Source organism: Vitis vinifera, chromosome 7 (genome assembly GCF_030704535.1).
Source record: "Vitis vinifera cultivar Pinot Noir 40024 chromosome 7, ASM3070453v1".
Classification (NCBI taxonomy): domain Eukaryota; kingdom Viridiplantae; phylum Streptophyta; class Magnoliopsida; order Vitales; family Vitaceae; genus Vitis; species Vitis vinifera.
Window position 1 is genome coordinate 1,299,657 of NC_081811.1, and position 64,296 is coordinate 1,363,952.

Sequence of the window (64,296 nt, forward strand, 5' to 3'; positions counted from 1 at the left end):
TCACTTTTTTTTTTTTTTTTTTTTGGCATTATATTTGAAAAGTGGGCTGCCTTAGGTTGACAATAAAAGGCAGCCATGCACAAACTCAGTAGCCCATTTTTCACCTCCAAGCCCTCTCTCTCTCCTTTTCTGAACAAAACCTGAAAAGGGAAAAGGCAAAGTAGTGATGAAATGGGGGAGGAAAAAGCTGGTAAAGAAGCAATGAAGCATCTTATGGTTGGAGCTTCCAAGAGGCTCAAAAGACAAATCTTGAAGAAACCCATCATCATCATCAACAACATCCACCCACCAACCCTCTCACCCACCCCCATAACTTAGGATCTCTCCCGCAGTCCCACTGTCCCACCGTCCAAAGTGATAAACGCATGAGTTCTTTTGGACCCTCAAAACAAAACCACATCAAACATACAAATTGTGAAGCCAAGCCACCTTTGCACAGTAGCCATCATATTGTTAGGTTAAAGCGTGGGCAAGTGTGAAGGGGCACCCCCAAAAGGGCCCCTACCCCAACTGCCATAAGACCCCTCCTATTCAAATGCCAGCCATGTGCAACCCTTCAAAAACCCTAGTGGGTGTGGGTTTTGTACATTCTGGGGAGCTACTCCTTTTAATTTAGCCGTTGGGAAAAAAGTCACTCTCTTTTATGATTTCTTCTACTTTTGATATAGTGGGTTATAACTAATAAATACATGTATTGAAAGGCAATGGGATGGGCTGGTAAGAAGCCCAAATTGGGTTGGGCTTTGAAGAGGATCTACAACTACCCTTAAATTCACTTGGTCATCCATATATTTATATGATATTATGCTTATATTATTTGTGATATTCCAAGTAAAATAGCCAAAAAAGTTCCTAATGCTATAAGTATAGACTCTTTTTAACTTTATAGATGTGTTTTTAAAATCATGAAATTCGAATCCTAACCAAAAATTAAGCAAGGTGGATATGGGAAACTTCTTTTGAATTTCTTTTTACTTTTAAAAAATTATTTTATTGAAAAGTATTATTAATATTATTATTATTTAAAAAATAGGGAAATAAAATTTAAATTAATTGAATTTTTAAAATTAATTTTGTATATAATCGAGACATAGAAGCAATACCTAAACTTGCCTTGAACCTATCCTAAATTTTTAAAAAATATTTCAAACCCACCCCAAATCCATTTATTTAAATTTTAAACTCTTCCCATTATGGGCAAAACGTGACAACTATTTGAAAAAACCTACCTCATTGTTATTCATTTATAAGAGTGGCCTCATAATGGTGTAAGAATGACTTTGTGAGGTAAAGATCCTTGAAGTTCAAAGCTGACAATATCAACATAGTTGAAAGTGATATGATTATGATTCTTTTGACGGGCTACTACGAGATAACATGACTTTGTCCTAATAGTTAATTATTATTTAATTTATTATAAAACTTGCGTCTTTGTCAAAGAAAAGTATAATTTTTGCTTCTATTATAAAAATAAAAGATAAATATTCATATATGTAAAATCATTAAATATTTATGTTCTTAAAAGTAACTCTAATCTCACATCAAATATTAAAAAAAGAAAAAGAGAAAAAAATATAATTATAATAAAAAAGTCTTATTTCAATGTTATAAATTATATCTTATTTAAAATAAAATAAAAAATTATTGCATTTATATAAAAACCATTATAATAAACATATACACGTGTAAACGTATTTTTTTAGTTTCATTTACTTTTTATTTTCTTCTGAAATTACTACCTCTTTGGGGTGGTTTCTTCTGTTGAAATGCTGAAAGTTGTGGGTTCAACATAGACAGTATTTGGGGCTGAATTGAACAATCCGGCCCATGGGCTTTGCTTGGGATGATGGGCTTCACTCCAAATAGATGGTGGGCTTCTTCACTTTGAACAAATGCTTCATCAAACAAATTTTGGCTGAGGCATATGCTTTGGATAATTTTTTTTTTAATTTTCATTATAAAAAATAAAAATAAATGGTCTATTTAATAATTTAATATTAATATTATTTTAAAAAATGTTTTAAAAATTAAATTAAAATAGGTAAAATTGATTTTGGTGGATAAATCAATAAATTATTTTCAAAATTATTTTACTTATTTTAATTTTCGAGTTTAAATAATTTAAAAATATATAAATTTTTAATTAATTTTAATTATATTTCATTTTCTCATATTTTTCATAATAAAGCAAAACTTGAGAATTTTTTTTTTAATATATTTTTTAGAATTCAATGTGATTTATTCATATTGTAAAGAAGTAAAACATGCAATTAAAATTTTAATTAATATCATAAACATTTTTACTTTTAATTAATTAAAAAATAATGATAATGGCCAACTATGAAAGTCAATCATAAAGCAAAAATAATTGCTTTTACTTTTGGAATTTGGATAAGCTTTCCAAATAGGATATTAATTAATTCCCATTATTTTTCTAATCCGCTAATTTTAATAATTGTATATAAAAAAAGAATGGAGGGAAAAATCATGCAACGAGATCAGGTTGGCGGGTGAGTGCCACATCACATCGATATCGGGAGAGCCTCTTCGGATCTTCTCCAGTACAAATCCCTCCGGTTATCAATCACGACTCTCCACGTAACGCGAGATCCTATCTTAAAGTACGAAACTGCCCTCAGACTACGTTAAAAGACCAAAACCGGCCCAGGGATTGTAGACTACTTTTATAACTTCCTCCTCTGTAGTCTCTCTCCGTCACTCTGCTCTATCAGTGCTCCAGGCCATGTCATCAATGGCATCGCTGCTCCGGCGAAGGCTTCCACGCAGAATCTTTATAGTTCAGAAGAAGGCATTCTCGTCATCTCCGGACGAAGGCTACACTGCGCGACGGATAGAGAAGATTTTGATCGCGAACAGAGGCGAAATTGCTTGCAGAATTATTCGGACTGCGAAGCGGTTGGGGATTCGAACTGTCGCCGTTTTCAGTGATGCGGATAGGGATTCGCTTCACGTGAAATCGGCCGACGAGGCCGTGCATATCGGTCCACCACCGGCTCGATTAAGTTACTTGAGTGCTCAGTCGATTATTGATGCTGCGGTGCATACTGGCGCGCAGGTAAGTGTGATATTGTGTGTTTGGATTCTGAGATAGTGAAGTTGTGAATCATGGATTGTCATTGTTTGGTAATTGTGAGCTCTTTGGTTCTTCTTTTAGAAACTGCCTTTGTTTTTTCGTGGTTAGGTGGATAGGAAAATGAGAAACACGCGAAAAATCCTTTGGGGATTTGTTTCCTAAAGTGCTTTGATTCGTTTGTCAGCATCAGGGGTGATCCAAAGCTTTGGGTCCAACTGAATTTGATACGACAGCTTGACCTAATTGAGCTAAGATTTTTCAGTCCTGGAAAACGGAAATTGTTATAGAATATAAACTATAGTGGGGTTACTGTTTCATCTGGTCTAATGTTGATAAACTGTGAAACTTCAAAAGAGGGAGGGAAAAACTGAAAACTGTAGTCTTAGTTTTATGGTAGATGTTTTGCATTCTGAGTCCATGGGCTGGAGGGCTGATGGCAAGCTTTTCCAGTGGCAGCCCATAGCTGGGTTTTTGACGGAGCAAAATCCTTTTTTTGGCATAATGTGAGTGTTTCTGTGAGTGGGTAGGATATACCCACTCTGTTGTACTCGGGGTTTTGCATTGAGAGTTGGAAGGTAAAGGGCGTCTTTGACCATAGTTCATTCATATTTATAGTGTACTTGAACTCCTTTCTTTTTTGAGTAGTGAAGTTGATCTCCCTTTTTATTGGATACCAAACCAAACGGTGAAAATATTCATCTTCTTGTGCAATTGCCTTTTAGTTTGTTGCTTTGCTTGATCATTTTTGGGCAGCTGCTCAAAAAGAGGACAGAAAAATTTGAGGGAATTGGTGTTTAAAATCTAGTGGATTGCTGATAGTTAATCCTGGTGGATATTGGGATTGTTGAAACTGAAAAAAATTATCCGGTCAATGGAAAATGGTGATAAAATTTAATGCTATGTTTGGTTCTATGAAAGTATTAAGAAAAAAAAAATTGTTAAGAAAAAAGATTTTCTTATGTTTGGTTTCGTTATGAAAAATATGAAAGAAAATGAAATATAATTAAATTTAGTTAGAAACTTGTACACGTTCAAATTATTTAATCTTTATGTAGAAGAATTAAAATAAGTGAAATGAGTTTTAAGTAATATGTAAAAATAATTTATTGACTTTAAATTGATTTTTTATTTTCTTTCATTTTTTTTGTCCTTTTACTTTTCTTCTCTAATTTCCGGGAACCAAACAAGCGTAAGCGCTAATATAGAAACTATAATGGAGATCAGTGAACAGATGTTGAATTAAGTGTACTCTTTAGAAGTTACTTTTTGTGAGAGACAATCCATTTAAGTTAGATCTCTGAATCCAATAGTTCAATTGCTGACCCTATGAATTGTTCCTTTGGTCGAGAAATCTTGTGGCTGGATTTGCCTGGAGTTTTTACTTGCTCTCTGCTCTTATTGAGCTCTATTGCTCATAAGCTCAAGTAGCACTTGTTTTCCTATTGAACTGTTAAAACGGGCATAGCTCAAGAAATCAGGCAAGTCCTGTAAGGCTATAAAGCTTGAGGCTGAGAGAAGAAGATTGAAATATGAAATCAAGATAAAGGAAAACTGAGATATGAAATTGTCATCTTCTTGTTTCTCTTCTTCCTTGCTGAATGTTAAAACTTCTTATGTATATTCTTAGACATAATTTAAATTCTCATATATTATTTTTGAATGTCAATGTGAATGATGCTTAACATCAGAGTTGTCATATAGAAATAGTATATTCTTACAGTAAAAAAATTAAGTAATCTGGTCTTTTACTTAAGAAAGGGAAAGGTGGGGGAATAGGAAGGGAAGAGACTAGAAACAGGAATTTTCCTTTGTTGATACAAGGAGTTGATGGAAAATTAAGTGGAAAATGTTCATCTCTTTGTAAAGAACTTTTATCTTTGTGCTAAATTATTGTACTTCTCTGAAAACCTTTTCTTCATCTCTGGCCTATTTTGAGAGAATTTTGGTGGGTGTTAGAGGAAATTTTTTAAACACTTTTCTCCATCTTTTCTCTCTTCATTCATGAACCAAACAACTAATACTAAGGAAAACTCTAATATTTCTATTGATAGAGTGTAGATTTGGGAACACATGTAATTGCTTTGTTTATTTCATACCTTCTGACTTCTGTATCTTCATTGTACATTGTTGTTCGCTGCATGTTGAACTTTTCTGAACTGAAGATGGTTGATTGTCTGGTATTTTGGCACATGCAAGGGCTTGCTATTCAGAATGGTATATCTTCTTTTGATAATTAGGCTATCCACCCAGGCTATGGTTTTTTATCAGAAAGTGCTGCATTTGCTCAACTTTGCGAGGATGAGGGTCTTACATTCATAGGACCTCCAGCATCCGCTATCCGTGACATGGGTGATAAAAGGTACAAATCACTGGCCTCTTGCATTTTTTCTCCTTTTTTCCTGCCTCATTCCTATCTCTGGTTGTTCTTAACTTGTTTGAATCCATCCAGCTCCCTTTTTCTTTTTTCTTTCTCTATTTTTATTTTTGTTTTTGGATTGAGACCATCTTATAAGATCTCCTCATCTGTGTGATAAGATTTTTCTTCTTGTCCATCAGTCCATTTGTAAGCTTGTATATGTGGCAGCAAAGCACAGTTTTTATCCATTTATTTGTCTACAAATAGGTCTTTATTCTGATTTATATCTGCAACTGTAGTAACAAACCCCCGGGGGGTGTGTATGTATGTGTTCTATGTTTACTTAGAAAAGTTTTTCAATTGGTTGGTGCTTTATATGTTTATCAGTGCATCAAAGAGAATAATGGGTGCAGCTGGGGTACCACTTGTACCTGGATACCATGGAAATGAACAAGATATTGACTTTATGAAATCAGAAGGAGAGAAAATTGGATATCCTGTCTTGATAAAGCCAACCCATGGAGGTGGAGGAAAGGTGTGTCACATTCCCCCCATTTCTATTATCTTTGATGTGATACTCTCCCTGATATCAGTTTTGCTTATGATCCTTGATGTTTGTATTGTAGATATGATGTTTCTGTGTTTACCAATAGAGATTTTACATATTCATTTATTTAGCTAATTTAGTTGCTCCTTATTATTAATAATTTTTGGCACATTTATGAGCCCTATAAATTTAGTTACATTACACAATTGGATTTGCCATATGTTCTCATTTAAGAAAGGTTGGAATGGGTTTATAAATTCAAGCTTAGTTTGGAAAGTGTAGTAGGTTGTACAAATAAAAATGTTCTCTTGTGCAAATGTTTCTAATTAGTTGCTGGGGTCAGTGAGCTTAAAGGCAAAAATCCTCAAAATATAAACCTTTCCTGCAGTTTTTTTGAAATTAAAATCTCATTTCTCTTCTACAATGTGATTTCCAAAGCCCACTTGCTTGTCCTTATAAATTGAAAATACAGGTACTGGACTTGTGGGTTAAAAAATGACCGATAGTACCTATCTGACACAGAAAGTAAGAAAAAAAGCTTACATAGATTTATCCTCTGTTGAGTAGGATACTCATTTTGTTGAAACAAAGTTTTCACGATGTTGCTTGTATGCCATATGGCATTCTTTTACAGGGTATGAGGATTGTGCAAAGTCCAAGTGAATTTGTTGAAGCTTTTTTGGGAGCACAACGTGAAGCTGCTGCTTCTTTTGGCATAAACACAATCTTGCTGGAGAAATATATCACAAAGCCAAGGCACATAGAAGTCCAAGTATGGTTATCCGGTTTTACAAATTCTAATATCATTTATTTTGTCATTCGTCCAAGTCCAGTGTAAATTCTATATTATCGGGAAAAAGACTGCCTCAAGTACCTGTAATCTTAAACTTGCTAAGGACTTTTTGGCTTAAAATTTTATCAGGAAAATGAGCTTCTCTAGCTTATATGGTTGTTTATCTCAGGGCAAACAGTTAACTGTAATAAAGTTTAGATGGTGATCATTAAATTCTCTTCCATTCTGCTTGATGCCACAGATATTTGGGGATAAATTTGGCAATGTTCTTCATTTAAATGAGAGAGATTGCAGTGTACAGAGAAGACACCAGAAGATAATTGAGGAAGCTCCAGCTGTAATGCTCCATTGCTATATTTCTAGTTCATGTTTCCCAGTGTACTAGAGTTGTAACAGAAACTCTGTTGGTGCAGCCAAACATTGTCAATGACTTCCGCACCCACTTGGGTCAAGCTGCTGTATCTGCAGCCAAGGTGACACTCTCTTGGATTTATTTTGGTGATCATTTTGATATTTTTACCTAGTTTGCTGATAGCATGATGGCATTATGAAGGGTTGGCTTTTGTTGATTGCCGTGTCTTCTACGGAGGATGGATCATGCATGGAACTCCTTAGACAAAGCCATCATGCTTTGTTTATCCTGACCCTTCATTTTATGGGCTAGTTTAAGCAAGACATTTACTATATATTAAACTATAAGTTTCTCTAGTTTTTTTTGTCATAGTTTAAGCCATAACCCAAGTGAGATAGAAGTCTTGAGTACTGCTGCTTCATGATTACAAATGTACTAATGATAGTGTGATTAAACAATCCACTTAGGTTTGAAGTGTTAATGTCTGTTGTCAAAGGAAATTTAAATGTTAGTTGAATGCCATCGTTTTATTTTATTTTATTTTTCTGAAAGCATTAAACTATCGGTTGAAGTGCAAAGTTTTGTTTTGTTTTCTGTTTTTTCCCCTTCAAGCATTGCTTTTATTAGGGTTTATTTGTTGTCTCATGGAAGTGTAAACTTTTTACAAACAGTATTCAGTTTAATGGTGGTAGTTTCTTGGAAGCCTCATGGCCGATTATGTTGGCTCTCATTTTCCATGCTGATTAACTCCTTGGCATTGTCATTGAACTTTGGCTCAAATTGTATCCATAGCTCATTGAAATTCTTTTCAAACCTTTCGTGGAGTATCTTAAGTGTTATCTTCAAGTATTTCTTTGCAGCTTCTCCTACTCCATGTACATTTTACTATTTTTTGACCTTGTGAAGGCAGTGATGGATGTTTATTGTCTGAATTATGGACCACTGAGGATGATGGACTCTAGGATCATGTGTATTTTCTAGAAAATGATACGCCTTTGGTCATGCACTCATCTGTGTGTGCATAGAAATCCATGTTCCATATTTTGCATCTAAAATCGTGCCATTTTTCTCATGGCTTCTCTTGTTTTTTCGATCTAAAACATGTTCATTCTTGACATCCTGTTATTTACACTTCAAGAGTTACTTCAATTATTTTCACTAATGTGGTGGTCCCTGTTTGATATCTGAAGGCAGTTGGCTATCACAATGCTGGCACAGTGGAGTTTATAGTGGATACCATCTCAGGCCAATTTTATTTTATGGAGATGAATACCCGCCTTCAGGTTCTTTTATCGCTCTGTTCCATCTTTTTTGTTAATTAACAAGTTCAATAGAATCTTAATGTGGAGCATATTCATTCTTTTGCAGGTTGAGCACCCTGTGACTGAGATGATTGTTGGGCAAGATCTTGTAGAGTGGCAAATCCGTGTTGCAAATGGCGAACCTCTGCCCATGAATCAGTCACAAGTGCCCTTATTAGGTTAATTTCCCTCCCATTAAAGAGGTCCCTATGCATGAATTGGACTTCACTGTTATCTGCTCATGAATCAGTCACAAGTGCCCTTATTAGCATTTTTTAATTGCCTAGAATACTTTTTTCTCTTATGCTTATTTCTGAGTGAAGGAAAAGCAAATAACTCCTAATTCTAGTTTTGAAAATACGTTCTTTTATTGCTTGTAAAATGGCATGGTGTTAGGTAATGTAGTAGTGTCTCTCTTACAATTGGTTTACATGATTACATCAACTGCTGGCTTTGAGCATCCTATTGTGGTATATGCTATTTACCAAAAGCTGTAGTTTTTATTGATGAGACAGGGTCTTCCCTTTATTTATTTATTTTTCAGGTATCTATACTGGTTGAATGAATATTATCAAATAAATCCCCAAAAATTATCGGTACATTCATATTTGTACACATAACATCAAAGTTCACTATTTTTTTATAAATTAAATTTTAGTTTGTCTTTTCTATTATTTTAATCATTATATATTGTTTGGAATGATCTTTTACAAATGTTATGGGCCAGCCATGACTTCTTATGGTTGAATGGGTGGATCTGTGATCCTGCCCCTCAAAAACAGGTTGGTGTGTGGTCTGGGTTTGATAACTATTCTTTAGCCGTTGGGAGTTCCAGTGATTCTTCCAGCTTGCCACTGATTTATCTTTGTGGCAAGTGTGGTCTGTGTGTCTGTTCTGTCTATAAAAGGAGGGTGGTATCTGGTCAGAGAATAAGTCAGGCTGAAAGCAATAAAATGGAGCAAGAAATTGAAGACATGTGTTCATAAGGATGCTGGCAAGATGCATATGAAAATAGAAAAACCTAGGATAAGTTGAACTTCTGATTACCATGAGTTACCAAAAGCAAATAGAAATATACAAATGGCTGGGGGTCAAGCAGGATGTCAATGAAAAAATGAAATAAATCCATTTTATTTCATCTTACAGTGTCAACCTATTCCTTTTCCCTTTTTTAAATAAAATTGCATGATGTTTTATTTCATCTTACAATGTCAACTTATTCATTTTCCCTTTTGTGCATAAAATTGCATGATGAAGGCAAAGAAGAACCCGTTGGAGAAGAATCCCTATCGTCCTAAGTTGTTTTGATGACTTCTTGATCATTAATTAGATGGTGCCAGTAATTTAATTCTTGCTACCAATTTAATCGGCACATCTCAGCAGAATGTCTTGAGCCATACAGCTGGCTTTGATTCAATCTGTGTAATAAAAATGGCCAATTATTGTTCGTTGTTTTTCAAAATGATACAGACTCTATGTAATCATGTCATGAATTTTAGAGCAGATTTATTCACATGATACTTGAGCTTCAAGAATTCCTGGATGTTCATAATTCTTAATTTTGGGTCACAGGTCATGCCTTTGAAGCCCGAATATATGCTGAAAATGTTTCAAAAGGATTTCTTCCAGCCACTGGAATTCTTCATCATTATCGTCCTGTCCCAGTCTCTTCAACAGGTTTAGTCACATGCCAGTTGCCAACTTAGTTAACTATAGTGAAATATTCAGCAATACTTTAGTCAGAAGACAGCTTTGCTAAAATTGTTCCAATCAGATAATTTTAACCGGCTTTCAATTCGATATCCTTTTTGTTCAATAGTCAAATCCCTTGTGAAGTTCAAGAATATGTGGGAGATAGGATGGTTACGAACATCCTGTAGCCATTTTTTAGGACTTCATGATTCCATTACTTCAATGTACAAGTTATTTTTTTGCTTATGTTGAATCTTAGCAGTTCGGGTTGAAACTGGAGTTGAACAAGGAGACACTGTTAGCATGCATTATGACCCTATGATTGCTAAGCTTGTAGTATGGGGAGAAAATCGGGCTGCAGCATTAGTTAAAATGAAGGATTGCTTATCAAAATTTCAGGTATACCTAAACCTGGTTTCATGTCTTCACTGCACTATAAAAAGGGTTCATAATGTTCGGTTGGGAGCATTGCACATTTATCCTTGGCTCCTATACCAGAAATTGCATCTGATGGATCCTTTATTGGATATCTCTGGGACATGATCAACCTGGTGGGGTGATCCTGATAGTTTTTTTTTTTTTTCCTCAAAAATTTTTTGATGGTAGAGGAAAAAAGTGTGATTTGCTGTTTGGAATGATGATCTTGGTTTTCATGGTTCAGTTTGCTAAGTTTGAATTGGAAGATATCTTAGATGGACCATTTGACATGATGCTTCAAGTGTATGAAAGATTAAACCTATTTAGTATGCTTGTAGTGGTCTCATGGATCACTCTGCTGGGCTGTGTGTGCTTGCATGCATGTAAACATGTGCTTCAAGTGTATGAAAGATTAGCCTTGCTTGGTTTGCATGTTTTTTTTTTATAGATAAAGGAGCAAAAATATTAAAAAAAAGGTATACAGGAGGGGCTCAAGGTATACAGGACCCATACACCCACCACCAAAAAGACTCAAACAGAGAAAGATCTACAAAACAGAAGGGGCTACAACATCCTCAACAAGACCCCAACCAATCAATGAAACTAACTAAAGTTAGAGGACAATCATCCATAAACAACTTAGCCTCTAACCAAAGAAAACAAACAAAAGAATTTTTTAGTCTTTCCATGTTGTGATCTCTTGGATCATTTTGCTGGTGCATGTGTGCATGGGCAGATTCTGCACCTTGGTAGAGCTTGCAATTGTTGTGAGTGTTTGACCTTTATTTCAGCAGCATTGCAATTTATATAGGTTTCTTAATCCCAGCCTAACCAATAATGATATTGTGTTTTTTCAGGTTGCAGGTTTGCCAACCAATATCAATTTCCTCCAAAAACTTGCTAACCATTGGGCATTTGAAAATGGAAAAGTTGAAACCCATTTTATTGAGCACTTTAAAGATGACCTGTTTGTTGATCCAAGTAATTTATTATTAGCAAATGAAGCTTATGATGCTGCTAAATTCAGTGCAGTTCTTATAGCTGCATGTGTTTGTGAAAAGGAACGTTGTAACTTGAAGGAAAGTCCTCCTGGTAAACTCTGATTTGAATATTTTCAGAGTATATTTTCTAAAATTTTTCTTAATCTTTGTGACTGCCGATATGTGCAGGCGGCAAAAGCTCACTCTCAATATGGTATGCATATCCCCCTTTCAGAGTCCATCATAGTGCTAGGCGCACAATGGAACTTGACTGGGACAATGAATACGATAGCAGTAGCTCAAAGCTTTTGACATTTTCCATCACTTTTCAGCCAGATGGAAACTATCTAATAGAGGTACTTAAAGTGTGTGTTAAGGAAGGGTTCAATGGCCAGTTATTGTATTTGAAATTTCCAGGTTTAAGGCTGCACCTATTCTAAGTACCTTTCTAGTTTCTTCTTTTGTTACTGTCACACAGACTACTAATCTTAAGTTTCTAATCAAGTTATATATGTGTTCAGACAGGAGAAGAAAACTCCCCTGATTGGGAAGTCAAAGTAGCACATCTAGGCAATTCTGATTTCAGAGTTGAAGTTGATGGTGTGAGCAGGGATGTTAGTTTAGCTGTTTACTCCAAGGTAAGCTTTTTTCTTGTTTTCTTTTCTGGAGTATGCGTGTTATACTTTATAGGCATGGGTACTTGGTTTCTTAAACAATGATTCTCCGCAAGATGGGGAGATAACTTTTTTAGAGTATTAATCTCCCTGCCTTGGTCATTTTGTATTATTTTAGGCAGAGATGCACAAAGAGGCACTATGTGATGAATATAATCCATCATTGATTAATCTTCTTCTTTAGCATCTAACTTCCTCACTTCACACTTTATTGCTTTTGATCAAACATTTGGTGTGGTTTCTTTTTCTCCTATGGTTTTCACTAATATCTAGGATGGGATTGCCTAGTGTTAAGTTAACCTTATCAGTTACATAAGATCTATGCATATGGGCCTTTTCATTCCCTAGCCTTCTCTGCCATCTTTGAACCTGGTACTGCATTGGAATTTCAATCTTAATCCTGTGGCTGAGTGGTAATGGACAAGGTTCTTCTAATGGGTTGGTACCAAGCGATCCTTTTCCATTCCCAATCCGTCCATTTGACCTCTATCAATGTGGGGTTCTTGATGCATGTTTGACAATATTATTCTCAAAACCATGTCATATTTTAGGCTGGCCATTTCGAGTATCACAATATTGAAATTTCAAGCAGTGATGCAATTACAGTTTGGTAAAATATTGCAATCTAAGGCTGAGTAAAGAATTCTGCCTCTCTCTCTCTCTCTCTCTCACTCTCACTCACTCACTCACTCTCACTCCTGTGTTTATGTAAAATCTTGTAACTTGGGCTGGCAGGATCAGACTAAGCATTTCCATATATGGCATGGTTCACATCATCATACTTTCAGACAAAGGGTTGGGCTTCAGTTGTCTGCTGATGATGAAGCGCAACACAAGCCCAGTTTTGAGGCCACATCTCATCCTCCAGGGACTGTGGTTGCACCCATGGCTGGTTTAGTGGTTAAGGTTCTAGTGAAGGATGGGACCAACGTGGAAGAAGGGCAACCTATATTAGTGTTAGAAGCGATGAAGATGGAGGTATGTGCTAAAGCTGGTTACAGTTGTCCATCTTACATTAGTTTTTATCCAAAAGCTGTAAATGTTGTTTATGTTCTCTCTTGAAGCATGTTGTGAAAGCACCATCTGGTGGGCATGTCCATGGGCTTCAGGTCACAGCTGGCCAACAGGTTTCTGACGGTAGTTTTCTCTTCAGTGTCCAGGTTAGTCATTTGCAACTAAATACACATGATATGGGCTAAATATTGAGCTTTATTATATTCATATTAATTGTAAAATCCTTTGCATTGATTTATTTATCCAAAAGAGAGAAAAATAAATGGAAAAAAACACCACCTAAACTTACACGGTTTTATACATTGTCAAGCAATAGCTCAAGGATGTAACGTGAGGGTAGGGGTTTAAAAATTCAGACCATTGATTTTGATATAAAACATTTTTCCTTGTTTGGAATCAGACCTAGAACTTCTCACGTCACCTTTTGCCACTTAGCCAGGCCTCAAGGGAGCGGGATCTCTTCAAGCTGTTTGTGCTTGAACCCACCTCAATAAGACTTGCTTTATCCTCATGAGTTCTTTCTATATCACACACCAATATAAAGAAAAGTAAAGAAGAGAATAGCAGCGTCATTACTTACCATGAAATTCTGTTACTTACATGTACTTCTTGTTTACAAATATTTTGTGCTTCTACATGTATGTTATTGTTGATGTACCTCTTAGTCAAAGTAGTTGTGATTGCTCAACTTTTAAGTTATCTCTGAAGTAGGTTGATGGATGCGGTTTTTATATATTGTTATCATTATATATAAGCATTTTTGGTTAGGCATGTGCTGAAGTAGATTACCAAATATGGCCAGGATGAGTCAAAATGATCGAATCTTGCTGAGGCAAATCCCAATTTGATGATGTACAAATGACAGTTCGTGGCAGTCTCCCCAGCATAACTGCAGTTTATTGGCAATCCTCACCCAGGCAAAAGTGAATTGAGGCTCCAACAGTTCATGGTACTGCAAGTTGTAACTTCATTTATGGGGTAAGAAAGCAAGCCATAATGCCTGGATTGAATAATCTATTTAATAAAATAAAAGTGCAACTTTTTCAGGATGTTACAGAAGAAGTGTTTGTGTCTGGGAAAATAATTTTGCCATTCCTTCTTGGTCAATGTTTGGGTTTTCTTCTTCTTTTCCTTCTTTTATGATTTTATCCCAAGGAGCTCAATGCATCACTTGTCCCTCATTTAGTGGACAATTCCTTTCTGCCTCTTTCTTGATACTGCTAGCCTATCAGAGTGCATATTACTTGACCTTAGATGCCATCAAACATTCAAAGTTCCATGTTCCAATGATGGAAAGTGTTAATATATTCTGCAAGATGAAATATGCTTTAATGCTTGATTTGTCCAGAATTTGAAGAACCACTCTTCAGGTCGGCCGTAGATATTCCCAAAAGGGCATTGAAAGAAATTCCTTTTTCCCTTTTTTTTCTTCCCTTCTGCATGCCCTAGGAAAATGACAAGGTTGAGAATATGGTAATGGCGAGGCCTCCCGGAAAAGACAGTATTTTCTTGTGGGGGAATATCCTTGGGAAGCCTGCATTGTATGGTGGGCAAGTGGGGTGAATTGGAATTTGGAATCATTTCCTGAGACGGATTCAAGGTTCCGGTGAACTTCGCACTTTCCTGGCTGCCAAACAGTGTTAGGAATAATTAATGCTAACGTCAAAGTCTTCTTGTCTTCTTCTCCTGTACTTTCAACGTACCATGAGTTGGATTTTCTGGAGTGGCTAACGCTCTGATCATGCCCCCTCAACCACCCACCCCCACATGGCCTTGGTAAAGCTGTGTCGTTTTCCCCAATCGATGTGTTCTTTCAAAATTCATTTCAAGAAAATAATAATAATAATTATTATTATTATTATAAAAAGGAAAAATAATATCAAAATAGGAAAAACTCCTTTTGCTTCATATCTAAATTAGGAGATAAAGTAGTTCTTTTTTAATCAAAATAATAATTTTGATTAATGAACACTCCATAAAATCTACATTCTAAATAAATTGTTAATTACATGACTGAATACACTCTAATTCACAAATTAAGCAACAAATTAATTAATGATTTTTTTCATATTATATATATATATATATATATATATATATATATATATATATATATATATATATATATTTACTATAAAAAAAAATTTAAAGGGGAGACAATATGCCACATAATTAATAATTATTTTCAAATATAGTATTTACATATACATAATATTTTGCAATCGAATTTTTTTAGGAAAAAAAAAAGACAATATTTATCATATTTAATAAAAAAAATATCTAAGAATTTTCCACCAAATAAAAGTCAAATTAGTGCAAAAAAATCAATATTGTGGAAAACTGTTTAAAAGAAAAGTCTCAAATTTTGAAATATTCAAAGACAATAGGGCATTTGGCAAAGGTCTCACTGAAAACGACGTCGTTTAGGGGAGAGTTGAAATTTTGTATGATTTTTTTGAAGCAGTCACGCAGCTATTTTAGGCCACAACCCCGCGCCTTGGTTTTTTTTTTTTTTTTTTTTTTTCTCATTATTTTCCCACACTTTCTTTCATTTTCTTTCCTTTTCCTTTTATTTTCTCTCTCTACAGACTTTCCTTTTCTTCACTCTTCTTTCTTCTTGTATAAATCTCCTCCACAAAACCTCCTTTGCCCAAGACTCTCATATCTCTCTACTGTGTTTTTCGCTATTTTTTTTCCTCCTTTTTTTTGGTGTCTGATTTTTAGCACTACAGGTGGTATTTTGTTTATTTCTTTTGTTTATTTTTCCAATTTTAATTTTTTTTTCTTGGGTGTTGGTTGATCTTGAGGAAAAGGATCTTGTTCTTGGTTGGAATTACATAGAACTTCTGGGCTGCAGGTTTGTGTGTGTGTGTGTTTATTTTAAAAAAATTTCTCCTGTTTTTTTAATCTTAATTTCATTGATAATCAAGGGATATTGTCGATTTTGCGGTATACAATTGCGAATTTGACAGAAGTGGTGGGACTTCTTTGGAGTCGTTCTTGCCTCTTCTGTTGATTTGAGCGACTCTTTTATCGGTTTCTTTGCGAATTGATGTAGTGATAATGGTGGAAATTGAGAATTATTACGGATAATAAAGCTGTTTTCATTTAGGTTTTCACTTGTGGCGTTCAAGAAAATTTCGGGTTTTGGTGGGTTACTTTTATTATTGAATTAAGTTAAATTTCATGAAAATGGATTTGAGAAGTGATGATGAGGTTTTAGTGACTGCAAAAGCTGAGAAATCCAGGACTGGAGAGGGAGAAACTGTCTCAGACAAGTCTAGTATTTCGAGTAGTGATTTGGGTTCAAAGAAGGATGGGGGGAATACTAGTAACAAGGATTTATTTCTTAGAGCAGATAAAATCGATTTCAAAAGCTGGGATATCCAGCTGGATAAGCACTTGAGTCGAGTTATTTCAAGGGATAGGGAAGTTAATACCAATACAAAGAAGGAAGACTGGGAAATTGAGTTGTCTAAATTGGATATAAGAAGTGTTATAGCTCATGGGACATATGGTACTGTGTACCGAGGCGTTTATGATGGCCAAGATGTTGCAGGTACTTTACGCTTCCTTTATGCTTCCATTTCAATTATTTTATTTCCGGGTTTGAATTCATTCCTTATGAGGTTGGAGAGTTTGGGTTGTGTTTGATTTAATTAATTGGTTACTGGTCGGTTCTAGTGTTTGATTTTTAGTTGAATTGTTATATGGTTGTGATATGCTTACTCTAGTGAGTTCTCTTTCAGAATCTGGTAGTTCATTCAAGAATATTACTTTATTTATTTAAGTGTGTTAGCATAAATTGTTAGGCTGGATTTTCTGTTAAATTGAGCAATGACTTGACGGCACTTCCGCATGCATTGCCTGTTGAAATTGTCTATAATAATTCAAATGGGAGCATATAGGCTCTTCTCATTATTATAATAGGGTTGGTGTATGCCACAAGTAAGCATTTTATTATGCATGTTACTTGGAGGATATTCTTTAGTGCACAATCTTCTTGACCTTTTCTTGTAACACTAAAAGTTGTCCTTAGTAGCAGGATTGATTTCAGTTGACTGGTATTCTGAGAAAGAATAATAGGAAGGGAAGGAAAATGCTGAAATAGTTTGCAAAGGCAATACCCTTTTAAGTTGTCTTCAGAATTTTTTTATCCTTTCCCTTTCTTTCCCAAATTCAAATGAAGCATGAGATTTAAGAAGATTAGCACTTGAAAAATGTAGTGAGAAACTGAATCTTTTGAAATGCATAAATCAGAAACTACAGTGCTCTAACAAAATACACCTAGTGGAAATTTTTTTCCGATACTGTTCTTTTTAAGGGAGTAATTCTTATTCTTTCACTTTTATGTTGATTATTGGATGACCATGTTTTTATTAATATACTGGGGTCTCTAATTAATATACTAGTTTATCCCCATTTTTTGCATTATACAGTAATATGAAGCATGCTGAGTAGTTTTAGAAAATAAACATGGAGTTTCACATTATTTGCTGTCATAAAATGGTGAACTTCTCTTGTTAGATTGTTATTTTGTTGTACACTTGTCAACCTGACATTTACAACTATGGGGTCTGGTTTTTTAATATGTCAACACTGGTTTACAAATTTATTTTTGCAACTTCTGTTTGCTTTCCATGTTTGCAAAAGAACATGATAAGGTCATTTAATCCATGGAAACTATGGTCATGTTTGGTAATTGTTTTTGAAAACAATTTTCTGTTATTTAAAAAGAAAAAAAGAAAAAAAAAAAGAAAACATGTTTGGTAATTAGAAAATAGAAAACAGTTTATTGTTCTTAAAAACAGAAAATTGGTTATTTTTAGATAACATCTTTTAGCTGTTTCGGTTGTTTTCACTTGTTTTTTGAGGGTTGTTTTAAAAAATAATTATATAAATGTGGAGAATAATTAAAAATAAAGCACTATATATAAAAGTTATTTTTAAAACATATTTAAAAGTATAAAAAAATGGGTTAAAAATATTTTAGGTTTCCTAACAAACATTTGTTCTACAAAACATTGAAGAACGGTTTTCAAAAAATGTTCTCAAATATTGTTTTTCATAATTATTTTTTAAAACAGTTATCAAACAAGACTTAATTTTCTTTCACTTCTTTTCTACAAAAAGATGGTTCAGTTATACCGTTTATTTAGACTATTTCCTTATTATCAGGTTTTGTATACCCCTTTCAGCATTTGAATTCGTGCTTCCATTTGGCATGCCAGCTTCTTTTCCTGCTTTCAAACAGTTAACTAGGAATGAGTTTTATCTGATATGTCATGAGGCTTATGTTGAGGATAGAGCTTATTGTCATAATGAATTAGAATATGCTAGCTCCATATCATCCAAACCAACTAAATATCATGCATTCAAACCATTGATTAATCCTTGTTTCATGGTCATGAAGACTTGGTTATATGAAATAATGCTCTTTCTAGACTCTGAATATCTTGTTTGCTAAGCATTACTTTTATATGAAGGTTCAATCTCCCTGTTGGCTTTGGGTGCACTCCTTTTTAAGTTTTATTGCTTTGAATGGCTTAAATATCACTCCAGCCAAGTTTTCAAACTTGGTGTGCAATACTTTATATTCAATTTGTTACTCTTGGTATGCGTCACATTGTATATGAATGGCTATAATATCGATAGACTAGCTTTGATGTCAAATACCCATAAAAGAGAAAATAATTGTTAATGACATTAAGTTATCATGTTTCTATTATTTGTCAATTTTCTCACTATCCATTGTCATCTCTTACTATTTTAGTGAAGCTGTTGGATTGGGGGGAGGATGGTCTTGCCACAGCTGCTGAAACTGCTGCTCTTCGGACCTCGTTTCGGCAAGAGGTTGCTGTCTGGCATAAGCTTGACCATCCAAATGTTACAAAGGTAAGAGTACCTTATTGTTTTTTTCTCAGGCTATTTATGATGCTGGAATGCCACCTCAAAGTCGTACTTCTGTATAATGATGTACCAAATCTGGCTAATATGAGAATTACTCAAGTTTGTTATAACATCATGATTTAACCTACACTGACAGTCTAGCTATTTTAATGCTTTTCTGTTTCCTCACTCCCTTTAACAAATAATGATTTTTTTAATTATTTTTTTATTTTTTGCACGGTTGTGTCACATGTTTTAAATGAGGAAAAGAAAAATTAAATAGCTATATATATGAGAGAGAATATCTGTTTCTCTCCCTTGTGTATTCGCTTTAAATCTTCATGGTCTAACCATTAACTCATATTTTCTGTTATAGTTTATTGGAGCTTCGATGGGAACATCTGATCTTAGGATCCCTTCAAATAGCATTTCAAGTGATGGTCGTAATCCTGTTCCTTCCAGAGCATGTTGTGTTGTAGTCGAGTACCTTCCTGGTGGGACGCTAAAGAAATTTTTAATCAGGAATAGGAGAAAGAAACTTGCCTTTAAGATTGTAATTCAACTGGCTTTGGACCTCTCTCGAGGGTAAGAGCTGCTTCAATCATTGTTGGATGTAGTGTGTAGTTGGGTGCTAATGGAGTGTGTTTGTTCTAATTTTGCAGTTTGAGCTATCTTCACTCAAAGAAGATCGTACACCGTGATGTTAAAACAGAAAATATGTTGCTTGATGCTCATAGAACATTGAAAATTGCTGATTTTGGTGTTGCTCGAGTTGAAGCTCAAAATCCAAGAGACATGACTGGGGAAACCGGAACCCTTGGTTACATGGCCCCAGAGGTACTCATGCATTCACTAGTTACTGATGAACTTAATTAGTTTTATTATGAAGAGTTACATGGGTCTAATGGACAAATAATTCTACTTGACATAAAAATATGTTCCAAGAATATGTCTATTGCAGAGACATGGAACCACAATACACAGAAAGGTTTGAAGTAAATTGTTTTCCCCTTTTCCTGGCAGTAGTTCCTCTGTATCTAAATATTGGCAATGAATCTAACCAGATAATTTTTTGTAGGTTCTTGATGGTAAACCATATAATAGGAAGTGTGACGTCTACAGTTTTGGCATATGCTTATGGGAAACGTATTGCTGTGACATGCCTTACCCTGATCTTAGCTTCGCCGATATATCATCTGCAGTTGTTCGACAGGTTTGTCTGTTGCTAGATGTCTAAGGTTATCCTCTACTAGTTTTTATGGTCCATTTTTCCTGAAACACTGGACTCATGTTAAATTTTTGTTGAGGCTGTTGGTCAGCATGCCACCATTGAACATTGCATACTTGTGTAGGACTAATCTCGATATGTCTACTGAACTATCTTGATTTTGCTCTATTTTGCTCCAGTAAACCTTAGTACATTTCTCGTGCTGATATCAAAGGGCTCAAGCCAAATTGAATTTGTGGGAATTAGTCTTCTTATCATCTCTAATATGACTTCCTATTGATGACAATATACAGAATTTACGACCAGATATCCCTAGATGTTGCCCAAGTTCATTGGCAAGCATCATGCGGAAATGTTGGGATGGGAACCCTGACAAACGTCCTGACATGGATGAGGTGGTGAGGTTGTTAGAAGCCATTGATACGAGCAAAGGAGGCGGCATGATACCAGAAGACCAGGTTAGTAGCTGTTGCTTTTTCTCTGTGGCTCGTGGTCCCTGATATATTCTCTATGCTCTATTTGAATCCTTTATGGGTTTGAAGAAGGAAATTATGAAACAGTATGAAGTAGTATTCATAGCTTTACTGCTGATGAAGCTCAGACTGATTTTTCCCCCAAGGAAGATTCCTATAGCACATAGTGAATTGTCAAAACCCTTCATGAAGTTCTATAGTTCCATTTGAATTCTTATTGAATTTTGTGGTTATCAGACATGGAAATATGTCTATTTAACACAGCATTTGAGACTCTTGTGAATGATAGATGATTTCGTATATATCTAAGTCTATTATTTTCATATTTTAAAATTATGATATAGATATTCTTGGTTCTGTGTATAATAAATGTTTGCAAATGGTGAAGGGAACCAAATGTGGTTGAACCTGCCTCACCAAAAGTGGGACTTTGGTGCAAATCCTTTTGTTCCACAACAAACCCACATGCCCAAGTGACCTTTTCATTGGTCTTTCAGCTTTAGGGCACTTGGGTCTTGAAGCTGAAGGTGCTGGTGGATTGCCATTCACCATTATTCTTCTGTATGTAACCCATTTGGGCATATGCCAGGTGGAATGTGTCTTGTTGCTATGGTGGGAGTGTTAGAAGTCCTGACGCATGGATCCAATTCAATCAAAAGTGGATTCATCACCAGCTCCAGTTGGTTGGTGAGATCCAAATCAGGACGAGTACAAAGATTTGCAGGAAAAGTGATGGGTGGTTTCTATTATTCTCCACTGAAGAATCCCATATTAAAAGAAAAGAATATTTATGCCTTTTCTTTTGTTCTTTGAAAATTCTGACTTGAAAAAAAAAAAAAAATCATTTTTGCAAAGTTTTTTTAAGAATTTATTTTGAAATGCATTATTTTCTTAACTAAATTTGAACTGTTTTTATTTATTTATTGTAAAATAATTTGAGTAATAATTGAACATATTAAAAATATTTTGAAAATTTTTATATTGTATATAAAAGTATAACCCTTTTATAGAGAATAAGTCAAACTATTTCCCATGTTTAAAATTCAAAAACAGAATTTTGTTGCAAAAAATATTTGAAAATTATTTTAAAATTTGTTTTTTGAAAATTGTTTTTGTTAGTTAGGAATTAGTAACAATTAAAAGTTTTTAGAAATAAAATTATGTTTGATAATTCAAATATAAAAGATTAATTTTTTGGTCTAGTCTTTAGTATGTAAAGATTTTCAATTCATTATTCTTATTTTATTTTCAATTTATTATTCGGATTTTCGATTATTGCTCATAAAATTATAGGAAAAAAAAAACTCTTATAATTTACCTTCCTTTCACTGATGCATTATGCTAATTTAGAAAAAGAAAATGACTATTTTGCCCTATACCCATTTGTTGGGTGAAAATAATAAAATATGATTGCTCAACTCAACCTTAAAAGAATATAGATCAAGACTATATTTGTCTTTTTGCCTTTTATCTCAAATTATTTACAAAATTTTTATCTCAATTTCAAAGTGAGAATTTGGGCCTAAAAGCAAAACAAATGTTGAAAATTTGAAACAGGGGTTGAGACACAAATGATTAATCAAGGAATCATTGCTTTCTTCTTATTGGCAGTGAGTCATTGTGTACATCCACAATTCATTGATTGTCTCATATAATGCCAAGGAAATCACATCACATCATCACCTCCTCACCCTCTCCCAATCTTTATATTATAATTTAGGAAGATTTTCTGTTGGGATTGTAATGATCATCCAACAAAACATTTGTTGTCTTTTACATGTAGGATGACATATTTATAATAATGTTCTCCATGTCGGATAAGATGCAAATTGTTGAATAAATGTATACACGCATACTTCATTAGTAAGATGATGTTTGTTTTTTTGGTTTTTTATTTAAAGTAATTTAGTTTTAGAATTTAAGTTGTTTGTTTTTCTATTTTTTCATGATTTATTATAAACTTTTTACTAAATAAAAAAAGCCAAAATATATAACTTTTTCTAAATAGAAAAAATAACATATTGGTTTTTTTTTACTTTTTAATACTTAATAGAAATAAAATATTACAAAAACAAACAACCTAATATTTAACACTATTAATCATTAAGGTTCTATTTAAAATTAAGTAAAAAAACAAACATCACCTACTCTCCTAAAAGTAATTAATGTTGGAAAGGCATATATCAAATCTGTTAAAAACAATTATTGTTAGAAAATCCATTCATCCAAGCGTCCACGAGATTCAAATATAAATGGGAGTTGATGGACATAGTCAGCTTCTAATTTGTCAATATGAATGAAATCAAGGTAGAAGAATACAAATAAACAGGACATAATACAAATAATAAGATTTAAAAAGATACATATGACATCATTTATGTCATTTTTTTAATAAATACTAAAAAAGTACATTTCTACGAGACCTTATAATATATAGGTTTATATTATAATATTAAAAAATTATGATCAATCAAATTACATTTAAGATGCATTTGAATTTCATTATTTTGTATATAGTCTCGTCTCATTGCTTTATATATTCATCTCATTCTTACATATATAGATTTTTTTTCTTTTTTTGATGTAATTTCAATGAATATAATCGAGAGTTTGATGGGTACCTTTTTGGTACATTAAAATTTTCAATGAAGTTAGGTTAGAAATAAACCAAAAGCTTTGTAAGAAAACCATTAAGCCTACTCACTTGAGCTTGTATTGCTTCACCAATCTGGGAAAAGTAATCAAGATGTTTATATGCTTGCAAATCTCAGATTGGATTCCAAATTTCCCATGCCAAAAGGAATCCTTATCCCCATGAATCATGATAATTTTAATGGTGTGGGTTTATTGGTAATTTTTGAAAAGTGTAGGGGTCAAATTGAGAAAAGTTTCTTTATAAAACGCAAAGGATCTAGACACACAGCATCGACATCGACATTTCATGGTATGTGGCTGTTGGGGTCCGGGGCTGAGCTAACCGCCATAAATAACTAACGAGCCGGTGTCGCCGGAACTCAGTTTCTCAACTCGGTCTTGACTTGGTGTCTCCCATGGGCCACGTCGACCTCCAACCCTCCTCTTTCATTTCCGATTTCCTCCTCCAAACCGGCGGTGTCGCCGTCATAGATGGCGGTCTCGCGACGGAGCTCGAGCGCCATGGCGCCGACCTAAATGACCCTCTCTGGAGCGCCAAATGCCTCCTCAGTTCTCCTCACCTCATTCGCACGGTAGTCTCTTGCTCCCATTTCTTATGTTTGTGCGCATTCGCAAGCTGTTCGTTTGTTGATTTTGTTGTTTTGTATGTTGAGTGGATCTCTGTGGATTTGATGGATTCCAGGCATATTGAAGAAGTGCTAAGCTTATTAGGGTTTCGTGTGTTCTGTTTGATTTCTGATAAAATGTAGGGAGAGAAAGAAAACTGGATCTTTTAGCCATGAGAATCTAAGATGTACTGTGGATGTATGGAGTTGGACCAGCGTATGGGCACGGTTTCTTATCCCAGACAAGATTATTTAATAAATAGTATGGGACCATTGATGGTATTTTTTGTTTTTTTGCCTTAAAGAATTAACAATTTTTTTATCACTAGGATATATCTAGAGAAATGTTTAGCTCCTTTTTAGTGAATCTTCATCTGGTGGGTTATACTAACCAATAACAGCTTCCCATGAAAGTATCAGATCAAGTTTAGGAATCTGGATTTATACTTGAAGGGGAGTAGATTTGTGAATTTGGGGTGGTACTCTTTGAGATTACTTGGAGTGAAGAATCAGAATGTTGCAGTGTGGGAATTTAAGATGGTATGCATTATGAATTTGGACCACCTGGGTCTGGTTTCTCATTGGTGAACATGCATTATTTAATGAATAGTATGGGGCATTCCTGGTAGCTGTGTGTTGTCTGTCAAAAGAAAATCTTGGACTGGGATCTCTCTGGTCCGTGTCTATATTACACACCCCCACTCATCCAATGCAAAGTTTACTCTCACCAATTTTATATCCTGAGATTATACATCCCTGCATGTAAATTCCCTTCTAGTAACTCTATAACTGACCACAGTCCCCCACTCAAGTATTAAAAAGGGGTTATTACTTAGAATGTTGTCATTCAATATTGTACTAAAAAATAGATTGATTTAAACACTTGAACTATTACATGTGAAAATATTTTTATGTGCCTGCTGAGAGTCTTATTAGGTGGATATTCCCTTCATAATATGTACTACAATGTTGCTGATGTGGACACTTTGGTGACTATGACATCACAAAGCACCATAGGTATTTTTTCTCTTTTCCATTAGAAAAGAGAATTTTGTGATAACAGATACAATTGAAAGTTATTTTCTTTTACTACTGGATAATTGCTACTGTTTGAGCTCTTTTTTTTTTGGCTGTGCTCATAAAGTTCCATATGTTGATGATTATTTGAGTTGGGATTTCCCCCTTGGTTTGGGATGGGATGGGATGGGGTGGCTGGTCTACAGATGTTGACTATGAGTTGCAATTGGTGACATGGGCTGACTGGAAAAGGATGAGCATGAAAGCTGTAGGTCGAGTGGAAATTTTTTGACTGGCAAAGTATGAACATGAAAGCTGTAGGCTGAGTGGAAATGTTTCCTTTATATTTACTGACATGGTGGGATGATAATTACATGTTTCTATCTTTGCATAATTTATTCAGTTGCTTGATAGTGCAGGTACACCTTGATTACCTTGAAGCTGGTGCAGATATTATAATCACAGCTTCTTACCAGGTAGCTCTGTCTGTCTACTTATCTATCTAATCTGTCTATATTAAATTGACATTCAGGTTAATTCAGCCTACATATATGTGAACAGGCTACTATTCAGGGGTTTGAAGCTAGAGGCTTCTCTAGAGGAGAAAGTGAAGCCTTGCTTAGAAAAAGTGTGGAGATCGCCTGTGAGGCTCGGAAAATGTATTATGACAGATGTATTGAATTTGCTTGTGATGATAGTGAAGATGGAAGGATTCTTAAACACCGTCCCATTTTAGTTGCAGCATCTGTGGGGAGTTATGGAGCTTATTTAGCTGATGGGTCTGAGTACAGGTGAGTGGACACTACTTCCCAAAGTCATTGCATGAGCTACTGTTTTCTTTAGGTGATTATGAGAGTTTTTCCCCCCAGTTTGTTGATTAGCAGTGTGTATCTTGATGGAGTTCAATTTATTTATTTATTTTTATTTGTAATCATTTCACTCCATCATTTTTCTGATTTTATGGATACTTTAATTTACTACCCTTGTAGGTATATTATTTTTGAAGTTTCACATCAATTCTCTGTTTACAAATCTGTCTGTCTGAAAACATGACCCTTTTTGGCTTGAAAAAATTCTTAGAATGGAATTTGTGGAATATTATGTATTGCAACCTCCTATTATGTGAATGACAGGTCAACATCTTCATGTGAACTGATAACCATGATGTGAATTGGTAATTTAGTCATAACATGTGTTATTTTATTGTTGACTTCGTGCAGTGGTATTTATGGTGATGAAATAACTGTGGAAACCTTGAAAGATTTTCATCGGAGAAGGGTTCAGATCCTAGCAGATGCAGGTGCTGACCTAATTGCATTCGAAACAGTTCCTAATAAGCTTGAAGCTCAGGTATTTGGCAAGATGGCTTTAATATTTTAACTTTTTTATTTTTTCACAAAGAAATTTGAAGTTGGACTGATTTTTATCATTATCAGCAAATGGCTTCACACTGCATCTGGCCCATAGATTTCTCACATTACTCAATTAAAGTGCCTGGATTTTGATTGGGGCAATGCTCAAATTTTTTTTATCTTGATTCAAAGCTTGAACTGCTATGAAAAGGGTTAATAATCAGGAGGGATTATTCTTTGCTATAAATGATGGCTTTTGTGCATTTTTGGTATTTCACGTTTTCATTTGTTTTCCTTGAATGATGGATGGCCATGCAGGCTTATGCTGAGCTTCTTGAGGAAGAAAATATTAAGATTCCAGCATGGTTTTCTTTCAACTCCAAGGATGGTGTCCATGTGGTCAGTGGTGATTCTTTGCTTGAATGTGTCTCAATTGCTGAATCATGCAAGAAAGTTGTTTCTGTTGGGATCAACTGCACACCTCCTAGATTTATTCATGGACTGATTTTGTCTATTAAAAAGGTATGATCTTTGGGTTGCTATTCCCCCATTAATAATAATTCTGGTGAAAGTGTTCTTACTTTTATTTTGGAATTCTTAATTTAAGCTTAGAGATAGGATTTGTGTTTCTCATTTGTTATCACAGCTTATGTCAACCATAAAAGATCTGAACCCTATTAGTTGATGTAGTATATGATGTTTCTGTGCTTTGTCTTTGCTTCATGAAATCCTGTGATTTTATGCTCAGCACTGTAAAACGTCAATGATTGTGAAGGAAAAAGGAAAAAGAAATGTTAGGTGTGCTATCATTTTTGTAAAATGTCTAAGTGGTACCTTTATATCCAAGTTTTCCAAGTTTACAAAATTGAATAAAGATGGATGTTAATGTTTCTTTTTTTCTTTTTTCTTTCTTTCTTTTTTCTTTTTTCTTTTTTTATAGGAAAACAGAAAATATATTAATAGAATCTAGCAAAAGGGTGCACAAAAGTATACACTGAGTATACAAAGCCGCCAAGGCCGAAAACAAGGAGAGAGAAAGAAAAGATGGATGTTAATGTACACAAGTGAGGTTAACAAACATTTTGTGAACTTTGAGATGCCTTAAATTCCAGGATGATTTGGGTGCTTTTTGTTGCAACTACAATAGTATTACCTCTACTCTCTGTTGAGCTATATTTCATTCCCTAACTTTTGATTGATAATAGATCAGAAGGTAACTCTTTCCTGGTTTTTTTTTTTTTTTCTCCTTATTTCCTTTGGAGTGAGTGGTTCTCTAATGTTTTTCTAGGTTGTGAACTCATTTTATTCCAATATGCTAATCTATTTAATGGAATCCTTACACTTTAATAATGTTTCCTTCAGGTGACTACTAAGCCAATACTTATATATCCGAACAGTGGTGAGAGCTATGATCCTGAACAGAAAGAGTGGGTGGTAAGTTGCCTTTCTTCGATTGTTTGGACTCCATATGGAGAAAACCCTTCCTTTTTGTTTTCTTCATAAATTTCAGAGGCAGAAATCCATCCTCTAAAATGTACTCACTACAAAAAATTTCAAGGCATCACCTCTAAATGGAAACGTCATTGAAAATGCAACTAAAAACAGTAGCATAGGGGGATTTTATCTTCCATGTAACAAAATGGAATTTTTCCCACTTTGTTTCTTTTTGTTCTATATGATAGTCTTTCCTATTGCAGTAATATTATTAATTGTTTCGACTACCGTCTTCAAAGTTGTATCTCAGTTTGATTGCTCAATTGTCATTCTCATGTAGGTGCTTAGTAGTATCACTAGGAACCAGTGTCTAGGGAAACTGTTTTTAAGTTTTTGATCTTTTTATGATGTAAAGATCTAAGTATTGGACTTAAACTTGGTCATTTGCTTTATAAAAAAATGTTACCTATGAAAAACATGGTTCGTGGTTCATGGTCTAGAGACAACTAGGATTTCTTGTTACTAGTAATGATTTTTTTTTTTTTTGATAAGTAAAAAGAAAGTATATTAATCAAAAAGAGGAAACACCAAAAAAACAGTGCCCTCGAAGTATACAGGGAGTATACACACCACCTTCCCTAACTAGGAGCCTATCTAGTCTAAAAAACTTACAAGAGAAGAATGATTCTCTACTAAGGAACCCCTGACCCAAGACCAAAGATTACATACAAAAGAATATTCCAACCTTTGAAGTGAGAGCTCCTCATTCCCAAATGCTAGTTCCCTCCTTCCAGACTGACCAAAAAATACATAAAGGAGCCATTTGCCAAGCCCTCTTGCGCCTTTTCCCCACAAACCCTCCATTTCATCCAAGGGTTGCCTTCACTGTACACAAAAGAGTCCAAGATACACCAAAAAGGGAGAAAAGAAGGTTCCACAGGAGTGACAGGACCCACATCTTGACACAATGAAGAAAGAGATGATCCACCGTTTCTGTTTCGGATAGACAAAGAAAGCACCTATTTGCCAAAGAGAACTCCCTCCTTTGAAGTTGCTTCTGAGTTAATACTTTACCCCAGGAAGCCTTCCAAGCAAAGAAAACTACCTTTGGAGGCACTCTTGCCCTCCAAATTCTTTCACTAGGGAACATAGAAGAGTCCCCCCGCTCTAGCATAGAATAAAGAGACTTAACTGAGAAAGCACCATCATTTGAAGTTGTCCAGATCACTATATCTTCCTCCTCCCTTTGAACCCTGAAGGCATGGATCTTCTGCAACAAACGCTCCACCAAATCGATCTCCCAGTCATTAAACGCCCTTGCAAAAAGAGGAGTCCAACCATCCTCATCTCCAACGGGTTTCCAAACCTCCGAAACCCAAGCATTCTTTGACATGGACATGGAGAAAAGAGAGGAGAATGACTCACAAAGTGGCCCATCTCCGCACCACTTGTCTTTCCAGAATCTCACTCTTTGCCCATTATCCACATGGTAAGCTAACCTGCCATCTAACAGCCCCCACTTCTTCCTAATTGCTTTCCATAGCCCAACTCCATTTCTCCCCATCACATCTCGAGTACGCCATCCCCCCTCCTCTTCGTCATACTTGAGGCTAATTACACGCCTCCACAACGCCTCTCTCTCATTAGCATACCTCCAATTCCACTTGCACAAAAGGGCACTATTCATCAAAGCTAAATTTCTCACACCTAGCCCATCTTTCCTTTTTTTCCAAGCAAACCAAGTTCCATCTGATAAGGTGAGGTTTTTGGGCGAGAGCTCCCCCACCCCACAGAAAATCCCTTTGAATTTTCTCCAATCTCAACCTCACTTTTCTTGGCAAGTAGAAGAGAGATATAAAGTAAATAGGCATACTGGAAAGAGTGCTTCTGATTAGGGTGAGTCGCCCCCTTTTAGATATATACTGCCTCTTTCACATAGCAAGCCTTCTGCGAAAACGCTCTTCAACCCCATCCCACACAGCCAACGAATTGAAATGTGCCCCTAAAGGCAGTCCCAGATAACAAGAAAGAAGCCCAACCACTTTACAACCCAACTCCAAGGCCAATCCCTCTATATCATGCACCCTTTCCACCGGGATCATCTCACTCTTCTCTAAGTTGATCCTCAACCCCGAACACGCCTCAAACCACATGAGGAACCAACTTAGATAAGTCATCTGATCTAAAGACTCCTCACAAAAAACCAACGTATCGTCCGCGAATAACAAATGCGATATTTGCAACCCCTCACCCTTCCTACCACTCACCCTCCACCTAGATAACTAATAGCCCTTCTCAGCATACTATTAAATACTTCCATGGCTATCACAAACAAGTAAGGGGAGAGGGGATCTCCTTGTCTCAACCTCCTCGAGCTTTGAAAAAAACCGGATGGAGAACCATTAATTAAAAGGGAGAATTTCGCTGTGGAGATGCACCAATCTATCCACTTTATCCATCTCTCCCCAAAACCCATCTTTTTAAGAACTACCATCAAGTCATTACTCCAGAAATTTCTTAGTGTACAAGCCTATAGGAAGGACCCAAAGAAGTTTGCTTTAATTGAGATCCTGCTGAAACCTGTAATTGAACCTTTGCAACCTGAATGATGAATAGAAAAAGGCGATTGTATTGATGTCCCTGATCAGTCGGGATGAGGCATATTGAGTTGAGATTCCTATATGGTATATGCAACCCAGCCAGTCGTTTATTTGGACCATTTAGCATGTGCCACCAGTTGGATAAGAATAAAACTGCAGTTTCTCTCTCTCTCTCTTCTCTCTTCCTTCTTTTGAATGAATGATATCAAGCAGAAGGTGATCATAATTGACATTTATTACTGAATCACCTTCCAATAGGTACCATTTTTATCTTCAGCGATCTAAAGTTCCTGAGGTTTTGTGTTTTTGTTGAAAATTTCAAACGAACTGGAATTTTAAAGTCTTAGGACTTCCAAGTCCAACAATGGAAATATCTGGAATTTAAATTTCCTATTTCAGATATCGATTTTTATAATTTGGTAGAGCTACTGAAGTTGTGGAAGGGGTAGGAAATAATGCTGGTGGGCAATTGTAGTTTTGGAGGATGTGATAGTGGAATTGAGTGATGATTACAGTGATAGTTGTATCTACAATATCAGCCATGGTGGATGTGCTGACAAGAGCAGTGGTGGTGGAGATGGTGGCATTAATGATGGTGACAGCATGTTGGGGTTGGCTGTATTTTAGGTAGAAGTGGTGGTGGGGTAAAGACAGCATGAAATGGCAACAGTTGTTGCAGGTTTGATGGATGTGGTGGCCGTATACGAAGGTTATGGCAATATCAGTTATGGCAGTGATGACTGTTATGATAAATGGTGTGATGGTTATGGCGCAAGTCATTGTATTAGTATTGGTTGTGGCATATAAGTGGTTGTATTACCAATAATAGTGGTTTTGACAACAATAATAGTGGTGATGGTGGAAGTGATTGAAGGAGATGTGGGAATGGTAGTATTAGAAGTGTCAATTAAATGAGACAAATCCTTGAAACCTTGTCTTTACATGTCCCAACTAAAAGTAAGACTTGTACAAACTTATTTACTAAGGAATCCAAAACTTTTGATTAGAAATCAACAGGTCCTGTTTAGCTGTTTTAGAGGCAATTTAGTATGGCCCATGATGCAATTTTGCACCATACGTGAAAGGCAGGAAACTTCTTTGGGTGGCAGTGGAAAAGCAACACTTTTTCCATTTTAAGAACACAGACAATTTTCTGCTCCCTCTCCCCTCTCTCCCATTAGATGTTTTATTTTGGATTTGATTCTGCATTATGCCATACTAACTGTTATCCTTGTTTCTATTGCAGCAAAAAACAGGAGTTTCAGTTGAAGACTTCGTATCATATGTTAACAAATGGTGTGAGGTAGGGGCTTCCCTTGTGGGAGGTTGCTGCAGGACTACGCCAAACACCATCAGAGCCATATACCGGACCCTATCTAATAATAGATCTGCTACTGCATCTCTTAAGTCTTGAGAAACCACACTGACTTCATCAGATGAGAGATAAGATTATGTATCCAAACCAGATGCAGAGGAGGCTTGCATAAGTGGGATTTTTCTTTAAGGGTGTAATGGGGAGAAGAGACGCCAACAAAATTGTATGCATGAGTTCTGGAATTCTAGATTAAATTTTGGGTTTAATGTTTTTTAAAAATGCTTTCCTTAATGACCATGTGGACTCATGTGGCAGGTGCCCAAGAAATCAATGAATAGGAAGATGGTTTTGGTTTTCAAACTAAATAAAAAAAATAAAAATAAAAAAGGAAAAAAATGACTAGCCATGCAGTTTCTGTTGGCTTGATGCTGAATTATGTCTTATGTCTCTGTCATTTTTGACAGAAGGTGGTGGGAGTGTTAGAGATATAAGGATTAGTCTTATTCATTGTGAAGCTTATTGTAAGTTCATTCAGAATATCTATAAAGTATAAACCATCCATACTACCTGAGATGCTGCATAATATTGGGTTAATGAGCCAATAATGCCCATACATCCTAAAATTTATGGCAATGATAATAGAAAGAAAGAACGCAGGAAAGCATCCAATGACCCCTGAATTGTAATAAACTTATTTGTATTCCCAAATTTATTCTTGATCGCATTGATACAGATGGGTATTCTAAACATTATTGTGGTCATGCTTGGCATGGGTTCTTGATTACCTAAAAGCCCTTTATGCCACATATCTGATTGTAGTTTAAGCAATTTAAAGTAGTTGAAAAGGTCTTTTAGGTGTAAAAGCTCTTTTCCATAAAGATAGAGAGTTCATGGGTGAAGACTTCTATTAGAAGCTTTAGATAAGCCAATTAGGCCCTAGGAGTGTGCAGGGTCATATACCATCCTGTAGACTTAGAAATTGTTCTCAAACATGGTGAAGTGCGGATCTGATGAAATGGCTACCACTAAAAAACCAAATGATTCTCTCCAAACAAATCAACCAACATCCATTGAATTTGAAAAAAGGTCAAATGAAATGGCCCAATCCTCTTAGTTTTTCAATTAGTACGTCTTGATACATTCAATTGAAACAGTTTGAACAAATATCAGTAAGCCTGGTGGAATGTGTGCATCGATTTATAGTCATGAGCCATGACAAGTTTGGTGACGGTGAATTCCATTTTTTCTTCCAACACATAAGAACCTTAGTACATGAAAAATGGATATCAGTATGAAAACCCCTAGTGGCGTGGTGGCATACCAATGGTACTATAGAATGCAAAAGGTTTAGTTTTACTGCAAAGATTAATGTCAAAGAGATGAAAAGTTGTAAGTTGTAATCACGTACCACACCCTCTACATGATAAAGGATTCAAGATCATAAGTAGATTATGAATCAAAACCAGAGTAGATACCACTATCCCTTAACAACCGCTTCTCTTCTTCAACATAATTCTTCCCCCTACTCGCTTGACCAAAATCTCTCTTTCTTTTTTCCTTCTGTGAGAAAGAAAGATTCTTTTTCTCATTCCGAGATTGAACATTCATCAGTTGCTCTCCATCAGCAATTGCATATCTTGTTTTCTGACGTTCATCATAAGATTCTTCAACTTCCTTAGTTGTAGCTCTATCTTTACCAGTAGACCATGACCAGTCTCGCTTCTCATCCTCTTTTGGTGGAGGCACACTCAAGACAGATAAGCCACCCTTATAGCCATGGCGTTTCAAAGCTTCAAAGTCTATAGCCCCATTCTTTTGCTTTCCAGACTTGACTGCATACATGCAACTAAAATTAGGTAATACAAATAGAACATAAACAACTAACAGTAAGCACTAAGTCTGAAGCAACATATTACCCAACTTTCATGGATCACACTGAGAAACCACCTTAGTCCAACATCAAACCTATTACATAACTGAAATTTGATCAGTTAAATTATTCCCTTTTTTCATACCTGATTGCAATAATTTCCCAACATCTAAATAGATTTTTCATATCTGGACATGCAATAATTTCAATAAAATGAAAGATGTGTCTCATTAGCGGTTATGATTTTCATAATGCCAAACAAAACCAAGATCCTACAGAGTAACTCTAGCTCAATTCTTACCTAATTCGTGGTTCAATGGGTTTTTATTTTTATTTTTTATTATTATAGGTAACTAAGAGCTTACATTAGAAATGCTTAGAAGTGGCGAAAACAGTACACACGAAGTATACAAACAAACACCCAACAATGGGGTTAAATGTTCATGGTCAACAACAATAGCAAATTAGCGGATGCCCCAAACTATGTAAGCAACTGCAATACTTACCTAATTCGTGGTTCAATGGGTTTTTATTTTTTATTTATATATGTAAATATGTATATATATATATACTTGCATTAGAAACGCCTAGAAGCGGCGAAAACAGTACACACAAAGTATTCAAACAAACGCCCAACAACGGGGTTAAATGTTAATGGCCAACAATAATAGCAAATTAGCGGATGCCCTAAACCATGTAAGCAACTGCAATAATTTCCCAACATCTAAATAGATTTTTCATATTTGGACATCCAATAAGGTCAAGCAGATGAAAGATGTCGGTTATGATTTTCATAATGCCAAACAAGACCCAGATACTATATTGTAACTCTAGCTTAATACTTACCTAATTCATGGTTCAATGGGTTATACGTTCAAGGCCAACAACAACAGAAAATAAGTGGATGCCCTAAACCATGTAAGCAACTTTTCATTACATTTTATTTGGCCTGAGAGAGACAGAGCAAAAACAAAGTAAAGAAGAGAAAAGAATGAGAGATCAAATAACCCTTTTATCCTGTGTTTGTTTTGTGGCAAGAAAGCATTTGTCTACTTGCTTTTACAAGAAGGTTAATAGGAAAAGAGGCTGTAGCATCATCCTGCAGCACTATGTGAATGAACTACAAATGCCACTAAATACCCCAGATTCACTATAATCTCTCAAAACAGATTTAGAGACTAGTCACAGTCGAAATCAAGCTCAATATCACATCACAACCCAACACAAGATACCATCATCAAGCATGCTCATCCAGAAACACACCATTACAAGCACTGCTGTGATGAGAGTTCTCTTCCAAGGACAAACAAGTCCCCAACCTTAAAACCTTTGCCCTATGTTTGGTTCTTGGAAAATTTGACGGAAAATACAAAGGAAAAGAAAATAAAGAGCAAACATAGAGTAAAAGAAAAAGTAAAGAAAATGAAAAATAGAGAAACTCATTTAACTTATTTTTCTTCTTCTATATACAGATTAAACAATTTGAAAATATTTAAATTTTTAACTAATTTTAATTATATTTTTCATGAGAAACCAAAGAGAAAATTATTTTCTTTATTTTTATTATTTTCTTTTTCTTAGTGCTTTCTGGAACCAAGCATTGCCTGAAAATGCACTAAACACTGCTGCCAAGATGATGCATGAGAATAGTTGAACATCCACTTATATTGTTCAGCTGGGTATAGAACCACTGCCCAAACCCTAACCAAATTGAAAATTTCGCCTTCAATTTTTGCCTATCCTAAATATCACTTCTTCCTCCTTCAAACTTCGTAAGCATAGCTTTCAATTAACAAATGGGTGTCATGATGTTCAGACAAATCCAAACTTGCCACATTCAAACCCAAATTCATACGACACCCACCACCATTCCTAATCCAAATTCATCAACTGTAATTCCAACTGCCACTTGCCCTTATACAAATTAACAACAAAAATTATTTTTGCTTCCTCTTTTGCACTGTAATATAAGAAAATTGGAAATTGGGGCGGTAACAACAATACCTTGAGCGACTGCAGTGCTGTTATTCTTTGGCTTTTTGCTGGAAGACCCATCACCGGCTTCTGTGTCTGTATCCAGGGATGATGAAGAAGATGATGATGAATTATCTTCTTCATCACCCCATGGCATTGCCCTTTTCATGGTTAGATTTCGAGTCTCTCAAGTCTGAACCAAACAAACAGAAAAATCAAATTGAGGTGGTGAAATCAACGAATCAAACTTAATAAAGAGCGCAAAAACAACAGAATTCATGGGAGAGGACAAACCTCTATCGGTATGAAGTTAGGGTTAGGGGTAGGGTTGGGGGTTGGGGTGTTGAGCTCGGATGAAGGAAAAAATCCAAGGCAATCAATCAGAATCCGTACGACGTCGTTTTAGTGCTCGCATTGGGAAAGTGTACTGTTTTGGACGGACACCATGCAATTAATTTATTTTCTAATTTAATTATTTCCTTCTTTCAACGGTTGTGATTTAATGATTCAAATAATTTGTAAAAATAAATGAAAAATATATTTTGTTAATATATTTTAAAATAAAAAAAGCCCGACCGGAGGTGGGCCTGCATGGCGCGGGTCCGCGGGAGTGGGAGGAAACTTTTGGATAGAAAAACGACACCGTTTTATAGGCGAAGAAGTTGAGCATCGTCTTTGAAGAGGAAAGGGACTAACCCTGCAACCGCCGCTGTTGGGCGTTGTCCGGCGTTCATCAACGACCCAACTGACCAACCAACGGTACGCGCTCTTCTGTTCTTTACTTCACTGTGTTAATTTTTGCTTCGGTCATGTCCATTTTTATCAGGTGTTCTATCACCGGCTTCTATGTTTTTGTCGCGTGTACAATTTCTGTGGTGGTGCTTTTCATCTTAAATCTTCTTGAAATCTGTGTTCCTTCTCTGATTCATTGGTGGTTTTGGATTATGGTTTATGATTTTCTTTTCTACTGTTATTCTTTGTTTGTGGTATGGTTGTGCTTACAAGCTGCTCGACAAAATGCCTCAAAGAAACGTGGTCATTCATGGGACCTTTCTCGTCTCCATCCCATCTGCTATAGCGTCTTCCTTCCTGGAATTTACTTTGTTTTGGTTGTGTCTGTATGGGTTGTTTGTGCGTTTCTCCGTTGAAGAGATCTTCCTTGTGACCCTACAGAAAATGAGTATCTAAGTTGATGAAATTTGGTTGTTGGTGTTCTTTTTCTTTAAGAAATGCCACCCATGCTTTGTCATTCAACTTCAACACCATTGTTTTAGGCTTCAGGCGTGTCCACCTCCATGTTAAGATGTTCTTTTCAATTTTTATAATTAGTGGTAGACTTCTGTAGAAAGCAAAATCTTGAAAACAAGAAATACAGACGCTGTTGGAGGTGGGCATGGCTATGGCTAGCATGTGGAATCAACTATTCATGGAAAAAGATGTCTTCAAAAAAGCTGTTTTGGTTATATCCAAAGTGTACTTATATTAGATTCAAAATGACATATCAGAGCCAATAGACCTTAAAGGAGGAATTTTCGGTGGAGGAAGATTCTTTATTTCTTTTCTTGCTTCCTGCAGACGGTAGTAGACTTTTGTAGTTAAATATCTGAACTTATTTCCTAGCGCACATCAGTTTACGAATGTTATTGAATGCCAGATGACATTGAAATCTTCATACCACACGGTAGCTTCAAAAGTTCTTAGGGTTGTCTACCAAGGAAGAACCATCATTGACATTTTCAAACTTGGAATCAGCCTGCGTGGTTACTTTAAATTTGCATGTTCTAGAGAGCATGTCAAACACTTGGAAGTACCCTTCTTTTGAATACAAAATAATGAGGATAACCCCACCCAGTTTACATTTCCTAGGGCCTTTCATGCCTCAACTCTTTTGGGTTGATTGAACTCAAAGAAAAAATGCCTTCACTTCCTGTGAATTTGGGTTTAAGCATTTGCATTTCTTGTGGAGTACAAGACTAACCTTTTTTGAGGGTGCTCAATTTGGTGGAAACAAGTATCTACTACTTTTATTTTATTTTATTTTTTATGCAGACATAATGGCTTGGGGTCTCCTTTTTTTTTGGACCCTAGAATAATAATTAGTTTTCTAGTTTCCACTTGTTTCCGTGGCCATTCTCTCCAGCAGAAATTGGATTTCTAAATGTTTTGGTTGCAGTAAGATAAAACTTTGATTAATAATTTTTTTCTCGCATTATCTTATTGCGATTTTCCTATATTTAAAAGCTTGGTAAGTCATTGCATCCATGATTCATGTGAAGAGATGCATGCATGAAGAAAAGGGGTGCATGCATGAAGAGAAGCACATGCATCATCACTTTGGTTGCTATCTGTAACCAATCACCTGCCATGGCCTTTTGTCTAGAAGGTATTTTTAGTTAAGCTATTGGAGCCAAATAAGGACAAAAAGCCCTCCCACCAAAAAAAAAAGTATTAGAATAAAACACAATCCGATGCTGAATATAAAACAAAGGGACCCAAATACAACTGTCAGGAGAATATTAACTCTCCTACAAAACCCCTCACTAAGCCAAAGTGTTTGCTATCTGCTTCATGGAGCAAGGAAACCATGAAAAGGAATATTCCGACTCTATTGCTAACCTGAAATTTTGGCATGCCAACAAATCCAATTTCTGAGGGCCTTATTTCTGTGGAGACCAAGGAAATAACTATGGCTCAATCACCTTCCACCAAGAAATTACTGAACCCCGAGAATCTCGCCAGGATCAAACCTTCCCACAACACTAGTACCTCTGCCTCTACAGCCAGTCCCACCACTGATATTTGCTTACCCATTAGTTGTCATAGTAGATAGAGCCACGTTAGGACTGGGTGGAGCATTGTGTATACTATAACACTAAACCCCTTAAAGCCAACTACAACAACAACTATAATAATATCAATAACCTTCTCCTCAATATGATTAATTTTAGATTTTAGTGGGGTGTTGTTTGTTCAATATTAATTTATCTATTTAAAAACATATATAAAATAAAAACTCTCATTTAAAAGCAAATCCCCAAGTCTAGACCAAACTAATTACTTTTATAATATTTTAAAGGGTTAATTTCATTCACCTTCATTGAAGTTTTGGTTAAATACACTTAGCTTCCAATGGTTTGAAATTTTATTAAATACCTCTCTTACCTTGAGTGAGAGGGAAGAAGAGTGAAAATAACAAATGAAAAGGATAAGGAAGGTATTTGATGAAATTTCAAACCAATGGGATCAAGTGTATTCACCCAAAACTTGAGGGGAGGTGTGTGAAATTAACCCTATTTTAAATTTTATAAAAGCCCACATGATATATCATGAATTTTATCCTTTTCTTCAGTTGTTAGCTTACTATTTTATAATGGGATAGGATGGGGATATTTTTGTTTATATATGCTCTGCGGCCACACATTGAAAATTAAGTTTATATTGTTATGAGATGTTGACAATGGGCCAAGTAATACATCCATTTTTGGTTGATTTATGTCATTGACTCTCTTGAACGTTGTGCTACTTCTTGAAACCACATTTTGAATTAGCCTTTCATCAATTCATCTCGAAACTTTTATGACATTTGATATCACAACTTTCCTTAACCTTCTTTTAGAGCCATCATTTAGACAAAGCAACATTGTTTGCACGTGCAACAATGTGGATTAAACTCCTAATTACATGACTTTGGCTTCACCATTTTGTGATGGTACAAACTCAACAATTAACAAGATATAAAGAAAAAAATTTAGTTGAAGATTTTCTACACTCAATCATCATGTTAAAATTTGAAAATCAAAGTGATTTAATGCATTCAAGTCTTATAAAAAATTCTTATTTATTAATGAAATTATATGAAAATAATAATATGCAATCAAATAAAGATGAGTCAATGAATAATTGCTTAGGTATGTATTTTGAGAAAACATATTTAATAATATTGTTATTAGATTAATTAAGTACAATATCTTGTTGTACAGTGGCTAGAGTGTTATGGGGGATCGTTCTTGGCTTAGTTGGAGCCCAATGGGTCTTCCCAGAAACTGTAAAGGAGGTGATTGTCAGCTGGAAGGGCTCTTTTGTGGGAAAAAAGAGGGAGAAAATTTGGAGATCCATACCGTTATTTATTTTTTGGACGGTATGGAAGGAGAGGAATAGACTAGCATTCAGGGGGGGGGGGGAGTTAGCTATACAAAGAGTTAAGAATTCTTTTGTTAGTAATTTGTGGGGGTGGGCAAAGTTGTATAGTGGTGCGGAGTCTCGCTCCCTTATAGGTTTCCTGGAGTGGATAGCCTCCAGCTAAGGGTTGGTTGGTTTTTTGTTGCTTTTTTGGTAAGCTTGTGAGGCCCCTGTCGCCTCGTATACTCCCTGTATACTTTGCGGCGTTTTGCCTTTTGCTAATACATGTGTTTGCTTATCAAAAATAAATAAATATGACAAATTTATTGTATAGAAGTGTCATGAATTAATTTTAAGTTTTTTTATTTTATTTATTTACTAAAATTTTCTTACGTTGCTATTATTACGAAGAGCGCCTCCTGTGGACCAAATTTTTGGTACTGTCTCTGTGTCATAGTTTACTTTTTAGTTATTTACAGACATATGATTTCATTTGCTTAAAATACAATTTTCTTCTGAATTTTACGTAACATCTCAGAAATCAGTTTTGCCTTGATATGAAAAACTGTTTTGCTTAGAATATATTATATAGGGACCTTTTATGGTTGGTAATGCGCACACCTACTTATTCTTTGGCATCTTGGTTCACTTTGTATATGAATGAAGTGGGTGTCTTTCTGAAAACTTAATTTTTCCCTTTTCTTTTTTCCTTTTTGCTGCATTTTTGGAAAAGTTTCCAGAGTGGCATCAAAAAATCATTTTTCTGTGAGGCCTCTGAAGAGGTGAATGCCAGCATGATTTACTGATGTTCCCAGCTGCCATCTGTTTGCCTTTTTCCTTGCATGGTAATTGTCTCCAGGTAAGTGCAGTTACATAGCTCAAAAGCAACTTCAGTGCTACCAAAGTGTCATCATGGAAATAAAGGCAGATGGAAAGGAAAGCTCCCTCATTCTGTTGAAACAAGGAGCTGAAGCTGTGAGTCAATTTAAAATTTGAATACTTAAGGTTCTGTTTCGGAAACTGCAAAATTTCATCTGCTTTTTTCGACTCATATTCAGACAACATGTGCCTTAGCAACCAACTATAATGTGTCTCAAGATTTTCTTCAAGGAACTGGGGTATTTTTAGAATTTATTATGAGCACTAGCACTTTTGTACTAGAATGTTCTAACGAATTTAACTGAGGCCATTATTGGCCAGCCTGAATTTGGTCTTGCCAAAGCAGTTCCCTTGAAGTAAATTTGACTAAAACTATTTCCAGTTTCTTGTTCTAATTCTTATGTCCTTTTTCAGAGAGTTTTTGAGTCAAACTTTGTGGGAAGGAGGTGTGTTGTCAAGGAGCGCTTTTCAAAGAAGTACCGGCATCCATCTTTGGACTCAAAACTCACTCTCAAGCGTTTGAATGCGGTTAGTTTCTGGACCTGGGGTTCTTACCTTTTTGTTTCTGTAATATAATGACACAATGCCCTACTTCCAAAACGGCACCCTTGACTAGGAGGCCAGATGCATGACAAGAGCTAGACGACTAGGAGTAGCAACTCCAGTACTGTACTCTGTGGATCCTGTGCTGCAGACCCTAACATTTGAGTACGTGGAGGGTCCAGCTGTCAAAGATGTATTTCTTGATTTTGGGTTGCATGGTGTTGCTGAAGAACGGATGGATGATATAGCAAAGCAGATTGGTGATGCAATTGGGAAGTTGCATGATGGTAACCTTATTCATGGTGATTTGACCACATCAAACATGTTAATACAGAGTGGTACCAATCAACTGGTGAGGATTTGTGCCCTTATTTGATCATGTGAGGATTTGGGTTGTTCACACCTTTTTTTGTCCTCTTCCCATCCCATGATAAAATGGTTTTTATCCAACTATGTTATGACTATTTTACCTTCTCCTAGGTCCTCATTGATTTTGGGTTAAGCTTCACATCAACCCTTCATGAAGATAAAGCTGTTGATTTATATGTACTTGAGCGGGCCTTGCTATCAATGCATTCTTCATGTGGGAATGTGGTAAGTGAAGCGGGTGCCACCTTTCATTCTAATTTCCAGACTCTTCTGCTTATTTTTTGCTCAAAAACATTACTTGAGATTGCATATAGTTGGAAACAACAATGGTGATGCTTGTGGTTCTCTTTTTATGATGAGAATTTGCATCTTTATATTGAAATGTGGTGATGGTTATCATGGTATTCACATGTTTAACCATAAATTTCTGATATTGTAAAAGTAAGGCACATGGAGAAAAAATATTGCTAAATTGGTTTCATAATTATGATTATTGGTATTACTTATTTTTGTCATTATTATTTGTATTCTAAATGCTCGGAAAACTAATTTATTGGGAAGAAATGTTCTCCACATAAATAGAGCCTCATAAAAAAGAAGCTAATCTTGTCATGGTTTGGCATTCCTGCACAGATGGATCGCATACTTGCTGCATATCGGAAGTCCTCAAAACAGTGGTCATCCACATTGAATAAGCTAGCTCAAGGTGCAGCCCTCCTCTCCTACTCTTTTTCTGTTGTTTTAGTGCATTTCTTTTCACATGTTATCCTTTATGTCATTTTCTTATTCTTCTATTGCTTCACATGCATTGCAGTGCGACAAAGAGGTCGAAAGCGCACAATGGTTGGCTAAGCCACCTTCAATAATGTGTTCCGCATTAAGGTAGGAGAGAGATGTTTATGCAGACAGATAATGCTATGAGAAAGTCTAAAACTGTATTTTATTATTTGCATGTTTTACACATTATTGGAGTAATTAAATTCTAATACACATGCCTTGGACCTCTAACTTGCAAGTTGTGATAAAGACTCAATATGTTGTCCACATGGGATATCTTTCGGTCTTTTTAGCCCCAACGTTACACCAATACTATAACAAAACAAATGAGCTTCATCTGTTTTCACATCTTTTTGACTGTTAGCAAGGCATCTGTGAATCATATGGGTACTTGTATCTAGTCAACGGCTGCTGGTAGAATATGGGCCATAGTTCAGGAAGATTTGTATCGTTGATTGGGTAGAGGAATCTTAAGACTGGTAGAACCAGTACAGGCTTATGGGTACTTGTATCTAGTCAACGGCTGCTGGTAGAATATGGGCCATAGTTCAGGAAGATTTGTATCGTTGATTGGGTAGAGGAATCTTAAGACTGGAAGAACCAGTACAGGCTTAGTCCAAAGTAGTCGAGTGCTTTTAACTAAGGTATATGAAATTTTTTTATGCCTTTTGTGTCATGGTGTGATACCAGGAGTCACCTCTCTTCATGTGATTTTGGTGATCAATAATTGATAGAGCTATTTGGAGCTATTTGAAGTTTTCTCCTCCCTCAGCATTTCCCTCAACCTCTACCCTTCTCAAGAATGAGTGGAACTTGAATATAGGCATTTGAACCTAGTGCTTGCCTGGAGATATGACTCCCGTTAGGCTAGAATTGATGAAGTTGGTTGCCACTGTTGCATAAAACCCTGTAGTACCTCCACTTTAGCCCAACACCCACACACACCATCCTCTGATAAGTCTCAAGTTAAAGCCCATTCTGTGTATTCATCTCATACTAGGCTTCCCTTTCACAGATAAAGAAATATTGTCTTCTTCTCCGACATACATACCTTAAGTTGTTACAATTTCCATCTCCTTCTCCAGTTTGCTCGTTTGTCCTACCTGCCACGTGACCGCATGTGAAGGAATGTACCCATTAAAACAACCGGCCGTGGTCCCTTAGGAAACCATGATATGAGTATAGAGGCTATCGACCCAATAAATGCAAACACATCTTTCGCTGTCCCTCGTCCCATTTGTTCATAAATTATAACAGGGTTGACAGTTTAACAGCAATAATAGCCCATGGCCCTTGGCTCAGATGGGAAAGGAGAGAGGGCGAGAGGGAGAGAGAGAGAGAGAGAGATTTTGTGGAGGAGCAACATTTAATATTACAGGGCCATAGCAGGTGGTTGTGGTTTCACCATGAGAATGTCAATAGAAGAATGTATTCTTTGGATGGCCACCAGCATTTAGTTTAGGTGGTGTGGTTCCCTCATTGAGAATGTCACTTGCCTTCACTGCTACCTTGGGTATGGGCCATGGTTTTTAATTTGGCTTATTAGCATGTGAATTTTATAGTTTCTGGCCCTTCTGATTTGGACTTCCCAACATTTCTTGAATTTTGAATTTTGAATTTTGAATTTATTTTATTTTATTGGTTTCAATTTTACTAAAATGAAAAAGGTGGTCTTAGAGATAGATGGAGAGGTGGGAATATTTATCCATTGAACCACAATCCTTTGTATTCCAAGGAATCCAATGAGAAAGGTTGGGAAAGCTTGAAGCCAATTCTAATGGCTAATGTTAAAAATATCCAAATAGGTTTTCTCCACCTTTTTAATTGAAATTTGACTTTATCAAAGTCAATTTAATTAGAGAACCTAGGTAGAGGGGAGATATGAATTAGAGGATAATTACTTTTAAATTTTTTGTTAAATTAGAAGATTATAATCAATAAAGACAAAATAAATATAATAAAATAAAGTGCAATAAACTAAAGAGAAAAAAAAAAGTGTGTAAACAATGATATTAACGTAGTTCAAAACAATATTGCCTATGTCCATGGCTTCATGTTTCAACCCATGCTCTGAGGTACCATACTGTACCAAGGATTCTTCAAAGCAAGGAATCTTTCGGTGTACACTTAGGTGGTGTTTGTTTTTTTACTTAATTCTAAATAGAACCTTAATACTTAATAGTATTAAATATTAGGTTGTTTGTTTTTGTAGTATTTTATTTCTATTAAATATTAAAAAATAAAAAAAATCATTGTGTTATTTTTTCTATTTAAAAAAAATCACATATTTTGACTTTTTCTATTTAGTAAAAAGTTTATAATAAGTCATGAAAAAGTAAAAAAACAAACAACACCTTAATCTAGAAATAAGAAATATTGCAAATTGATTACAATGGGAAATGTAGCTAGTCTTAAGTTGCAATCATCAAGTTTTGCAAGTTCTAAAATAATTACATTGAAAATATATTAAAGACTCGATATTTGGATAACACGATGGCTTACAAGCGTAGACTATATATAAATGAAGCTTGAAGTCTTACCTAAGAGTTTCAAGTTAAAATTAGTTGTTAAGTAGAAGTTATAATTCAGACTAATCAATTGATTGATCAATTGCTTATTGATTAATATGCTTTTTGCATATGATCATTGGAGCCATACTTTTTGTAAGTTACAGTTGAATCGGTTGACACCTCGAATAATTGAGATTCCTCTTTGTCGATTCCAAGACTAGTAGCTACCACCGACCCGATCTTTTCTCTTATCACTTAATTTATTGACAATTGCCCTCATAATTTTTAAAATTTGCAAGTTTTTAAGTTATAAGATTTTAATGATTGATTTGATTGAATTTTCATATCATTTCTGAAAAGAACCTTAATATAATATTATAAGAGAATTTACATAAAAAAAAAACATTTTCTCAATTTCTCCTTCAAAATGGTTTTTATCTTTAATAATTAATATTTCATTATTTTTTTATTTATATAATTATTATTTTTTTTAAAAAGAAAAACTAAAAATAAGTAAAATATATTCTTAAAAAAATACTATGCCTGTTTTGGGAATAATTGACAGCGAAAAGCATTTTTATGTGCTTTTTTTTCTCCTAAAAGGAAAATGTTAACTAATAACGGCTCCCGAACATAGCCGTCCGTCTTTTGAAATTGCCACATCAGCCTAAGATGTCATGACGTGGCGAATCTTAGTGGACTATTATCATCAAAGTTTTGCCGCCAAAACCTTGCACTGTCCAGTTTGGCACCTTAACCAACATGAGCCCTAACCTCACATATTTTGAAATTAGAAACTGTCGGTAAACCATGAGCAACCAACTGTACAATACTCACGTGAAGCTGCTCGCATTCGATCTTCTCTCCCTCACCCAAACTCCTTCGCCTTCATCCTCGGATCCAATCTCCTTCTCTCGCAGGGGCACGCCCCTCTCACGCGCCGAAACCCTAGGTACAGTCACCAGCCGCGAGCTCAAACCCCACAAATTCCTCAAATTCACCGTCGACGACGGCACTGGCTGTGTCCCCTGTGTTCTCTGGCTCAACCACCTCTCTTCCCCCTACTTTTCTCGTCGGAATCCGGCGGATGTTAGATTAATTGCCGATTTGGCGGAGTACCAAGCGTCGGAGGTCAAGCTTGGAGTTCTTGTCAGAGTGCGCGGCCGGATCACGGCGTACAGAGGTACAGTGCAAATTACAGTTTCGAATGTGATTGTCGAGAGGGATCCGAATATGGAGATTTTGCATTGGTTGGATTGTATTAAGTTAGCGAGAAAATGTTATGATGTTATGCCTCATGGAAAATAGCAATGGTTTTCGAGTTTCATTTGGTGAAAATTTAGTAGGGTTTGGTTCTGCTTCTTTGAAGTTTGAATTTGGTTTAATTTTACATGAATCATACTTGTTGAGGTTTGGGTTGTTTTTTGCTTTAGAATTTTTGAAGCAGATTCAGGATTTGATTTGGAATTCGAGAATGAAGAGTGAAGAACGATGTAACTACAAGTTTATCATGCAGCTGCAATGGCAAAGTATGTTGAAAGTTCTAGGAAAATTTCAAAAATGCCAATCATGAATTAAACTTCTGAGCGAAATGAAAATAAAAATGTAAAAGACGAACATGCCTTTCTTGCCTTTCTTTGGAGTTTGCACAATTTTGAGTTTCACTGAGGTTGGAGAATTATTTTTGTAAGATGTTCTACTGAAGAAAAAGTTGTAGAATTTAAAACATCGGCCAAAAAAAAAAAAAAAAAACACAGGTTTAAGCATACAATAAAAGGGAGCTCTTTTGCTAATCTGAACTTAACATGATGATGTTGAATATGAATCTTTTTTTTAAAAAAAAAAAAAAATGGATCTAGCATAGAATGCCTTCTGATGGAAGAATGCTCAAAAGCAAACTCAGTTTAACCTGACAAGTCTGGTAAGAACCACACCTAGAAGCTTGACTTGGACAATAAGGTATGGAGTGAGGATAAGGTAGGTTCAGGATTGGTTCTGTGTCCCACCCCAACCCCCACTGCCCCCTCCCTCCCCAAACAATAGTACCTATAAATGAAGAACAAGCATTCTAAAATCACTTAGGGTTTAGCAACACAAACCCATTCTCAATATTGAACTTTATTTAGGACCATATCTTTCTGTAAACCATATGCCTCTGCGTCTTTTCTTATAGGCCCTACCCATTTTCTTTTTGGCCTTCCCGTGTTCTTACAGTGTCCTACGATAATCAAATCACCCCTTACTAATGGTCTTCCTTGTACATGATCAAACCATTGTATATCACTTTATTGTCTTGTCCTTAATTTGCTAGCTATTAATTTTTTGTATTTTCTCCTCTATTATTCTCAAAATTTTAGAGTTCTAGACTTGCTTGGCTGAGTAATGATGTAGGCTAGTACCTTTAACTACATAAACTAAGTCATGATTATTAATGGTGGAGTCAGAAAATAAGTTGTGTGTGGGGGTGGGGGTGGGGGTGGGGCGCAAAAAAAAGAGAGAAGGGATCAATTACCTAGCTTACTGTTGACCATGGCTTCCAAGCAAAACTTTGGGAGAGGGATCAAACCGGAGCATCATGTGGCTCTGCCACTGATGGTTATTTCTGGGGATTTTTCTGCACAACCTTGGTTTCCTCACTCTTGGAATGGTTCAGCCAAGCAGTATGTGGTAGAGTAAGTAAAAGAAAAGAAATAACAAATAAAAAGAAAAGTAAATGGCCATGAATTTCCTTTTGCGCGTCAATAGTGTTGGGTGATGCCTTTGTGGGTGTAATTTTCATCTTAGTGGTGGTATCCATGCCATTTTAGAGCTAATTGGTAGGATTTTAAGATTTGCAAAAGCCAAAAGACAAGTTGTATAGATTGAGAGATGATGTTGACGGCAATGGAATTACTCATGAGTGGGATCAGCAACAGTAGAACTGGATCGTCCTTTTGTGCCATTGCATAGAAGCATGCATTTATAGCTGAACATTTAATAGATGCCCTATAGCTAAGTACTTTTTATGGCAACCACCATCTTGATTCTCAAATCATTCTTTGTGGTGAATGTTGTGAGCTTGAGCTAGCCATTATAGATGTATAATTTATGTGGATGGATTGCTTCTTTTGGCTCTTGATATCAATGTTTATCAACATATTGAGCTTTCCTAGTGGTGGTAAATAAGTTGAACCATTAGAATTATTTACGAGAAACGCATCTTACTAGTAGCTCACACAGAAACATATTGACATGGCAACAGTGATATTAGCAGATGGGTTATTCTCATGTGTTTCCATGTCCTTTATATTACTTCCATGAGTTACCTGAAATTACTTTTAACCCGATAATTAGTAATAAGTTTTGACCACTTCAGTGTCATTAGCATGCCTCATTTGAACTGCAGTGGTTTAAAGAAATGCTTGTGTTGGTTTGCTTCTGTAACTCTAATAACAATGGAGTCGAGCTATTCTGGTCTGTTACCTTCTTTGTAATCATTTTATTTTGTGGGATAAAATCTGTTTTTGTTGAGGAGGCTAATATCATTTTTTTTGTTTCTTCACGGTTTCGTTCAAATTACCTTCATAACTCTGGCTGCATTTTGGTAGAGGACAGGTAGATCATGGAAACAGGTCCAGATTCTCTCTCCACTGATCCCACCCATGTTTTGGGGATAAGAATCATGGATAATATGTTGGAAGCAAATTATTGCTTGCCCAAGATCCCAAATCTTTCAAAGATACTTCCTGGATTTTAAATGAAGCTCTAGACACAGCATAAAAAGGCAACTGAGAAAAAAAAGTGGGGGTTTGGAGGAAGAAGAAGAATGGCACATAACGTGCAAAAAGATCCCACATTCAATACGATTTTGGGTAGGTGAAAGCAATCGAACAGGAAGGCAACTAGTTTAAATTTATGTCAACAGGAAGACCCTTTCTTGAATTCATCCACATGAGCCGTATGCATCTCTCTGCGTAAATAAAATAGATCTGTGTGGGGAATACAAAGGATGTATCATCTTTTAAATGACCAACAGGGCCAGATTGAATAAGATGGTAGTTATTGCTGGAAGGATAAAGGGAGTGGAATGGATGCACACCTCCCTCATGATTTGATGGGCAACATGGAGGGTGATGAAGGCTATGAAAATGAAAGGCAAAAAAGAGACACTGACAACACCTCTGCCCAGGTCAATGAAATGAAGTGAATGAACTCAAAGTGTTTTTGGTTAAAACTCCCTCGTATTTTTCCCCTACCCAAAGTGAAAAGCTTCACATCATACTTGAACCAAGTCAAAATTTTCTGTTGTCCTTTGCTTTTGGGTGTTGCTGTCCTAGGGAGTCCTCATCCTTATAATATTCTTGTAACTTCAACTGGAAACAGCCCCACCATTGCCCCTTGCTTGGAGAAAATTACTCTTTGTATTCTCCATTTGGACTTACATGATTTCAGGGTGTCTTTAATCAGACTTTAATAATGATTAATGAAACCCCTTCTTCGGATCAAGGGTTGTTCTGCTTTTAATCAAGGGTTGTTCTGCTTTTAATCGAATATTATAATGGATTGTTCTTCTGATTAGGACTGATTCTTGAATTAATCAAATTATTCGTTTCGGCTGCTTTGACCCAGCGGCTGAACGTGTACAAAATGTTGGGCTGAGACTCAGTAGTTGGGTTGGCCCCATGCAGACCTAGTTTGTGGGTGGGCTCGACATCAAAATAGCTAGCCTAAGCTAGACTCACGAACGGCTCGATCTATGAATTGCTTTTGTGTTTAGTGTTGAGAGTCTGCATCATCATCATAAGGTGTTTGGAAATACTAGTTTCTTTTGACAGATTGTGAGGAAAAAGAAAGTGTCATAAGAAGAAAGCCCATTCCAAAGATGATTAAAAAGCCCCCCAATTGACCCCATAAAACGGTTATGAAAACTGTGGAGGGGGAAAAGAGGAGGTTGGCTTAAGAAGATGTTTTAAAGCTGAAAAAGCAAAAGAAACAGAAAGAAAATCAAATTCTCTCCCGGCAGAAGATGCTTTGCTCAAAGTACAAATCAATGATCATCCTTTGACTGCCTCGTTCGTCCACTCCGATCCTGCATTCGATCGGAACAAGGGCAGTTTTGGGATTGCTTGATACTAGTCCCTAAATACCACATGTGAAATAAGCAACATGTTATGGCTATAGATTACTTGATACTGTTGGTGTTGTTGATGTTCAAAACCATTCTTGAATGAGAAAGAATTGAAAACCCACCCAAACGTGGCCTTAAATTTGAAAGATGAGATCTAATGGGGAATTTTGTGGAAGGTCCAAGGATGAATGACGATGCCCCACGTGGCACATCGCCATGGGATAAGGAACAAGTCATGGAAGGGGAGATTGGAGAATCATAAATCCATGATATCTTTATTGAATCCAAGTATATGGTGTCCCCTTAGATCCCATTTACATGACAAATGGTATACCAAACAGCCTCTCACCATGGAAATAAAAAGATTTCCTAGTTGCCCTTTAGATAAGCATTCACCAACAAGGGCCCCTCATTGCTCTTTAGTTTTGACACTCTTCTTGTAGGAAATGCCACTTCACTTGTTAATTCCATAGAAACCCCAATCAGTTCTAAACCACACATGTGAGGATCCTAACAACCTTAGCAAAACCTAATTATACCCGGGGTTTGCTTTCCTTATGGCATGTTTGCTTATGATTATTAATCCAGAAAATGATTCTTAAGACATCATAGTAGGTGGAGCAAACAAAGGAGAATTGGTTAAGGAGTTGATACAAAAAAAGGCATATTACACCAACCACCTAATCAAAGCTTACAATACAACAACTTAATCCTTTTGATTATATAGCTTGACAAGGAACAAAATGGAAGCCCACAAAACACTCCCTCTCTGTCTCCAACTTGGATGGCTTATCTTTACAACCTATAATTGGGACCAAATGGCTATAATGGTAGTGGAAGCTTCACTTGGGATAGTGGGTTGTATCATGTATGGGGTTTGTTAGGGATTCCCATTTAGGAAATGAACAAGGGCAGGGGATTCTTGGATTGTTTTGCCGTCAATCCAATTAGTTTAATCCTTGGAACATATAAACTATTCCAATACTTGATTGCTAAGAACCTAGAGATATGAAAAATTAACTCCAATCTAAGGCAACACGACACAGTCTCCCACATGTAGCATGTGTATGAAGATTAGTCAATTAAAGGTTCGAGCCTGGAGAGTTTAAACCAAGAAATTACTTTGTTCTGGCTAGGTGATAAACTAGGATTAACATATACTTACTCGAAACCCTAGGAGATCGCGTGGGCTTAGGGCCGGGTTAAGCTAGGGTTAGGGGGACCCCTCATGGCCTAACAAGATCCTGTTTCAATGTGATTAAGTAGTTGGAAGAGGGTATTCTCCAAGCACAAAATTCACATTGATTTATGCATGAAGATGAGTTTGTAGCAATTGAATTTGTTGATGCAAAAGCCTGGAAATGGGGAGAATTTGCCTAAGTTGGCTTGGACATAAGCCTAGGTTGAGCCAAAGGGGACCACAAAAATTGCTTGACAAACTAACATTTTGTTCTAATGAGGAGTGACAAATGAGGGTTTTGAGAAGATACATTCCCAATATCAAAGCTAAAACCCTAAAAATTCTACAAAATCCCACAAACCCCAAAAATGCAACATTGGAGAAACACCCTTTCCTCATACCAAAATTCCTTCTCTCAAGCCCTATAAACCTATGGATGTCCCAATTCTCAAACCCCAAAAACCCACATTGGAGGAACAGGGTTTTCTTTGGTTTTTTTTTAAGTCTTCCATACCTTCTAAACATTCTATGCAGAGTGTAAACTCACCCACATCCCCTTAACAGATCAGGCTCTTCAAAGACATTAGTCTTTGTTCTGGGGGAGGGGGGCAATAATTTTATGACCCATTTTTTTTTTCTATATTAAAAAAATGGAAATTTAAAGGAAGAGGAAGGGGAAAAGGGAAACAAACTCTTCACACACCCCTCTTTTTCTTTTTTCTTCTTTAACTGCTTTTCCAATTGTGGAAGACCAAATCGGAAGAATGGCTTCTGTTTGGGTATTAGATCAACAACCCAACTTTGCTGACCACGGTCAAGAGAGAGAGAGACGGATTTAGAGAGAGAAAGAAGGTGAACTGTAGAGTGAGAAAGAGAGAGTAAAGAGGGTCGGGCAGGGTGATTTTGAGTGGGTGACCGAAGTATCCATGAACTCTCTGCAGCTGGGTCGGCCTTGGATTTGGGGTAAAAAGCCTTGAGAAAGAGAGAGAGATAGCTCCCTGCACTTTATTCTCTTCAAATTCGATACTTTGCTGTACTCAGAACGAGGTTTTGAGGGGAGAAGCTCTCTCTCTCTCTTTCTCTCTCTTTATGTCTCCCACATTGTCTTGTTGTAGCTTCAGAATCTCATAGTGTTACTTCCACGCATCAGTGTTGTCTCTCTCTGTTCGTTGCCGTTTGAATTCCTCTGTTTCCTTCCCTTTTTCCTCTGTTTTCTCTCACACAAGGGTCAGAGAAAGAAAAACGCCCAACTGGGGATTTTTTGTTTTTTCACCGTGTTTGGAGACCCAGAAACCAGAATGCGGAGAAACTTTGATTTCCACCCTTCCCTCGGTTGCCTTCTCTTCATTACCTAACAAAGCAGAGGATACCCATTTCCTCTGTTCTTATCTCCCGCGTAGTACTGAGCCTTTTTCCCGTTGTTTTGAGGGAAAAACCAGTGCTTTTTCATTTGATTCTCGAGTTTTTCTAATGCGGAAAAGCCCCTTAAATTGGAGACAAAATCCAGTTCCGGGGTTATTTTCCTCGAATTTATAAGATTTTGGTTTTTCCGTACTAGTTCATTTTCTTCATTCACATTCCTTTCCGTGCAAAACGCTGAAAATCTCAAAAGGATTGTTGAAGAATAGTTCAAAGTTTTCTGTAAAAGTCAGGATAGCTATATGAAGTTGTGAAACAATGAGAGATGAGCACTCCAAGAAAAGCAAGGTTGTTTGGGAAATGCCAAAATTTCTCTTTAAACGTATTCATTTTTTTCTCCCTTTTGGGTGTTGGGTTTGCTGACTCTGTGTTCTTTGGGTAGCTTTCATGGCCTAAGACCCTCGTCAAGAAATGGTTCAATATCAAGAACAAAGCGGAAGACTTTCAGGCGGACGACGTCGTTTATGGAGGTTATTCATCTTCTGTTCTCCATCTCTACATGATCCTAATGTCAATCAGGGCTCTGGGATTGAGAATCTTATTAGCTTTCATATCAAGAACAAAAATGGGATTTTCCCTGCAACTTCTTTAACTGGCTGGAGATTCTTCTAGACCCTGAACACTTGCCTTATCCTTCCTGTATCAATCACTGTTTGTTTTTTTCACAAGACTATTTTGATTTTAATGGGCTCTGCTACTTTTGTTTGCAGCTCAAGATCTGCTCTTTGTTTTCTTCTTCTTTCTGAAAAACAGGGATTTTATTTTATTTTTATTTTTTTATGTGGCTAAATTGTTTTTGTTGTTTTGTGTTTGAATATGGAATTGATGCATTAGCAGTGGAAAGCCCACAGCTTTAACAACTTTATGGGTTTTCTTTTTCAGGTGGTGATGAAGATTGGAGGAACAACTTCTCAGAGAGGGAGGCATGCACAATCAAGAAAAGTAAAACAGGTTCAGTATCAGGCATCGCCAGTATTACTTTGGACCACATCACTCTTAACCCCACCAAAATTAAAATAAATTTTTTTTATTTCAATATGTTTCTTTAATCTTTCTCATTGAACATTATTGAATGCACAGAGAGATTGAGTAAAAGGAACTCTGATCGGGTTCGGAGAGGGAAGATTGACCTTGATTCTGCCCATGTCACAGATGTGAATAATTATAGGTTTCCGCTACTCTCACTCATTTTTCTATATTAAGCTTCATGGTAGAGTTGGTTTTCACTGGTTGTTTGCGGCTTTCTCCATGTGGGCACAGGATTTTTGTAGCTACATGGAATGTGGCCGGAAAATCTCCACCTGGTTATTTAAATCTAGAAGATTGGCTCCATGCCTCACCTCCAGCTGATATTTATGTTCTTGGGTATGCCCTATGAATTCAAATTCATGTTACTTTTTCTTTTTCATTTTTATTTTTAACCATGTGACTATTTTAGTAACAACAGAAACCTCTTTGACCCCCTTTGGCTTTCAGGTTTCAAGAAATTGTTCCTTTGAATGCTGGTAATGTTCTGGGCACAGAAGACAATGGCCCAGCTAGGAAATGGCTAGCTCTTATCAGAAAAACTCTCAATAGTCTTCCTGGCACCAGTGGTGGTTGCCATACACCTTCACCAATCCCTGATCCCATTGTAGAACTAGATGCTGACTTTGAGGGATCTACGAGGCAGAAGACCTCGTCTTTCTTCCATAGACGATCCTTCCAATCCTTGAGTCGTAGCATGAGAATGGATAATGAAATGTCAATACCACAACCCCGACTTGATCGCCGGTTCAGTGTTTGTGACAGGGTTATGTTCGGGCACAGGCCAAGCGATTTTGACCCCAATTTCAGATGGGGTTCCTCCGACGATGAGAATGGACCTGGGGATTCACCAGGTACCATGCATTTCTCACCAATGTCTTACAGCGGGTCCACTTCCATGGAGGATAGAGATAGGCAGCCAGGCCATTCAAGGTACTGTTTGGTTGCCAGTAAGCAAATGGTTGGGATATTTCTCACTGTTTGGGTGAAGAGTGATCTAAGAGACTATGTTCGCAACATGAAAGTGTCTTGTGTGGGCAGAGGATTAATGGGTTATCTTGGGAACAAGGTACATTTTTGCCCTTGGAACTTCACTTGTATTCAAGACCAATTTGTGGGGGATTATGATGAGAAGGATATCTTAATTCTCTTGGATTTTCCAGGGTTCGATTTCAATTAGCATGTCTTTGCACCAAACAAGCTTTTGCTTCATCTGCAGTCATTTAACATCTGGGCAGAAGGATGGAGATGAGCTAAGAAGAAATTCTGATGTCATGGAGATCCTTAGAAAGACAAGATTTCCAAGGGTTCATGGCATGGGGGATGAAAACTCACCTCAAACAATTCTTGAGCATGAGTCAGTCCCTCTTTTGCTTCTACCATACTCTCACAATTTATTTTCCCATATTCTGCTTATACTTTTAATCCATCTTCATGATTAGGGATTACTCTCTATCTTCTTTCCAATACTTTGAAATAGGTGATTTAGAAGCCACTTACTCTTATCATATAAGCTAAATATTTCACATTCTGTTTGTCTCTAACAGTCGGATTATTTGGCTCGGGGATTTAAATTACCGGATTGCCCTATCTTACCGATCTGCAAAGGCTCTTGTTGAGATGCGCAACTGGAGAGCATTGTTAGAGAATGACCAGGCATGTTTCTTACCCTGCAAATAGTTACAATATCTATTTGTTTGTGTATGTGGTTTTTTTCTGGTGTCTTGGAGCTTTACCCTTTTTCCCAACCTGTTGTGCAGTGCTTACTCTAAATCTCTGGTGCCTTTGTTTTAGCAGCTGCGGATAGAACAGAGACGGGGCCGTGTCTTTGAAGGATGGAATGAAGGAAAGATATATTTCCCTCCCACATACAAATATTCGAATAACTCAGACAGATATGCAGGAGATGATATGCACCCAAAAGAGAAGCGAAGAACTCCTGCCTGGTAAACTTTTTTTTTCTCTTTCAATGAAAATAGGAAAAGAGAAACTTCATAAATTTAACTTAAACTGAATGGATTAGAAAGCCCATACTAGTGGCTATAGATTATGAATGAGACAACATACAATTCTTATGGTGAATTTAAATCTTTGTGCATGAAGGTGTGATCGTATATTGTGGTATGGACGAGGCCTCAATCAATTATCTTATGTTCGTGGAGAGTCTAGGTTCTCTGATCACAGACCAGTGTATAGCATATTTTTGGCAGAGGTTGAGTCTATCAACCGTAGCCGAATCAAGAAGAGTATGAGTTGTTCCAGTTCCAGGATCGAGGTAGAAGAGTTGTTGCCACATTCACATGGATTCACTGAACTCAATTTCTTTTGAAGGATGCACTCCTTTTCATTGGAAGTATGGCTCTCTTTGCCTCTCTGCCTCTCTCTCTCTCTTAACTTGCTTGATTTTTGTTAGTTGCTAACTTCTTGTTAGAATTCTAAAGTTTGTTCCTTCATGGCTCTATAGGAGGCAAGCTAAATACAGTTCCAAGATGGGAATACTTCCAACAAGACAACAGGAATAGATTAAAGACATAAGGTAATTTTTTTCCCTAGAGAATGGGGAATTACATGGACTAACTACTCTGTCGCTTGTAGGTCTTCATATCAGATTATTCTTTTTTACTGATGCAAATTCATGGACTATAAACAGGATTTCATTCAGATACAAATCCCTGTGAAAAGAAGAATATGAAATTCAGATTAATCGCAAATTTCTGACTCTGGGTTGGTTTCCTCCTCAGTCAGTCAGGTAATGGCTCAGTGCTTAATTCCTCCATACAAACAAGGGCATTTCCCACCATCCCATTTAGTTTTCCAACTTTTATGCTTCCTCAGCCCAACCAACACACACAAATGCCCACAAAAAAGCGGCTTTTATCAAATTGGTCTGAGGACATGGTGGATGGTATGGAATATACCTAAGGTGAATTTGAAGCAAACTCAGTTGGTCCTGCAGACCAGGAATGGTATCTGAAAGGACCAAATGGAATGAGTTTTTTAGCTATATGAAAATATGGGCTATATGAATCCAAATTCCATGGGAAAAAATAGAATTTTGGAAGTACTGTCGTAAATCACATCTTCTTTCCCACTAAAGTTTTTGGTTGAAGTCTCTTGTTTGTACCCATTCTTATCTGTTAGTTGGTCCCCATTCACAGGTGGGCACTCTGCTGCAAAGAAACTCTGCCTCAGACTGAGACATTCCATCCCCAAAATCCAAAAGGTCAGTCCTTTTCTTTCCCTTTCCTTTTCTCTGTTTCCCTGGAATTCTTCCTCCCAAATCCATTTGTCTAATTCCTTCCATTCCTTTTCCTTGTAAAACAGGTACTGGATTTTGTAGCTTTGTCCATTACTGCTAACTCATCAGCTCTGCAACTCACCATTCTTTTCATCACCAATTCTTATCAGCAAACTTGGCAACTTCTTGTCTCAAAGCAAGTATATGGAATCTGACCAAGTAAGACCCTTTTCTCATCAACTAATTTGTGCCAAAGCCCCTTAAATTTAAGGTTACTACCCCTTAGCTTCCTTGTACAATAACCATTTTTCCATTTTTTTCGGTTTTGCAGGATGAACTCACCCAATGTAAAAGTGCCAACTGGGTCAGCGTAACAAAAAAAAAGTATGAAGATGAGGTGATGATCATTCTGGGCAATTTTGATTCTTTTATTTATTTATTTATTTATTTTTGTATTTCATTTACCCAAGAAAAAGAAGGGAAATGAAGCTGTGATGGGCACTCATTACAGTTTACAAAACTAAAGAAGGAAAAAAAAAACAGAGGGGAGTTGAAGTTGTGATTCATCTGAAGCTACTTCTTTTTCAGTTGCTAGTAATGATCTTGCAGTAAAAAGAAAAAGGAAAGAACGGAAAAGAAGGGGGAAACATTGTTGATCATTTTCACTCTGTTTTTTTTTTTTTTTTTTTTTTCCTGCTTTTCCTTTGGTGAAAGTTCCTGAATAAAAGCACAATACAGCTTACACACTTCCTTACAGCTATGTCAGGCAGTTACCTCAAGTCATAATTTGATGGGTTCCAAAAATTTAAAAAATAAAATAAAATAAAAAAATCAGAAAAAGTATAGAGGTGGGTTCAACTTTTCCAACATTTTGGGCGGCTGATCTTGGAGTCAAACTTGTGGGATTGTTACTTGGGTGGTGGAGATTGGGCCACGTGGCCATCCACAAAATTATAAAACATGATTAATAATTTACATTCCCAATATGTTCCTCAATGTGTGGGGGGTGTTAAGTACAAATTACAATCATGCTTTGCTCTGATCCATAACTTGGCAATCAAATTAAGTGCATCATCTGCACAGTAATAAAAGTTTTGCTCTTTTCCTCCTTCATTTAAGTGGCTAAATGAAAATTAAAAATATATTTATATAATATTAATAGAGAATTTATTTCATTAAACCATCACACTATCTCATGTGGGCTAGGTTTTAACCCGCAAAATGAGGTTCTGATAGCATGTTGGACAATCAATTTTTATAAAAACTGCAACGGTTTTGAACCAACAATGTATATTATGCCCTTAACATTAACATTATGAAATTAAAAGTCTATTTTTGGTCAAATTGATCATTCCAAGCAAAGGTAATGTAAATTATGGGCCTTTTGTTAATGGCAACATAACTTCTATAGAAATTAGAAATCATGGTTTTAAAATATGGATTTTAAATATACTAAAGTCATAATTTCCAGACATAAAGGACACATATAAAAGGCTAATTTCATTCACTTCTTTTGAGGTTTCAATTAAATATATTTAAGTGGTGTTTGTTTTTTTACTTAATTTTAAATAGAACCTTAATGCTTAATAATATTAAATATTATGTTGTTTGTTTTTATAATATTTGATTTCTATTAAGTATTAAAAAAAGTAAAGAAAAATCAATATGTCATTTTTTACATTTAGAAAAAGTTACATATTTTGGTGTTTTCTATTTAGTAAAAAATTTATAATAAGTTATGAAAAAGTAAAAAAACAAACAATTTAAATTTTGAAAACAAATCATTTTCAGTAAAAAGTTAAAAAACGCAAACACCACCTTAATCCTCATAAATTTAAAATCTCATCAGATACTTTAAATCTACGAAGGTTTAGATGCATTCAATTAAAACCTCAAAAGGAGGTAAATGAAATTAACCCGACCTATAAACCAAAACTCTAACTCCACACTATTGTTTTTTTAAGAAGAATTTCAAAATAAAAGATGAACCCAAAAAAGGAAAAAGTTTAACGTGGAAGAAACAAAAAGTATTTGCAAAGAGGGTCTTCCTCTTAAATTACCCATAAGTCTTTGGGAATCACCAATGGATGCCATGCACGAGGAAGGGACGTAGATGCATGAGTGATGACAACCATTTTCTACCTTTTTCTTTTTATCCATTTTTAAGCATTTCCCCACCTCTCAAGTTTCCCCATTTTTAGCCATTCATAATTTGCAGTTGTCCCCTCTGCTTCCTCCTACGTTTTCTACACTTAATGCTTTCAATTTACTATTCTTTTCTTTTGTTATAATATTTTTATCACAAAGAAAAAAAATTAAATATAAAAAATAAAAAAAGATATTTTGAGTCTGCTTTTATAATTAATTATTTTTTTCAAAAAAATAATCAATTTAAATGATTGTTTAGGAAAGAAAATAGTATGTGAATAAGGTTGAGAACTTTCATTGGTAATTGGAGTCTAAATACAAACTCCAAGAAATCGTACGTTTGTCAAATCCAACGGTTGAAAAACTTCCACATTTTTTTTATATTTTTTTTACCAAAGAAGGTGAAAGGTAAAAATTGAAAAAAGTAACTGAGAGCAGGGCCTCAAGAAAACGGCTTTTGTTCCAAAGACCTGTCTCCGTCACCAGCCGTGGTGGTTTTCCGTGCCCACTTGCTTCCCCTTTCTTTCCTCCCTCCACTCTCAGTGGCCGCGCGTGCAGCGTAACCCACAATGCCAGGGAGCAAAGGTGGGGGGGTGTGTAATGCGTGGGGGTGGGGAGTGGGCGGGTTGGGGAGGGAGGTGGTGGTGAGAACAGAGGAATAGTGCAAGGTGGGGCTTTTATCAAGGGGCGGTGGACACGTGGCGAAGAGGGTCACATGCGTAGAAGCAGCTACCCAAAATCGTCTGCCATGTGGCCGCTGTGAACCCCACAGGGGCTGTCTACTTGGAATTCTCAAAAGAATTTTCTTTTTCTTTGACGATTCTCTGTCCTTTTCTTAGATATTTTTGTTCTCAAATTTTATAAAAATTATTATTTAAATTTTATTTTTATATTAAAATTATAAATTCAAAAAAATTAAACAAATGGAAGATTAAAACAAATACATTTATGATTGAATTTGAATCATTCAAATTTACGTCATGAGTATAAATAATATCATGATTTAAGAAATAATAAAAATGGGATCGGGTTGTACACATGTCATCTCTTGATTGGTAGCACTGTCTTAATTACCAATCATTATTTAAGCCTAAAGTCATAAAATAAAAAAATGGTAGAAGTGAGAAGAGAAGGATCAAACATTATGTGAATGGAGAGGTGAAATCCAAAATCCAAAATTCCGAGTTCTCAGTGGAGAAGCAGTGAACAGAAGTGAAAGAGCCAAAAATGAAGGGAGTGTTTGGAGGTTTTCAGGTTTTGGAGAATCCCTTAAAGCCTGGATTCAGACAGACGTGACATTTGGCAAACACTTGTTTTGTTTTTTTCTCCGTATTCCTGCATGGGAACTTGGGGTGTCCCATGCTCCTCCCACATCCTCTTCTTCTTCTTCTTCTTCTTCTTCTTCCTTACTTTTCTCATCCCTACTCTCAGCCAATCCCACCCACCCACCATATCCTCTTTCCCTTATAACCTTTTACATTCTTCCCCATTTAAGAAACCCCACTTAATCCATTTTAAGGCACTCCCAATTTCCAAGAATTTTTTTTTTAAGTTGTAAGATGATGCACAATGAATGGAAAAGCTTTGCTGACCAGCTTGTTCAGAAGAAATTAATAATTTGGAATGGGAGATTGACCAATGACCATACCATTATAGTGGTAATTAAAGGAGTGAGTCTGGCTTTAGTGGTAAAGAAGGGGGGACAAGAAATCCAAGTGGGGATGGGGCTTCTGTTTTTCAGAAGCATCCCTTGTCATACCCACTGGCTTTTGAAGGACACAGACCACAGTTGTATTTCTTAGAAGCCAAAAAAGAAAGAGACCAGAAGCTCAAGGGCTCGCCTTCCAACATTAATATCAACTAATCCTCCCCCATAATCCACCTTTCTCCCCTTTGGATTTCCATTCTTAGTTGGTGGGGCACAGCAATTTCAACAAGATGTTTCCGGGAAATCAATTGGTATACAGTAAGGATGCCAAACCTTTTAGAAGACTCAATGGACCCACTCGATAATAGAGTGATCATAAATCATCATTATAAACTATAGAATGGTTTAAACTCCGAGGATGAATGCGTTGTAAAATCTTTAAGAATGGGTAAACTATGATATGGCATAATCTTGAATCACGATGATTAATTTAGAAACATTTCATAAAATTACTATCATATGACATAATTGATTTTTAAAAATGATTATTAAAGCATTAATACTAATAAACGCTCGTTCTCGGGCTTGTTTCTACAATCATCATTTAAGGCGAGTACATTATTTCGAAATCTTCAATTGGGTTTAATGAATTAATGATGGGTTAATTGGGTTTGTCTTTTGCACAATCCACCCTAACATGGCTCAAACACCATTGGACCACATGACTCAATCATCTCCAAATTGAGGACAATGGGGCCTAATTAAACTATAAAATTGGACCTTCCAACCTCTCCTAACATGGCTTTGGTACATTTTGGACCACATGACTAATGGGCCCATAAACTTTCCCCATGTTATCCTAATCATATTTTCTTACGAAAAATGTAAACAACTTACATAATAATAAGGTGTCACATGCAGTGTATGAGGCAGTTGCTGCCTCCTAAGGAGACCAAAGAGTTGAGACAAAGAAACCCCCATCATTAATAAATCCTTAAATACGTACAATTTTTGAGAAAAATAAAATAAAATCAATTGATTTGTGTATATTTTATGAATTTTGTACTTTTTTTTCTTTATTTATTTATTTTGGTAAGTGATGGCTTTATGGGATAATGCAAGAAACATCTTAAACTTGGCCGGACGTGCAGAGAATTGTACACATGTGTAGTTGTGTATGGATATAAAGACCAGGAGAGAAAAAGACAAACCTAGTGGTTCTCCACGTGTCAAGAGGTGAGTGGAGGAGGGGGCTGACATGGTGACGCCAGCTGTGGGTGAGCAGAGCACACCCTCTGAGACAGTCCGTACGAGAATGCTTACGCATGCGTGATATCTGACGTGGCAGGGGGCCTTCTCTGGCACGTGACGTCACTTGGGAAGACCTCCCCTTCTTCCCAAACCCCACCTCTCATAAATAATTGCATGCACTCATTGGTGGACCGTACGATTGGTGAATTTAATATGCATGGATTTTGACTATTTCTAATAGCAATATTATTATTATTATTATTATTATTATTATTATTTTAATGAATTTATTCATTGTATAAATTGATTATGTAGATGGAGGAATTTGGCCATTAAATGATCGAAATGCCCCACACTCAACCCGAATTAAATGCCCTACTCATAGACCCCCCCACCACCCATGGTGGGATTCTTGGGTCATCCATGGGGCTAAGCACCCAAATTGATCTCATTATTATAAATGATTTCATTTATTTATGCCTAATCATCTAATGGTTTAATTATGTCATATACTTGACATTTCCCTTGAAAATGATCAAACATAATGAGTTGGAAAATGTTAGGGTATGGAAAAGACATTAGTCGTTCAATTTTAGTGTACAATCCTAATGTTAGAAACGAAAAAGAGAGATTGTTTAATTTCAAATTTTGAATCCCAGGAAAGGGTAAAAGATGTAAGAAGAAAGGCTGCATCATGTGGGATGGATTGAGGTAGGTTGGTTACACACAAGAAAGAGGGAGAGAGAGAGAGAGAGGACAGAGGACTGACACTGAGCAGTGAGCATACTTGATAGTTTTGACAGCAACGGAACGCCATCATCTCTCCTTCTCCGTTTTTGGGAGGCGTCAAACCTCTGACTCCACTACCGCCCTTTGTTCCCACTTTGAATTCCCTCTCTCCCTCCCTCTCTCTATATATTATTATTATTATTATTTTAATTCTTTGTCCGGAGAGAAAGATGGGTTCAGTATCAGCAATCAAGCATCAGCCCTCCTGAATTCATGAGTCCTAAGCAAAACCCATCGACGCAGAGAAACCGAGTACAATAGAACTTTACGTGGGTTCAGTGTATTTACACCCAAAACAAAAAAAAAAATCCCTACTTTCTCTGGAAGTTGGGTAATGGGGTCATTTACTGAGGTGTGCAGAGAGAGCAGGGGGGAGGTGTGGTAGGCATAAGCAAATGAAGGCCATTATGGAGAGGTGATGTCACATTAGTCATTGTTATTTTACCATTTGGTAGGGTTTGCTTATTAAACAAGTCATCAGCAGAGTCTCAGTGTCCCACGAGAGAGAGAGAGAGATCCTCCTACATTTAGTCAAAATGGCTCTTCCCATTTTTGACCTCCCATCTTTCTCTCTCTCTCTCTGACTTCATGGGGTTGGCGTAGAGTAAGAGTCAAAAGAGAAAGGGTGAGGATTCATTGGCATCTCCACGTGTAGACGTGTAATGGTCAACACCCACCACAATCTTCCTCGTTTCTTCAATCCAATTCATAAAGATTCTAACCACGTCACCCCCAAGAACCAGTCTCTAAGAGGGTGCATTCCCAGTTATATGTATGACCCTTCTGCTCATTGCCTCATCTTTGCAACACTGACACACCCAGACAATGAGCTGATTGAGACAACCACCAGCCTCTCTGCCTTGCCATTAAACCTATATGTCATTCCACAACAACAAAAGACCGGGGGGGGGGTCGGTTTCATGGTGAAATGAGGCCTACTCACCTGTCTACTTATGGTTGTAGTACTTCCATGGCTTTTTATCCCAAAGAGATTTTGGAAAATTTTCTTTCCATACCGGAAAGTGGAACCACCTAGAATACAGAATTAATTAACTCTTGGACCCAACGGGAGGACAACAGAAACTAGCACAAATCCAAGATTGGAGGAGGTTGCATTCATTCTTGTTAAATATAATGAGTACTACCATGAATCCTATTGATTAATGAGGCTTCCTAATTCAGAGTCACCATTGATAACAAACACTACTACAATGATTTGATAGACATGATCATCGATTCTAATGAGGCTTCCTAATTCAGAGTCACCGTAGATGACAAACACTACTACAATGATTTGATAGACATGATCATTGATATGGGTAAATAGAATGATGAAATAGGGGATTTAGAGTACTATAAGGGCATCTTTGGTTGCCAAATATATCATAGAAATAAGATAATATTCCATATTTAATTATTTAATTTATGATGTGATAGAATAAGTTATCACAATACTTATCAAAAATTCATTTTTGATCAATTTTTTGTTTTTTAATATACTCATTTTACAAAATAATTTTTTTTGTTATAAATTAATTTTATGATTAAAAAAGAAAAACTAAAAAATACCTATAAAATAATAATATATAATATATAAATCATTTTTATATATTAAATAACATAATATAAAAAAAATTATTTGTAATTTAAATATTTTAATT

General features: G+C 36.2%; 7 protein-coding genes across 21 annotated transcripts; 6 read left to right on the forward strand and 1 right to left on the reverse strand.

Annotated features, from left to right (window-relative positions):
* The first annotated feature begins 2,667 nt into the window (after positions 1–2,667).
* Positions 2,668–14,327, forward strand: LOC100853875 (methylcrotonoyl-CoA carboxylase subunit alpha, mitochondrial). Of its 7 annotated transcripts, none has more exons than XM_059737821.1 (16): positions 2,668–3,076; positions 5,332–5,453; positions 5,838–5,985; positions 6,632–6,769; positions 7,032–7,127; positions 7,204–7,263; positions 8,333–8,425; positions 8,511–8,622; positions 10,016–10,120; positions 10,395–10,534; positions 11,410–11,644; positions 11,722–11,888; positions 12,054–12,170; positions 12,948–13,184; positions 13,271–13,366; positions 13,989–14,327. In XM_059737821.1, the coding sequence occupies exons 1-16, from the start codon at positions 2,744–2,746 to the stop codon at positions 14,025–14,027; spliced, it is 2,238 nt and encodes a 745-aa protein (XP_059593804.1). In that variant the 5' UTR covers positions 2,668–2,743; the 3' UTR covers positions 14,028–14,327. The 7 variants fall into 7 exon arrangements, with proteins under 7 accessions (XP_059593804.1, XP_019076855.1, XP_059593806.1 ...); XM_019221310.2 differs by having other exon boundaries at positions 2,669–3,076; positions 12,942–13,184; XM_059737823.1 differs by having other exon boundaries at positions 2,669–3,076; positions 14,023–14,327.
* A 1,377-nt stretch (positions 14,328–15,704) lies between these two features.
* LOC100852865 (serine/threonine-protein kinase STY13) lies at positions 15,705–21,143 on the forward strand. 2 transcript variants are annotated; one of them, XM_010653697.3, is made up of 7 exons: positions 15,705–16,077; positions 16,333–16,779; positions 18,994–19,115; positions 19,486–19,694; positions 19,772–19,946; positions 20,188–20,322; positions 20,631–21,143. In XM_010653697.3, the coding sequence occupies exons 2-7, from the start codon at positions 16,407–16,409 to the stop codon at positions 20,835–20,837; spliced, it is 1,221 nt and encodes a 406-aa protein (XP_010651999.1). In that variant the 5' UTR covers positions 15,705–16,077; positions 16,333–16,406; the 3' UTR covers positions 20,838–21,143. The 2 variants fall into 2 exon arrangements, with proteins under 2 accessions (XP_010651999.1, XP_059593808.1); XM_059737825.1 differs by having other exon boundaries at positions 15,723–16,779.
* Positions 21,144–23,483: 2,340 nt separating this feature from the next.
* Positions 23,484–32,074, forward strand: LOC100852835 (homocysteine S-methyltransferase 2). The gene is made up of 7 exons (XM_010653696.3): positions 23,484–24,037; positions 25,507–25,563; positions 25,649–25,878; positions 26,308–26,437; positions 26,758–26,961; positions 27,802–27,873; positions 31,720–32,074. The coding sequence occupies exons 1-7, from the start codon at positions 23,861–23,863 to the stop codon at positions 31,885–31,887; spliced, it is 1,038 nt and encodes a 345-aa protein (XP_010651998.1). The 5' UTR covers positions 23,484–23,860; the 3' UTR covers positions 31,888–32,074.
* A 1,041-nt stretch (positions 32,075–33,115) lies between these two features.
* Positions 33,116–36,062, reverse strand: LOC100852813 (uncharacterized). Its single transcript, XM_003632275.4, has 3 exons — positions 35,927–36,062; positions 35,663–35,825; positions 33,116–33,620 (listed from the first exon to the last, which is right to left on the reverse strand). The coding sequence occupies exons 2-3, from the start codon at positions 35,799–35,801 to the stop codon at positions 33,238–33,240; spliced, it is 522 nt and encodes a 173-aa protein (XP_003632323.1). The 5' UTR covers positions 35,802–35,825; positions 35,927–36,062; the 3' UTR covers positions 33,116–33,237.
* A 138-nt stretch (positions 36,063–36,200) lies between these two features.
* LOC100852781 (uncharacterized) lies at positions 36,201–42,550 on the forward strand. 4 transcript variants are annotated; one of them, XM_010653695.3, is made up of 7 exons: positions 36,201–36,391; positions 40,611–40,726; positions 41,045–41,158; positions 41,247–41,525; positions 41,654–41,767; positions 42,176–42,248; positions 42,357–42,550. In XM_010653695.3, exons 2-7 carry the CDS (start codon positions 40,664–40,666, stop codon positions 42,392–42,394), a joined length of 681 nt encoding a protein of 226 aa, XP_010651997.1. In that variant the 5' UTR covers positions 36,201–36,391; positions 40,611–40,663; the 3' UTR covers positions 42,395–42,550. The 4 variants fall into 4 exon arrangements, with proteins under 4 accessions (XP_010651997.1, XP_059593809.1, XP_059593810.1 ...); XM_059737826.1 differs by having other exon boundaries at positions 36,215–36,391; positions 40,485–40,726; XM_059737827.1 differs by having other exon boundaries at positions 36,215–36,391; positions 40,492–40,726.
* A 2,935-nt stretch (positions 42,551–45,485) lies between these two features.
* On the forward strand, positions 45,486–49,314 carry LOC100852748 (CST complex subunit STN1). 3 transcript variants are annotated; one of them, XM_010653691.3, is made up of 2 exons: positions 45,486–46,012; positions 46,263–46,461. In XM_010653691.3, the coding sequence occupies exons 1-2, from the start codon at positions 45,640–45,642 to the stop codon at positions 46,400–46,402; spliced, it is 513 nt and encodes a 170-aa protein (XP_010651993.1). In that variant the 5' UTR covers positions 45,486–45,639; the 3' UTR covers positions 46,403–46,461. The 3 variants fall into 3 exon arrangements, with proteins under 3 accessions (XP_010651993.1, XP_010651994.1, XP_010651995.1); XM_010653692.3 differs by lacking the exon at positions 46,263–46,461 and adding an exon at positions 48,424–49,314 and having other exon boundaries at positions 45,533–46,012; XM_010653693.3 differs by lacking the exon at positions 46,263–46,461 and adding an exon at positions 48,417–49,314 and having other exon boundaries at positions 45,546–46,012.
* A 2,468-nt stretch (positions 49,315–51,782) lies between these two features.
* Positions 51,783–57,192, forward strand: LOC100852714 (type IV inositol polyphosphate 5-phosphatase 7). Of its 3 annotated transcripts, none has more exons than XM_010653694.3 (15): positions 51,783–52,823; positions 52,918–53,005; positions 53,418–53,486; positions 53,616–53,703; positions 53,796–53,900; positions 54,012–54,630; positions 54,725–54,918; positions 55,109–55,217; positions 55,356–55,507; positions 55,665–55,914; positions 56,026–56,097; positions 56,212–56,310; positions 56,720–56,784; positions 56,886–57,018; positions 57,131–57,192. In XM_010653694.3, exons 1-10 carry the CDS (start codon positions 52,794–52,796, stop codon positions 55,888–55,890), a joined length of 1,680 nt encoding a protein of 559 aa, XP_010651996.1. In that variant the 5' UTR covers positions 51,783–52,793; the 3' UTR covers positions 55,891–55,914; positions 56,026–56,097; positions 56,212–56,310; positions 56,720–56,784; positions 56,886–57,018; positions 57,131–57,192. The 3 variants fall into 3 exon arrangements, with proteins under 3 accessions (XP_010651996.1, XP_059593811.1, XP_003632320.1); XM_059737828.1 differs by having other exon boundaries at positions 56,970–57,018; XM_003632272.4 differs by having other exon boundaries at positions 51,786–52,823; positions 55,359–55,507.
* The last annotated feature ends 7,104 nt before the right edge of the window (positions 57,193–64,296 follow it).

What these genes read in the sequence shown, in the direction of transcription:
- LOC100853875 (XM_019221310.2), top strand. Translation starts at nt 2,744, where the DNA reads ATGTCATCAATGGCATCGCTGCTCCGGCGAAGGCTTCCACGCAGAATC. An exon ending in CGTGACATGGGTGATAAAAG is followed by an intron (nt 5,454 to 5,837) that starts GTACAAATCACT and finishes TATGTTTATCAG; the next exon opens with TGCATCAAAGAGAATAATGG. An exon ending in TGTCCCAGTCTCTTCAACAG is followed by an intron (nt 10,121 to 10,394) that starts GTTTAGTCACAT and finishes GTTGAATCTTAG; the next exon opens with CAGTTCGGGTTGAAACTGGA.
- LOC100852865 (XM_010653697.3), top strand. Translation starts at nt 16,407, where the DNA reads ATGAAAATGGATTTGAGAAGTGATGATGAGGTTTTAGTGACTGCAAAA. An exon ending in TGATGGCCAAGATGTTGCAG is followed by an intron (nt 16,780 to 18,993) that starts GTACTTTACGCT and finishes TTACTATTTTAG; the next exon opens with TGAAGCTGTTGGATTGGGGG. An exon ending in CATCTGCAGTTGTTCGACAG is followed by an intron (nt 20,323 to 20,630) that starts GTTTGTCTGTTG and finishes GACAATATACAG; the next exon opens with AATTTACGACCAGATATCCC.
- LOC100852835 (XM_010653696.3), top strand. Translation starts at nt 23,861, where the DNA reads ATGGGCCACGTCGACCTCCAACCCTCCTCTTTCATTTCCGATTTCCTC. An exon ending in CTCCTCACCTCATTCGCACG is followed by an intron (nt 24,038 to 25,506) that starts GTAGTCTCTTGC and finishes TTGATAGTGCAG; the next exon opens with GTACACCTTGATTACCTTGA. An exon ending in CTAATAAGCTTGAAGCTCAG is followed by an intron (nt 26,438 to 26,757) that starts GTATTTGGCAAG and finishes ATGGCCATGCAG; the next exon opens with GCTTATGCTGAGCTTCTTGA.
- LOC100852813 (XM_003632275.4), bottom strand. Translation starts at nt 35,801, where the DNA reads ATGAAAAGGGCAATGCCATGGGGTGATGAAGAAGATAATTCATCATCA. An exon ending in CAGCACTGCAGTCGCTCAAG is followed by an intron (nt 33,621 to 35,662) that starts GTATTGTTGTTA and finishes GCATGTATGCAG; the next exon opens with TCAAGTCTGGAAAGCAAAAG.
- LOC100852781 (XM_010653695.3), top strand. Translation starts at nt 40,664, where the DNA reads ATGGAAATAAAGGCAGATGGAAAGGAAAGCTCCCTCATTCTGTTGAAA. An exon ending in TGAAACAAGGAGCTGAAGCT is followed by an intron (nt 40,727 to 41,044) that starts GTGAGTCAATTT and finishes GTCCTTTTTCAG; the next exon opens with AGAGTTTTTGAGTCAAACTT. An exon ending in ATTCTTCATGTGGGAATGTG is followed by an intron (nt 41,768 to 42,175) that starts GTAAGTGAAGCG and finishes ATTCCTGCACAG; the next exon opens with ATGGATCGCATACTTGCTGC.
- LOC100852748 (XM_010653691.3), top strand. Translation starts at nt 45,640, where the DNA reads ATGAGCAACCAACTGTACAATACTCACGTGAAGCTGCTCGCATTCGAT. An exon ending in CCGGATCACGGCGTACAGAG is followed by an intron (nt 46,013 to 46,262) that starts GTACAGTGCAAA and finishes TTTTTGCTTTAG; the next exon opens with AATTTTTGAAGCAGATTCAG.
- LOC100852714 (XM_010653694.3), top strand. Translation starts at nt 52,794, where the DNA reads ATGAGAGATGAGCACTCCAAGAAAAGCAAG. An exon ending in AGCACTCCAAGAAAAGCAAG is followed by an intron (nt 52,824 to 52,917) that starts GTTGTTTGGGAA and finishes TTCTTTGGGTAG; the next exon opens with CTTTCATGGCCTAAGACCCT. An exon ending in AAGCGAAGAACTCCTGCCTG is followed by an intron (nt 55,508 to 55,664) that starts GTAAACTTTTTT and finishes TTGTGCATGAAG; the next exon opens with GTGTGATCGTATATTGTGGT.